Here is a 68,450-nt window from a genome sequence, read left to right as displayed (position 1 = left end):
ATTTATCTAGTTCACAGAGTCTTGGTCTTTGATTTATTTATCTAGTTCACAGTTTTAATAACTGTGCCATGATACTTTGCGTTGAGACTACGCTAAACGAACAGTTTTCCAGGACGGAGGGTGTGTATTCAACACTAAGGTCTCGAAAGTAGTACATATTAAATGGTGACGTATATAACTGTCTGCTGCTAACACTGTCCACACATATAGGTCGACGTGGCCGTCGCAGCGAATGCCCCATCCGATTTAACAACTGTATGGCGTACCAACAACCTAAACCCAGTGAACCAGCTACTCGCAGCTAGGGATGAAAGTGGTAATCTGAACTGTTAGAACAAATTTAATATTTTAAAATAGATATGTATAAAATTGGATGGTGATCATTTCTTATATTATCAAGCACATTATTACAAATAAGAATAAAATTTTGCATAAATTATTTTATGCATTAATTGCTCCCTACAACAAAAAAAGTGAAAAAAATACCGAATTTGTTTCCGAATCCATACCGAATTTTATATCTATCATTTGAGAAAATATAGGATGAATTTGAGGTTTACCTTTTATGAATCTTTACAAGCTCAATGCTCAAAACAAGAATACAAATTTGTATACAAGATTCTATATCCTATTTATTCGCAATCAAAGAAAAACGACCAAAAAACTGATTACCGAATAATTACCGTTTCCGACCGTTTTCAACCCTAGTCGCAGCAGACATTGACTCGTACTTGTGCGCGCGCGCGTCTGTGTGTACGCACGGCACACTAAATCTACTATCTTATTATTTGACCAACAAATAAAATTTTCATGTTGGCTCTTAAAGTTTAGAAATTCCCACGCTAATTGGAGAAAATAAGAAAAATTAAAATTGCCCACCACTGTCATTATAATAAAAATCAACCCCAAATACCCCCATGTCTGACTAAATATAGCCCACCATGCTATTATAAAGAAATTAATCCAACCACTATCATTATGATAAAAATCGACCCAAAATATCCCTTGTGTCTAACTAAATATAGCACATCACACCACTATAAAGAAATTAATCAAATATTTAGCATAGTAATGAGACTCCAAACAATTAGTGTTGAGTAAACTAGGAGATTCTAAAAAATTACGGTCATGAATCTTATTATTTGGCCAACAAATGAAGCCTCCACGTTCGCTCTCAAGGCCTAGAAATTCCCACGTTAGTCGAAGAAAATAAGAGAAATTAAAATTATCCACCACTGCCATTATAATAAAAATCGACTCAAAATACCCCCGTGTCTGACTAAATATAGCCCACCACGCCATTATAAAGAAATTAATCTAACCACTATCATTATGATAAAAATCGACCCAAAATACTCCTGTGTCTAACTAAATATAGCCCATCACGCCACTATAAAGAAATTAATCCAATATTTAACATAGTAATGAGACTCCAAATAATTAGTGTTGGGTGAGTTAGGAGATTCTTAAAAATTACGATCATAATTTTTAATTTATTTTTTCTACAGGCACAAACATTGATAAAAAAAATCTAGATAAGCTTCAGAAAAATATTTGCACACCATAGCACCACGCTGGAAGCCTCCACGTTCGATCTCAAGGCCTAAAAATTCCCACATTAATCGGAGAAAATAAGAGAAATTGAAATTACCCACCACTGCCATTACGATAAAAATTGGCCCAAAATACCACTGTATTTGACTAAATATTGCCCACCATGCCATTATAAAAAAACTAATCCAATATGTAACATAGTAATGAGACTCCAAACAACTAGCGTTGGGTAAGTTAGAAAATTCTTAAAAATTACTATCATAATTTATTTATTTATTTTTTTCTACATGCCTAAATATTGATAAAAAAAATTTCAGACAAACTTCATAAAAATATTTGCACACTACAACACCACGCTGGAAAAAGTAGAAAAATTGTAGCCTCACAGTTTACTGAGAAATACTATCATTTTAGTTGAATAATTCTAATATCATTTTTGGCATACAATCGAAATATGTACAGACAAAGTTAATATGTATTCTATTTACTAACATTTTAGTCAAAAGTCATGTTGAAACTAATAAATGCGCTGAAAAAACTAGAAACAATCTTATGTCAACTATTATTTATCTCATTGTTTTAGTCAAATCAGTTGCATCATATTTGAATTGCTTAAATGAGTACCCAAGGCTAAGAGAGAAACAAAATAGATGCACTAAATCCATATTCCATTGGAAACGATAAGGGGGATGAGAAAATAAAAGAAAAGGAAAATGAGAAAAAGGAAAGGTCATAAGCCAGCGTGGATACGGAGTGGACGACACAGAGGAGTACAGTGTGGAGTGTGGAGGAACTATTATTAAATTAGAGGCAACAACAAAGAAATGAATAGTTGGGGTGAATAGAATTCACATGCTCTATCGATTCAGCGAATTAAGCTGGGAATGAGAGAATAAATCTCTCTTTTTTGTCTCTCCCCTTGACCAACTAAGATAGCAACAAACAAAAAGCAGCAGCACCAGCAGATGAGTACCAGAAAGACGTCAAGAAGCTGCTGCAAATCATTGACTTAGAATTCAAATTAAATAAATAAAAACATTACGCTACAACATTAACTGTAACACATAAGCCTAAAAAATACTCAAAAAAATTCTTATGTCAAAATAATACTACCTCCAAATGAATAATAATTTGTTTGCCATTGACGCGATCCTCAAAACACAACTTTGAGTACAATTTAAAAATTTACACTTTAGTGAATCTAAATATTTTTTAATCAACGTATACAGCAACAAACTTAGAACTATCTCAAAATGGTATCCAATTCAAATTTATAAGGAGTAAGAAAATAAAATCAAATTATTGATCCTCAAAATAGTTTTAATAAATCTTAATTTTCATCAAAAAAATTGCTTTATGAAAGCCAATTAAAAAAGTGTAACTATAAATATATTTACACCTAGCCGCACAAATAATAAATATAAATAATTAAATGATTTAAAATATAACATTAGAGATCGTAACCTCTAGCCGCGCAAATGCGCGGGTAGCCTTCCTAATTAATTTTATAGTTAAGCTAGCTTGGTCGATTTCCGCAATTGAGGTGTCCTTTCCAAGGTTGTTTTAGTACTTAAATAGCGATGTATACACATATTCATTCAGCTGCTCTCCCTGCAAATAGGTCGACATGTGTAGTTTTTTTTTAGAGGGGGAGGGGGATTTTTTTTTTGTTGAGGTGGATAGGATTTCCGTTAACAAAGGCCCCAAACGACCCAGCGTTGCGCACCAGCCACTAATAATGGCCCACGGCCGAGGAACACCACCAATCAGGTCCACGTTACATCAGCGGGCCCGTGTAACGATGGGCCCTGCTATTCTACTAACTCGCGTAACATTTCGGGCCATGTTTGTACGTGGGCTGGCTGGCTGTCCGCCAGGGGGCCTGGATCATTTTTTTTTTCTTTTTCAGCTGAATTCTACCTGAAATCTTGCACTGCTTAGGACTTCTCCAACGATGAACGACATCGCTAGCTTGCGTCAGATTCCGTCTGATGTGGATGTGAGAGAAGGTGAAGACAAAATAGATAGCGATTAATCCTACGCTAGCGGGTGACGCGTTTTCCTAGGCTTGTAAGCTTTCCTTGCCTTCTTTCCCCTCAGATGCTTAGGGGCAGTGACTGCGCGCCAATGGATGTGCGCCTCCCCGTAGCAAAGGTCGGATTAATATTTGGTATGGTTCTCATGAATATTTTGAAAAGTGTTCTAAAAACTTGGTGTGTTGGAGAAATGAACTCCTGTGCCGACCTGGACTAGCCTATAGCCGGTAACTGACTGTAACAAGTGGCGGATGCAGGATGGGGACAAAGGGGCTGAAATAATGGAGATGTTGATTTATTTGAAGATTTAATAGTGATTTGAGGCTTTTACTATAGTAATTTAGGGATGATAGGGGGCTGGAGCCCCTTTAGATTCGCCACTTACTGAGCTTTTACTACAGCAATTTAGAGATGATAGGGGGGCTGGAGCCCCCCTTAAATTCGCCACTGACTGTAACTGTTGGATAAAGCCTTACAGCTTACTCAAACCTAGACAAAACCCAAGAACTGACCGACACAAATTCCCAAGCTTGAAGAATGGAAAACGGGCCAGCTCATACGTACGCAGAAAGTTGGCGAGGTTTTTGTGACGGAACCGCCAAATTAAAACACTAATTAAGCGTAATGGCCGTCATTTGAACACATCGAGTGCATTAGCTTAACGGCTTAATTTGGCGATCCCTTCCCAACCCACGGCCCGATCGAAATAACACCGGAAGTCCCACGCGAAGGTGGGCGCAGATGGTACAAGCACGGTATAATACTTGAAAATATAAACTCCAAGATGACGAAACAACAAGTTTTACAAACCGAGTTCAAATACATAGATAATTTACAAAACTTTACAATAGTTGTGACTGAAATTCGAATATAAGAGGATCCTGCAACTACTTTAGCTTCCACCAGTTCTGAACCTACCCGACCGGTCGGACCGGTTCCACCATCCGGTCGGACCGGTCGGCACTTCCTGCCGACGCCACCGGTCAGACCGGTCCGCACAAAACAGAAAGGCTGATCACTCAGCCCTCGAGTATACAACCCGACAACGCCCTAACCGGAAGGGTCTCTCTCCTCGACCTGCCACCCCTCTGCATCCCGGCGGATGAACTTGACACAACAGGGGCAGAAGTCGACGTCCGGGTGTCCTGTAATAATAAATGTGGCAACAAACCCTGAGTATTCTAATACTCAGCAAGCCTTACCCGACCAGTGGGTATAACATAGCCCACATACCTAGACATGCACGGCATTTGGCTGGTGGTTATTTTGCAGAAATAGCATCTAGAGGTATATCCTTACTTTCAATGTTTTAGCCGCATTTTATCAAAAAAAAATTACTAATCATCTATGATTGGCGAAACTACAACAATCAAGGTAATCAAAATCATTAATTGGTGTCATCAGCCCACATTTCATCACTTCTCATTCTACTCATTTTCCTTTCTACGATGTGACCAAAAGATCAAGGCTCTCATAACCGCGAGACACGGCGAATCGATCCGATTTAACCTTGCAAGGTGAACCTAACCAACACGGCACGCAAAGGCCCCGTCAGACCCCACGCACCAACCTTTCCCTTCCCCGCCTCGAACTACAAGAACCAGCCCAACGACATATGGTCAGCCGAGCTCAACGTGAGACCACCAAAAGTAAACATATGCATCCCAATTCTCTGCGACTACTCGACTCGCCCCAGGAGTTGGGTGCGGGTTCCTGTACTTTTGAAGTAAAGCAGTACTCGGCTTACCGGTTTCGACTACCTCCTACTCCCGGTATGCGGTTAGTACAATTCGATCCCCGATCAGCACAGCCGACAACGGAACGGTCCTTACTCGACACAGATGAGGCTACTCCTTCCCACATCCGGTCTCCCATCCCATCTCTTTCCTCAGGAATACAGTACCTCTTATAATGTAATATAGAAACAACCTATCTCTCGCGAGTGATAACATTATCACTCAACTTCTATCGAGCCCTATTAAGCATAGCAGTGCTAGCGACCTATTCATACTAGTAAAAGGCCCAGGGAAACCTAGGGATCATGCAACTAAGGTTTCAAACAATTCCTATACATAATGCACAATTATTAGAGACATATATAGGTGACATAATGTAAAATAGTGGGATGTGCACCGGAGCTTGCCTTGCGTCTGCTGCTCAACACTGGGGTGAGTTGGGCCTTGGGCCGACTCCCCGTGAACCTCCTGCTGCGGGGCTTGCCCCTGCGGCTCCTGTGGCTCCGCAACCACCTCGTATACGACCTCCTCCGCCGCGGCCGCTACACGTATGCACATTCTTATGACATGAGAAATGCATGCATGATTTTATAAAAAATACAAGTAATCAACACCCAAATAAATTTCCAACTAATTGTATCCACAACCACCTATTTACCCCTGCTCAGCCCAGCTATACCGGTCAGACAGGTCCACCTGACCGGTCAGACCGCCCCCCCTTAACCTGCCGTGATACCGGTCAGACCGGTCCCTCCGACCGGTCAGACCGGTCTCACCCAGAGTAAAACCTAGGAACCTTGGCGCGGCGAAAATCGCCCACCAACTCCAAATACTTTCTAAGATCTAATTCAGGGGTTCATGTGGATGCTTTGGACTAGAGGAAACTGCCTAAAACCTTCTAGAACAAGAGATCGATCCAACTCCTAAATTTACCTTGAATGGCTCCTTCCCCCACGAAGAACTCGCGAATCCCGCGTCACCCCATGGAGGAGAACTTGGAGGAGATGATCCTTGACCGATTTGAAGCTCTCCCCGCCCTTGGAATCCAATGGAGAGGATGGATTTGGGAGTGAGGGTTTGAGGGAGGGGGAGCTCGGGAGAGGGAGGAACGGGGCGCTGAGGGGATGAGTGAGTCGTTGGAAGAAAGAGGAGAGCGATTTAAATGCTGTGGGGCCCAAAACCGCCAACTCGGGTTCGACCGGTCAGACCGGTCGCCCATACCGGTCAGACCGGTCCGGGCCAATATGCCAGCAGAAGTTTTTTGGTCTCGGTTTTGATCGTGCCAATTTACTCTAATGGTTGTGGTTAGTGTAAATTATGGTGATTAACACCTGGGTGTTACAGTTCTCCTGCAGGTCTCCAATGGCATGCGCTACCTCTCCCGGCTGGTTGTGGCTGGTGGTTGATGCTGATTTATTGTGAGAGAAAAATATTACTAGTTCGCTGGTGGCTAGTACTAGTTTGATGTAAAAAAAATACTATTGAGTGGTTGGTTGACCAACCAGCAGAAAAGAGTGCGTGCTGGCGAGAAGCTAGCGAGCAGTTCATGAACAGACGCAGACACAGTGCGCTAGCTTCCCCCGAAAACACACGCCGCCGTCGCCGACGAATTCCTCTGGGTTGAGGCTGCGGTTCTGCGTGCATGGACGGCTCGCTCAGTTCTCGTTGATGGTTCAGTTTCTTAAGGTGTTTTCAATACAAGATGTCGAGATAAATACAGATGGGCGCATGTTTCTCCGTCTGAAACCACGATCAAACCACAGGACTAGATGGGCACATAAACGGCAAGATATATGCCACCTAGACGATGGGGCTTCATTGCGAGATCGCTACACGTACGGTTATACAGAGACATCGACGACCGGGCCATGCAAGGAATGAGTAATGACGAGTCGTGGGTTGGTGCGTGTCGATCTAGGCTGTTTGTATCCCAACTTTTTTCAAAAATCTCACGGAGAAGAAAATTCTTCAGAGTCCGTACAGCTAGCCAGGCTTGCTGGGACTGATCCTGCATGCAGTGATGGAGACCCGTGGCCCCCACGTGATTCCGTGCCTCTGATTTCAGGAAAGGAAGAGAGAGAAGCCATTCATGTAATTGGGTGCATCTAATCCCGTAAAGGGTTCAAAATTTTAAATTAAAAAATTTAAGAGTCGGATTCTGATTTTATATAATTTTGAGCTAAATAATTTAAATATTTTATTAGACAGTAAAGAGGTTACTAAAGCTATAGCCCATTACTACTCCTAAGTGCCTTCAGTCCGCGTGCCCCATGTGGTACAGTATCGATATTCTTCTCTCCTCAATGGCGCTGATTATTACTAAAGCAGAGTTAATAACTCAGCCCGTTCGCTGCCTGCATGCGAGCCTCCGACCTCCGTTGCCGGCGGATCAGCTTTTTAGAGCGTCCGCTTTAGCCGGCTGCAAGCGAAATGCCTACTTTCTTCTCTTTCTTTTTCTCTCTTTTCCACATAGAATTCAATTTGCTTACAACCCATTATAAAACTTGCTCTTAGACTTCCACCAACAGACGGGTGGCAGGGAGAAATCTTGCTGCACTAGCGGTAACTTTGCCGCTAGCTTTTGGAATATTTGTCAGAGCAATTGCAGAGCGCATTTGCCGGAGCCGTAGAAATCGAGAAGGTTTGGGCAAAGTTTTTTCTTTTTTTATTGTCTCTCATCAGCTGCATGTAAGCTCACGATATCGTTCAGCGTTCACCTTGTCGGAGGAGACCTTAGGGACAGTTGGTACCGAGACGAACGGTCGAGTTGAGTGTGCAACGTATATGCGTCGGATGAGCGGAAGTTTGATTGAGAATTTTATGATATTAAATATTATTAATTTTGTTGACGTGTCAAGAAGAGAGGAGAGTTTCATCACTATGAAACTTATCTGGCACGGTTATCTAATTTCCAGTCTAGATATTTATGTCTATGAAACTCCCACTGAAACTAGCCTTACTAGTTTTTGGTCCTGATCATTAACATTGAGTTCAGCCCGGCCCCACACGTTAGTAACCAGAATGCAGATGCATCAGAGTCATAGAAACCTTTTCGAATAGATCAACTAGTCGTATGGTCCCTCGACTTAGGTCATGTTTAGTTCCCAAAAAATTTTCTATAATACCATCACATCCAATATTCGGACACATACATAGAGCATTAAATATAATTAAAAAATAACTAATTATATAGTCTAAGTGATTAGCACGAGATGAATCTTTTAAGCTTAATTAGTTTATGATTGAACATTATTTGCCAAGTAACAACGAAATGTACCTCAATATCAAAATCAACAACTTTTTACCAACTAAACATGATCTTATTAGGCCTTATCTTGGTTTTCAACAGCCACATTGCATTGACTCCATGAACAGTATTATCGTGTCACGAACTTATGATATTAGCACATGCATTATATTATTGTGAGAAAAAGTGCATGCATTATATTATTATCGTGTCATTCTGTTCGACTGGCGGTGGCTGGTGCCGATTTATTATGAGAGAAAAATATTACTGGCTGACTGGTGTTGATGACTGCTGTTGATTTGATGTGTGAAAAAAACACGGCTGACTACTTGGCGGCTGACAGTTTAATTTGCTGCCGGCCTGCCGTATCTCATCTTGCTATCTACCAGCATATGCATTATATTTTATACTATTCACACTTTTCTTTGAGCGCCAAGTGACTGGTGGTGCACGCCCATATATAATATATATATATACACACTACTTTCCCAATTCTAAATTATAAGTCATTCCAAAAATTTTGAAGAGTCAATTTTTTTTCAAATTTGACCAAATTTATATGACAAGATAATAATATTTATGATACCAATTAATATCATTAGATTCTTTGTTAGTTATATTTTCATAGTGCACCTATTTAATGTCATAAATCTTTATATTTCTCTCTAAGATTCTTAAAATGACTTATAATTTGAAACGGGTGGAGTACAATCGATAGCTAAATAAAACAAGTTAAAAGATATTATAAGTAGTAGTAAAAAATTTTAAACTACGCCACCGGCCAACAATTCTACCCCCACAGGGACTCGAACTGCGGCCGTCAGGGTGCCGAGCGCGTCGCCCACCCAACTGGGCTAGCGACCGCTGGCGACGCAGTCGTACATATGGAAGGAAGAACCATATCGATCGACGCGTGCCGACGGGTGACTACCATCTGCCGGCCCGGTTGTGCATGGTATTCTCTCGGTGGCTAACTAATCCAATTGCCAATAATTTCTGCTGCGTGCCTGGCCAGGCCATGCACACGTTCTTATCCTAGCCCAGTCACTCCCAGCCACAGCAATTTTTCTCCCTAAACTCAGGGGCGAAGCTAGCCGAAAATCCCACCGGGGTCTGCAGTGTCGGATAACGGGGTCATCTACCATAGTGTACAGTAGTTTTCTATAGGAAATGCTGAAATTCGTCGGGGTCCAATGCTAAAGGGCAGCTCCGTCCCTGAAACTGCCCCTGCTCGGAGGAAACCTTTTCTTCGTCGAGAAAGGGCAGCAAAACGGAGGGCGCTTTCTGGTCTCACGGGGGTGGTTTCTAGTTTGGTCATCTCCGGGGGCGCGAGTGGTGTGACACGGAAAGCCTGCCCGGGCCGGCTACCTTTTCCCCGTCCGGGTCCGCCTGCGTGCGGGTACAACGGCGATTGTACGGGTGGGCCCGGACGGTTGAGTGGCCCTGTCGGTGATGTGACGTCGGTTGCGTGCCATTCCAAATTATAAGACATCTCAATAATCTTGAAGAGTCAAAATATTCTCAAGTTTGAGCAAGATTATAGAGAAATATAAAGATTTATTGTCGTGGTTTGTGGAGACCCACAGCCGGGTGGCGTAGTGCACCCGTCTAATCCCAGAGGGTGAGTACTCGGGGAAGCGCTAAGCGATTCGGCAGGAGGGTGCCTAAGACCAGAGGGTGAGTACTCGGGGGTTAGCTAGGACTAGTTCTATCTCGCTGGAAGAACACGATGAACACAGCAGGTTTAGAGTGGTTCGGGCCGCCGAAGCGTAATACCCTACGTCCACTGTGTGTTGTATTGCTTGCGCTCTCAAGAGGTTGAGAGCAGGGTTGTTCGGCGTGAAACCGAGCTTGTGTTGTGCGAGTCCTGGCGTGTCTAGAGCTCAGTCTCCAGAGAGTCTGTGTGAACCTGTGTTCTAGCGGGCGTGCTCTCTCTTTTATATATCCAAGGGGAGCACGTACACTGAGCGGGGCCCCGACAAGTGGGCCCGGCGATGTATTATAAACTACACTTTGGCCTTCAATGCCTCAGATCCGGAGATCTTGTCGTCGGCTTTCGTGCGTAGCTTCTGACCAGGGATGGTCTTGAGCTGTCCTGTCGGAGTAGAGTCTAGCATTTGCAGCTGCGCGTCGAGGTCATGATGACGCGCCGAACTACTGACTCAGTCCACTGTAGCAGCGTGCACAGTTGCTTCAGTCAGTAGCTGGTCATCATGACTCGTCGCCCATGCGCGCGGCGCTGAGTCTTTAATGCTTGCCTTGGTAACTGACGAACCGCCTCGGTAATTGACGATACACAGTGTGGATTGACAAAAGCTGCCCCGTGCCCAGCAGCAGCAGAGCACGCCTCGACCACTTGCACTTAATTCGGGTGGGTGAGGGAGCTTCCAGCGGAAGGCTTGCGTCCGCGCCCGCGTCTGCGTGACACGTGGCGGCTCCGGACCCCTCCCGAGCAGCTAGCTGAGCCGAGAGCTCACGGGGGTCCGGATAGGAACGTGGAGGTCCCGGACCCTTATGCGGGAGTCCGGATGGCACGTGGAGGTCCCGGACCCACCTGCGGGGGTCCGGGTCCACGGCCACAGGTACTGAGCATTTCCACCTCTAGGACACGTGGTGACACCGGACCCGTCCCCGAGCGGGAAGCGGGTCCGGGACAGTTGGTCCGGTGAGATGGAGTCGGACCCCAGGGGTCCGGCTACTCAGCTCCTTAGGGCGTAGTTACGGATAACTACGCGAGTCTTGGCACAGTAGGAGTGGTTACCCCAGTTGCAGGTACCGACAGAGGCCCCCGGGCCCGCCTCGGGAGAGGCAACGAACCCGCAGGTGGGGCCACTACTGTGAGCAACTTGGCTGCTTCTGGCGCCCAGCGGTGCGCGCCGCAAGGGTCTTATCCTGCGTCGTCCATCCTTTGGGTCACCTGCTGCATCATCACGTTTGGACCTACACATGACTCAAGGTAGATGCTTAGTAGCGTGCCCACAGGTCCCAAATCCTGTTGGCTGTGATCCTTTGAGATAGATAGCTAGGCTCAGTGAACGGAGCTCAAGGGGCCGACCTTTAGGTTAAGAGAAAGTCTGAACCTCCAGGTTCCCAGTCCTAGGTACTACGGCACTCATTCACAGGAGGTGGTGCGTGCAGGCTTAGGGTACGGAACCAGGCTAAGCGGCTACACGGCTGCGGACCTCCCCGGAGAATGAGTGCGCTTCCCTGAATCTGCAGGTTCACACTCGAGCTAAGTCACTAGTTAGCCAACTCAATTCGGACCACAATCACCGCATAAGAGTAAGAAGCCACGTGGGTGTTAGCGCAAACAGAATGCGTAGATTGAAATTGGAATGTAACATCCTTAAAGGCGAACTGAGAATAAACTTTTCCTTTATAACTAGATGTACATGAGATGTGCGATGTAAGCCAGAACACGGGTTTATGAGGCCAGAGCTGTCCGGGCCTCCGGGCCCCCAGTCTTAGGTACTACGGTACTCGCCCTAGGGAGGTAGAGCATGCAAGCTTAGGGTACGGAACCAGGCTAAGAGGCTACACGGCTCCGGACCTCCCCGGAGGGTGAGTACGCTTCCCTGAACCTGGTTTGCAGAGGTCCGGACCCCTCCACGGGAGAGGCTCACCGGACTAGACCACACGGAAGTACTACCTAGTTACAAAGTCAAATGTTTTATTCCCTGTTGGGCCTCTAAGGATAGGACTTACAGAGATGTAGAGTCGGGGGTGCGACCGGAGTCGGCTTAACATCGGAAAGAGCCACCAGAGTCGGCTTAGTGCGACCGGAGTGGGCTTTCCACCGGAGCGGGCTTGGTGCGACCGGAGTCGGCTTCCCGCCGGAGCGGGCTTGGTGCGACCGGAGTCGGCTTTCTGCCGGAGCGGGCTTCCTCACATGAGTGAGGTATGCTGCGAGCTGGGATTTGTTGAAGCTGTGCTTCCCCGAGACCTGCTTGATGACGAGCTGGGAGAGCATGACCCGCTGTCGCCATCCTGCTGACGCGGGCTCTTGCCGCGCAAGTTCTGGCCCCCGGGCACTCGCCACCTGAAACATGGTGATACCAAGCCGATGATCAAGCGAAAGCCAAGCTTCCCCTACCTGGCGCGCCAAATATCGTGGTTTGTGGAGACCCACAGCCGGGTGGCGTAGTGCACCCACCTAATCCCAGAGGGTGAGTACTCGGGGAAGCGCTAAGCGATTCGGCAGGAGGGTGCCTAAGCCCAGAGGGTGAGTACTCAGGGGTTAGCTAGGACTAGTTCTATCTCGCTGGAAGAACACGATGAACACAACCGGTTTAGAGTGGTTCGGACCGCCGAAGCGTAATACCCTACGTCCACTGTGTGTTGTGTTGCTTGCGCTCTCAAGAGATTGAGAGCAGAGTTGTTCGGCGTGAAACCGAGCTTGTGTTGTGAGAATCCTGGCGTGTCTAGAGCTCAGTCTCCAGAGAGTCTGTGTGAACCTGTGTTCTAGCGGGCGTGCTCTCCCTTTTATATGTCCAAGGGGAGCACGTACACTGAGCGGGGCCCCGACAAGTGTGCTCGGCGATGTATTATAAACTACACTTTGGCCTTCAATGCCTCAGATCCGGAGATCTTGTCGTCGGCTTTCGTGTGTAGCTTCTGACCAGGGATGGTCTTGAGCTGTCCTGTCGGAGTAGAGTCTACCCTCTGCAGCTGCGCGTCGAGGTCATGATGAAGTGCTGAACTACTGACTCAGTCCACTGTAGCAGCGTGCACTGTTGCTCCAGTCAGTAGCTGGTCATCATGACTCGTCGCTCATGCGTGCGGCGCTGAGTATTTAATGCTTGCCTTGGTAACTGACGAGCCGCCTCGGTAACTTGCGATCCACAGTGTGGATTGACAAAAGCTGCCCCGTGCCCAGCGGCAGCAGAGCACGCCTCAACCACTCGCACTTAATGCGGGTGGGTGAGAGAGCTTCCAGCGGAAGACTTGCGTCCGCGCCCGCGTCTGCGTGACACGTGGCAGCTCCGGACCCCTCCCGAGCAGCTAGCTGAGCCGAGAGCTCACAGGTGTCCGGATAGGCACGTGGAGGTCCCGGGCCCATCTGCGGGAGTCCGGTTGACACGTGGAGGTCCCGGACCCACCTGCGGGGGTCCGGGTCCTCGGCCACAGGTACTGAGCATTTCCACCTCTGGGACACGTGGTGACACCGGACCCGTCCCCGAGCGGGAAGTGGGTCCGGGACCGTTGGTCCGGTGAGATGGAGTCGGACCCCAGGGGTCCGGCTGCTCAGCTCCTTAGGGCGTAGTTACGGATAACTACGCGAGTCTTGGCATAGTAGGAGTGGGTACCCCAGTTGCAGGGTACTGACATTTATGATATCAAATTGATGTACTATGAAAAATATAAGTAATAAAGAATCTAATGGTATTTAGTTTATATAATAAATATTATTATTCTATTATATAAATTTGATCAAACATAAAAAACTTTGACTCTCCAAGATTGTTGGAATGTCTTATAATTTGGAAAGGAGGGAGTATCTCTTTCCTAGGTTATCTAAAGCTTGAATCAGGTTAGGTGATCAAGTAAAAAACAATGGATAAACCCTCCTATCTGCTTGTGTACTGAACATTTGGTATTTTCATTCATTTTGTGATTGAATGGAATGGGCCAAGTCTTGTCTTGAAAAAAGAAAAAAAAGCATTAGAAGAAAATGTAGCAAGAGATATATGTTCACACCTTGCAGCTCTTAGCCGGAACATGTCAGCAACTCCTAAATGGTAAGCTCTGATGGCATGAAGATTCACTCATTTATTTCGCTCCTCGTAGGGTATCCACGTCTAGTGTCCTTTGTCAGGTACGCGTAGCACATCGCGTTTGTGAAAAGGGATTGATTAATCTCTTTGAGTCTGGCGAGCTGGATCTAGATAGGCTTAACTATGCTATGATAACGATGATCCCCAAAGAGGAAGAGGCTAAGCACCTCAAGAAATTTAGGCCGATTAGTCTTATCAATTGTAGTTTTAAAATTTTCGCTAAGACTTTGAATAATAGGCTTATTAAGATAGCCGACAGGTTGATTTCTACAAATCAGACAGCCTTCATTAAAGGAAGGTATACTCTAGAAAGTGTGGTGGTGGCTCATGAAGTAGTGCATGAGATTTTCAGGAAGAATGAGCAAGGTGTCATCCTCAAATTAGACTACGAAAAAGCTTACGATAGAGTAAGTTGGGAGTTTCTTGACGAGATGCTTATCTCGAGGGGTTTTGGGGAAAAATGGAGAATGTGGACTGGAAAGTGGTTAGGGGGGGCTCTATCGGTGTGAGAATTAATGAGGAGAATGGGGGTTATCCAAGCAGATAGGAGGGTTTATCCATTGTTTTTTACTTGATCACCTAACCTGATTCAAGCTTTAGATAACTTAGGAAAGAGATACTCCCTCCGTTCCAAATTATAAGACATTCCAACAATCTTGGAGAGTCAAAGTTTTTTATGTTTGATCAAATTTATATAATAGAATAATAATATTTATTATATAAACTAAATACCATTAGATTCTTTATTACTTATATTTTTCATAGTACATCAATTTGATATCATAAATGTCGGTACCCTGCATCTGGGGTACCCACTCCTCTATCCCCTCTCCTCTTCAATCTGGTTGCGGATGTGTTCACAAAAATTCTAGAGAAGGCAGCTAGGGAACAGTTGATTACTGGTTTACTTACTAATGTATGTGAAGGGGGCATTGTTAGCCTCCAATATGCTGATGATACCCTCCTCTTCCTTAAGAATGACTTGGATAAAGCCCGTAACTTGAAGTGGTTATTAGTTTGTTTTGAACATTTATCTGGCTTGAAGATTAACTATGACAAAAGTGATTTGCTTACCATAGGTTTGTTGGAGGAGGAGGAGAATGACATGGCCAAGATTTTCTGCTGTAAGAAAGGTGAGTTCCCGCTAAAATACCTCGGTGTTCCTTTACATCATAGTAAGCTGAGAAAGGATGACATTTAGCCAATAGTTGATAAGGTCGTTAAGAGGATTGCTGGTTGGAAAGGGAAGCTTCTCTCGTATGGGGGAAGGCTTGTCCTTCTTAAATCATGCCTTGTCAGCATCCCTATCTACTTGCTTTCCATTATTAAGTTTCCAATTTGGGCTATTGAGATGATCAACTCCCAAATGGCCCACTTCTTCTGGGATAACTCAGAAGAAAGGCACAAGTATCATCTGGCTAGATGGCCCATGATAACCCAGAAAAAAGAGTTTGGGGGACTTGGAGTCCCTGACCTACGAACCCTAAACATATGCCTACTAGCTTCTTGGATCCAGAGGTACCATTTGCACAATAATGCGCTTTGGTCTCAGACCATTAAGATGAAATATAGGACTGATAATCCCAATATGTTTTGCTGTTCAGACCGGAACGCTTCTCCTTTTTGGAAAGGTGTTCAGTGGGCGGCTCAGGCCGCGGCTTTGGGTTATCAGTGGGTAGTTGGTGATGGTAAGAAGGTCAGGTTCTGGGAAGACCATTGGTTTGATAACTCAAGCTTAGCTGTTCAGTTATGGCAGCTTTATACCATTAATAATGAGCAGGGTGCTACAAATTAGTCAAGTGTGGGATGGTGTGGACCTGAAACTGACCTTTAGAAGGGCAGTCTCCCAGCAGCTTATGCTCCAATGGGATGAACTTAGTCAAATTGTTAGCAGTATTACACTCAGTATTGAGGAGGATGCTATCATTTGGAAGTTTAATTCTAGTGGCCAATATTCTGTCCAGTCACTTTATGCTTTCCTCAATTTTAGAGGGGTTTCCCCATCCACATCCCGGCTGTGTGGCAGCTAAGTATCCCTTCTAGAATCCATATTTTTCTGTGGCTTTTGTATAACAATAAATTGCTTACTAGAGATAACCTTCAAAAGAGAAGAGATGTTGCGGACAAAACTTGTTTATTCTGCTGCGAAGAAGAAACTGTTAATCATCTCTTCTTTGACTGTTGTGTTGCTTCGCTGACCTGGAATTACATTTCTATAGAGCTCGGTGTGCAAGTTGGTTCAGATTTTGAATCCATCGGTAGGTGGTGGATTAGTAATAACAGAAATGCAGTTTTAAACTGTGTCTGTGCTGCGACCTTGTGCTCCATATGGAAACTGTGTAACAACTTGTGCGTAACAACTTGTGCTTTCAGGGAAAGGGATGGCGGGGGATAGGGCAAGTCCTTTGCTCGATTGCTAGGATGCTGAGGCGTTGGTCCGTGCTATTGAAGCCGGACAAGCAAGCGAAGTTGGAATGCACTACACAACACCTTCTGGAGGAGGGATCCAAACCACCAACGCTAGGGGGCAGCTCTTCACCACTGCAGGAATCAAGCTCGAATCTGTCACATGGGGATCTTTCCCGGTTGGTCTTCACAGCTGCTCCTCCGAGCATTCCGATGTCGTCTGAAGTGTGGGGGTTTGATCCCATTTTTCAACCTATTGCTGTGTATGACACTGTTGCTGAAACTATAATTGGCGGGCGCGCCTAGAATACGCCGATACTGAGAATGCTTAAAACTTTGTACGTTTTATGCTTGTAATAAAGCGGGAAACCTTTTGTCTAAAAAAAATTGAGGAACATGGCAAGGCGCCATCACACACACTGAGAGGAGAGATCAGAGGAGAATAGATGAGCACAAGTGGAGTGCAGGAGTGGAGCAGATCAAAGAAGAGCAAGCAGGGCACGTGCTATAAATACGACCCCTCTATTTCCCCATTTCCCGATCGCCTCCCTTCCCCTTCCTTTCTCTTCTTCCCCTCGCACCCGGCGCGGGCCGCGCCAGATTCGAATCAAACAAGCCAACCACCACCAGAGCCAAGAAACGTGGCAGGAATCTTGGCGAGGTTCCCGGCCGGCGCGTGGTGCGCAGCTGCGGTGCGGGGCCGGGGCGTCCGTCCATCCGCCCGGCTTGCAGATAGTAGTAATATAATGGTGAGCGGCGGCGGCGGCGGCGCGGCGCTGCTGGGCGCGTACGAGCTGGGGCGGACGGTGGGGGAGGGCAGCTTCGGCAAGGTGAAGCAGGCGCGGCACCGCGGCACGGGCGCGCTCTTCGCCGTCAAGATCCTGGACCGCGCCCGGGTCCTCTCCCAGCGCATCGGCGACCAGATACGCCGGGAGATCGCCACGCTCAATCTGCTCCGCCACCCCAACGTCGTCCGCCTGCACGAGGTCCGTTCGTCTCTCGTCCCCGCCAGCTCTGCTCCGATCCTCTCTCTAATTCTTCCGGCCGCTATCTAACCTAGCTAGCTTCTGTCGATCGATTCGGTTCCCTAATTCTTCCCTGCAATAAAAAAAATGGAGAATTTCTGGGGACTCGTCGTATTGGTCTAGTAGCTGAGGAAGCGAAACGGCGGATCGCCGGCCGTGCGTGAAGTAAGCGCCTTTTCGGCTGGGAGATTCAGTCAGGCACAACAATATTTTCTTCTCACGTCAAATCAGCCAATCAGCCAGCCAACCAGCAGTGTTTTCCTCTCACGCCAAATCAGCCAGCCAGCCGATAAGGCAAAGTTTGTGGAAGCGAGTTATTTATTTGTTTATCAATTATTAATCGAGCCCATCACCCCGCGTTTATTTGCGTCCGCATTAATTACTGCGAGGATAAAGCCAGCTGCGTGGCCACGCCGATCCTACCTTTCTGCTTTCACCACTTGCTGATGCGACCCAGATTCTCTGAAGTGCTGAAGCAAAGTCAGCTAAGCTGTAGCGGTGACTTTCGGTGCATTTCCGGCCGTCCGTTTTTAGATGGATGGATGATATCTATAGCTACAGTATCCGCTGATGAGTTACCTACTGGCTGAAATATATTCTTTAGTATGTGTCGTTGGATTAATTTATTTATAAATACTCTGTTTGACGTTGTATTTTCTTTTCAGGATTTCCTTTCAAAAAAATTTCTTTTCAATAAAAAGAGCACGCTCACGCTCAGATACATGCATAATCTTTGTGAATACATACGTATATGTTTATTATTCGTTGTTAAAATACGTACAAAAGATCGTCCGGTTCAACTTGAGGTAGCGATCACGAGCCGTACGTCAGTATTATTACTAGTTCTTAGAGATTCAAAATTCGTATAAATCCACTGCAAATTTTGGGGGCTTTACCTTCTGCGGACTGCGGTAGCCGGTAGTGTTTACAATTGTGATGAAATACCTCGTGGACTTGGCCCACCTGGTCCGACCGGTGTGTGGGCCCGCAGCAGTCCTCTGGTACCAGGCCAGAGTAGTGGACTCGGTGCTCCACCTCCGTCCATGTCCTCATGTCCTCCTCCTGCTCTGTCTGTCTGGGTCCACCAATTATTGGCAGCATCGAGGTCGATGACCCGGCTGCCCCAGGCCATGGGTCCCCACTCATCACCCCCACCTGCTCGCTGTGGTGGCCATCAAGTTCGAGTTGATTTTGAGGTTGAGCCGCCCATCTGCTCAGCAACAGTGATGATCACTTCTTCTTCCTAACGAAGTCAAGGGCGCTTTAGTTCTCGGCCCACCTTGTTTCATCTCTCCTGATTCAGTATACTTCTGCACATGTTCTCAATTCGATGAACATGCAACCATATCCCTGTAGAAAACCATGATTCAGTGTATCTATCTGGGCACGGGCCTTTTATTCATGCTAGAATTACTAAATTTGGCTTGCAAACGCCCACAGCTAAGATTGCATGTGTTGCTGTCTGCTACTACTTCTACATCCACGGTTTCCAGTGTGGGTTAACAGCGCCAGTTGCTCTTCCCTCATCCTATTTTTAGTTTCCTCCGGAAACAAAAGAGCACGGCAGATGAAACTGCACCGGAATCCACATTCGCGTCTGGTTCTTGTAACCTCTGTTAATAATTTGGTGTTGTTCGTCATGTTAGAAGCTGAAAGGATGTTCGTTCCTAACTGTCTGAGTTTATCTCCTGGCTCAGGTTGCTGCTAGCAAGACCAAGATTTACATGGTGCTCGAGTTTGTCAACGGCGGCGAACTGTTCGACAGGATTGTGAGCACTTGGAACCTTCTCCCTTTCATCACCCACCCCTTGCACCTCCTTTTTCCAGAATAAATTCCATTTTTAGATGCAGTTAGTTGGTTCCATAGGCATCTGATTCCCCCGAGTTGCTTTCTTTGCTGCAATCGGAAAGGCCATCAAGGGAAAACTCTCGGAGGAAGAAGGAAGGAGGCTATTTCAGCAGCTGATCGATGGTGTCAGCTACTGCCACGAAAAGGGCGTCTATCATAGAGACCTCAAGGTGCCAAATGTTCCTCATTCTATTTCACAATGCTCCTATCCATGTTTATACAATTATACGTACATGTATCACGTACTTATTTGTAATATGCTTATTTCAGCTGGTTATATATTCATTGACACCCTTTTTTGCTAACATCTCACAGCCTGAGAACGTTCTTGTTGACCGGAAGGGAAACATCAAGATCTCTGATTTTGGCCTCAGTGCTTTACCACAACATATCGGGGTATGGTGATTTCTTGAGTTCATTTATCTCAGATGATCCCTAAGTAATAAAGCTGATAGCTCATCATATTCTATGGTATGTGACTTTCAGAATGATGGGTTGCTGCATACGACCTGTGGTAGCCCCAATTACATTGCTCCTGAGGTAAAAGATGGACTGAATTCTCATTCAAAAAAAAAGAGAAATGATGGACTGAACGTATTTTGAGGTCAAACAATTCCTTTCGCTGCACAGTTTCTAATTCTTGTGCCAAATGCCTGCAGGTTCTGCAGAACAGAGGATACGATGGATCCTTGTCAGATATCTGGTCTTGTGGAGTCATTCTTTATATGATGCTCGTAGGATACCTTCCATTTGATGACCGGAATATCGTTGTTCTTTATCAGAAGGTACTTATTCAGATAAAAGTGAATGATCTTTGTAGTTCAGTTCTAGTACTTCTCTGATGCCATTTTATTAATGACATTACTTTTGCCGTCGCGTGTTCTAGATTTTCAAGGGTGACACTCAGATCCCAAAGTGCCTTTCTCCTGGTGCACAAAATCTTCTCCAGAGAATTCTTGAGCCCAACCCGATGAAGCGGATCACAATGGCTGAGATCAAGGCACATGAATGGTTCCAGAAGGATTATGTTCCTGCAGTTCCATTCGACAACGATGATGAAGATTCACAGCTTGACCTGGTTCTTCCAGTCAAGGAGGTATATGCATATGGACAATCAGAGACTATATATGGCCTCAAAAATAGACGCCAATTGTACATGTCGGCACCCCACTAATCACTAAATTTTGGTTTCCTTTGTTTTTTTCCCCTCCTGAAGGAAATTAATCCATCACCTGGGGATAAGACTACTCATCAGATCAATGCTTTTCAGTTGATTGGAATGGCATCATCCCTTGACCTTTCAGGGTTTTTTGAGGAAGAGGTATGTAAATTGTCTGTCAGAACAGTATAATCTGAAAGACAGAAAAAAAATGGAGCAGTTTTCATCAATAATTTTAACTTGTTGTAGGACGTATCCCAGAGGAAGATCAGATTCACAACAACACATCCACCCAAGGATTTGTTTGACAAGATTGAACGTTCTGCAAGCGAAATGGGCTTCCAAGTACATAGGGGGCACGGCAAGGTCAGTACAGGCCTTCCATCAATTATAACACTATATACGTGCACTGGCATTGCTGCGAACATTTCAAACGAACTATCAGTGAAGTGCATGTGGTTTTTCAGCTCAAAGTGACGCAAAACTACACTGGAACAAAGAATTGTAAAAACCCTGCTTCATTTCTTGTCTGCACCGAGGTAAAGTAAAATGCGATGAACCATGCCCTTCTTTTTAAAGAAAAACACATAAGATAGGTAGGCTAACAATGAAGTGGCGTGCTGTTTGTGATCCCAGGTGTTTGAGCTTGGCCCCTCTTTGTACGTCGTAGAGCTCAAGAAGTCCCATGGAGACCCTGCATTGTACAGACAGGTAAGAGAACTGCAGCTATCATTCCGATGGCGCGCTTCACTGTAACTGTATGGAGAAATAAGTTCAGAGCTCGCAACTGAGTAACCTTTCTTCTTGAAACGTATCTGCAGCTCTGCGAGAAGATCTGCAGTGACCTGGGCGTGCTGATGGCGCAGATCTTCGGGACACGGCCGGTTGTCGATGATCTTGCGAGCTTGGACAGTCGATCCGGGACGCCTTTGGTGGCGTTGTGACGAAGTATGCCCGCTGCCGTGATGTAGCGTGAGATCTAGGGAAGACGAAGCAGTTCAGCTGCAATGCAGCTAGGAACGAGTGTACTGTAGATAGGATCAAAATTCGCCTGAAAATATAGATGTCAAAATAGTGCAGGATCATCATAATGTGTAAAAGAAGCAGCAGCCACTGACGTCAAACCGAATGTCAAATCTAATAAATGGATTGTATTCGGTGGCATACATCAATCTTTAGTCATCACATTACCTGGCTACCAGTGACTGAACTTTTTCATTTTATTTCTGATAACATGCGATGTACCCTTTTTATTAAGAAGAATACAACAATTCAATAAGCACCAAGTTGATCAAGACACCAAGCGGGAACAAATCAAGACAACTGCTCAAGTGGCATCGAAAACAAAATTCAACCAACTAATTTGTAGAGGAATTTTTTCTCTCAAACTAGCAGAAGTGCCGTCTATCATATTATGAATGAATATGAGGAACAAAAATTTAAAAAAAAACATTCGATCATTTTAAATAATGTAAGGATTAAAACGAGCCAAAAGTTTACTTTAGGGTCAAACTGCAAATTAAATTGTTCCGGTGATAAAATATAGCCAGGTGCCCACCAATTTTTTTTTTTTTTTTTGCTTTGTTCTTTGGAGGGGAAGCTTCGCCCACCTTTTAAGAGGAGAGTGAGCACTGGGCTTAAGATGGCCCTTTTCCTTAAAACCCATGATCACTTTCGAGTGTGTGTACAAGCGCCACAGAAGGCGGAATTTTCTAAAATACGTAAACATGTGTAAGAGGCGCTTTCTAGTGCTGAACTCGAACTGCCGAACCCGAAGGCAACTAGTAGCAGACTAGCACTAGTAGGTTCTTTGCTTCCGCCGCCGCCGTCGCCGCCGTGATGCAGCATCACCTACGCCGATGCGGCGGCGGCGCTCTCACCGCGCTCCGACAGCTCCGCCACATCCCTTCCGCTGCCGCAGCATCTCCCCCAGCGGCCTGGAGGCGTCCCTGCCCTCCTCCGCGGCTCTACTCCACCGCCGGTGAGCACACCTCTCCTCTCCAATTCTTGCACCTTGCTCCCCTCTTTCAACTTCGAGTTCGCGCGCGCTAGTATGATTGCGGTGTGTATCACCTCAGAACTGGCTCCGTTTTCTGTTACCTTTTCTTGTAGCGTTTGAGCTGCCGCTAGAAGAGCAGAGCACTCCGGGAATCTCGATTTAGTCCCCTTGTTTTTTGTTTTTTGCATCAGAGATGAGCCAGCAACTGCCTGCGAACCTGGTGGCGATCATGGAGCAGAGAATGAAGTTGATCGAGCAGAGGAGTGCGTACCTCCAGGAGCAAATCAACCAGGTAATTTCAGATTGGCAAGCTCCTCTTTGATGATTCAGAGTATGAACAGGCATCGAGCAATTTATCACCATGCTAGAATAAAATAGCCTTAATGCAATAGACTTGATTTGAGTTGGTGTTAATGAAGACAGCCAGCTGCCTTGCCCGAAGAGTACTCTAGGGCTAACAAGGAGTTCCGCAAGCTGGAGAGCACCATGGAGTTGATCAAGGAGCTGAGGTCGAAACGGGAGGTAGTAATCTGGTTTAAAATTATACATGCTGAAACATACTGTGTGAACCATCACTATTCATAGGTAGCATTGTTTGTTTGTAGGAAATTGAGTGTTTGAAATCTTTGGTTACAAATGCCCGTGAAGAGAAAGACATGCGCGAGATGGCAGCAGAAGAGCTACTTGAGGCTGTCGAGGAGGAGAAACGTTTGCAGCATGAACTGTTTAGAGCTTTGCTTCCCAAAGATGAAGCAGATGAGAGGGATTGCATACTGGAGGTGCGTGCAGGTAAGCTGGAGTTTGCCCTGTCATTCATGAGCACAATTCATCTTTCCAATTTTGCTCTGTTATTGGGCGATAGGTGATTGTCAGTTTGTCACTGATATGGTCTTGCAGGAACTGGAGGAGAAGAGGCATCTTTGTTTGCAATGGATATATTCAGAATGTAGGTTATCTTGCTCCGGAGCAAAATGTACGTGATCCTTAATCTATGTTACTAAACTGGATTCTTCTACGTTATAGGTACGAAAAGTATGCCCAGAAGAACGGTTGGAAATTTGATGTCATTGACATAATGGAGTCTGCTGTGAAAGGATACAAGGTACAACTTTTGTCGGTGCTTCCCAAATTTTGTTTGTATATATGCGCATGTATTTTAACTCCGCCTATGCTGACTGGAAGACTCTCTCTCCTGAGTCGTCTCAGCATAGCCGGTCCCAAGCCCGGATAAAAGAGGAGGGTTGCGTTAGGTTTTGGCAAACCAACATAAAAATAGCCACTCTAATGGATTTGAAACCCACAAGAAACTCGTTGGGGCGTAACCCTCTTAGCGACGCGCTACATCGGAACCCGGGTGTGGTGATAAATGGGCAAGGGCCGGGTCGCCATCCCCCCAAGGGCGCGTCGTATCATGACCTGGGTACGATGATAAGTGAGCAAGGGTCGGGTCGTCACCTGAATGGCGCGCTACATCTACGCCCGGGTGTAGTGAAAAATGAGGAAGGGTCTTCGCACTTCCCTCGACGGGTGCGAAGGGTAAGGAAGCTAGCCGAGCCAATTAGGATTCGTATAGGTAGCTGGAACGTAGGATCCCTAACGGATAAGTTGCGAGAGCTAGTTGATGTAGCAATTAGGAGGCGTGTAAATATTCTATGCGTTCAGGAGACTAAATGGAAGGGTCAGAAGGCGAGGGAGGTTGAGGATACTGGCTTCAAGCTTTGGTACACGGGAGCAACTCCGGGTAAGAATGGTGTAGGCATCTTGATTGATAGGAGCCTTAAGGATAGAGTCGTAGAGGTTAGAAGGCAAGGCGACCGGATTATCCTAATCCGGTTGGTAGTTGGAGATTCGGTTTTGAATGTGATCAGTGCCTATGCTCCTCAGGTAGGCCTTAGTGAGAGCACCAAGATGCAGTTCTGGGAAGTTCTAGATAGCATGGTTAGTACCGTGCCTACCAGCGAGAAACTCTTCATAGGAGATCTCAACGGCCATGTGGGTGCGACTAATGTAGGGTTCGAGCGAGTGCACGGGGGTTTTGGGTACGGTAGTAGGAGTCAAGAGGGGGAGGATGTGTTGAACTTCGCGTTAGCCTACGACTTGTTGATAGCGAATACCGTGTTTAAGAAGAGGGAATCCCATCTTGTGACGTTTCGTAGTGGACAACACTCGAGCCAGATCGACTTTATCCTTGCTAGGAGGGAGGATAGACGTGATTGCTTAGATTGTAAGGTGATACCTGGGGAGTGTGTTGTCCCTCAACACAAGCTTGTGGTGGCGGACTTTCGTCTTCGGGTACGTGTCCACCGGAACAAACGTGCCAAAATTGCGAGAACAAAGTGGTGGAAGCTTAGAGGGGAAGCGGCACAAGCGTTTAAGGAAATGATGCTAGGTGAGGGGCCTTGGGAAGAAGGAGAAGACACAGATGACATGTGGCTAAAGATGGCAACATGTATTCGGAAGGTGGCCTCAGAGGTGTTTGGTGTGAGTAGGGGAGGCAAACAGGAGGAGAAAGACACCTGGTGGTGGAATGACGAGGTGCAAAGGGCTATTAAGGAGAAGGAGTGTTTCAAGCGCCTCCACCTTGACAAGAGTGCAGCCAACATCGAGAGTTATAAATTAGCGAAGAGGGTTGCAAAGCGAGCTGTGAGTGTAGCAAAGGGTAAGGCGTATGATGACCTGTATCAGCGGCTAGGCACGAAAGAAGGGGAGAATGACATTTATAGGATGGCTAGGATCCGCGAGCGGAAGACAAGGGATATCAACCAAATCAAATGCATTAAGGATGGGACAGATCGACTGCTAGTGAAGGATGAGGACATCATGGATAGATGGAGAGAGTACTTCGACAAGTTGTTTAATGGGGAGAGTGAGGGCTCTACCCTTGAGTTAGATGACTCTTTTGACGATACCAACATACGTTTTGTGAGGAGAATTCAGGAGGTAGAGATCGGGGAGGCTTTGAAGAGGATGAAGGGAGGTAAAGCGATGGGTCCTGATGGTATCCCCATTGAGGTGTGGAGATGCCTAGGAGATAGAGCAATAGTATGGTTAACTAAGCTTTTTAATCTCATTTTTCGGTCAAACAAGATGCCGGAAGAATGGAGGAGAAGTATATTAGTACCTATCTTCAAAAACAAGGGCGATGTTCAAAATTGTACTAACTACCGTGGGATTAAGCTGATGAGCCATACGATGAAGCTTTGGGAGAGGGTTATCGAGCATCGCCTAAGAAGAGTGACAAGTGTGACCCAAAACCAATTTGAGTTCATGCCTGGAAGGTCAACCATGGAGGCGATTTTCTTAATACGACAATTGATGGAGAGATATAGGGAGCAGAAGAAGGACTTGCACATGGTCTTCATTGACCTTGAGAAGTCATATGACAAAGTACCGAGAAATGTCATGTGGTGGGCCTTGGAGAAGAACAAAGTCCCAACTAAGTACATTACCCTCATTAAGGACATGTACAAGGATGCGACGACGTTTGTCCGGACATGTGATGGTAACACCACTGACTTTCTTATTAACATAGGCCTACACCAGGGGTCAGCATTGAGCCCTTATTTATTTGCTTTAGTGATGGATGAGGTCGCAAGGGATATACAAGGTGAGATCCTTTGGTGTATGCTCTTTGCTGATGATGTGGTGCTAGTTGACGAGAGTAGGGCAGGGGTTAATAGGAAGTTAGAGCTGTGGAGACGCACGTTAGAGTCGAAAGAGTTCAGACTTAGTAGGACCAAGACCGAGTACATGATGTGCGATTTCAGCGCGATTAGGCATGAGGGGGGAGACGTTAGTCTAGATGGACAAGTGGTGGTCCAGAAGGATACTTTTCGGTATTTAGGATCGGTGCTACAAAAGGATGACGACATTGATGAAGATGTTAGGCATAGAATTTCAGCTGGCTGGTTGAAATGGCGACAAGCTTCTGGCATCCTTTGTGACAAGAGGGTGCCATAAAAGCTAAAAGGCAAATTCTATAGGACAGCAATTCGTCCGGCGATGCTATACGGTGCTGAATGTTGGCCTACAAAAAGGCGACATATCCAGCAACTGAGTGTAGCAGAGATGCGGATGTTGCGGTGGTTTTGCGGGCACACAAGGAGGGATAGAGTCCGGAACGAAGTTATTCGGGATAGGGTCGGAGTGGCACCAATTGAGGAGAAACTTACCCAGCATCGGCTGAGATGGTTTGGACATGTCCAACGAAGGCCTCCTGAGGCGCCGGTGCGTAATGGGGTTCTTGAGCGGGTCGATAATGTAAAGAGGGGTAGAGGTAGACCTAAACTGACGTGGGATGAATCGGTTAAGAGAGACCTTAAGAATTGGAATATCTCTAAAGAGATAGCTTTGGATAGGAGCGCTTGGAGACTAGCTATCAATGTGCCTGAACCTTGAACTTATTTCTTTCGGGTTTCATCTCTAGTCTACCCCAACTTGCTTGGGAAAAAAGGCTATGTTGTTGTTGTATATGCGCATGTATTTTCACTGCAGCATAAATATTGTCACCATTTAAGATCTGGAAGCTCTCAATCTCCCAATTCACACAATTCCTGTCGTTATCCATTTGTATGAAGGAAGCTAGTGGAACAATATCAGGTCCTGGAGCATTTGGCAAACTGAAGTTTGAGAGCGGCATTCATAGAGTTCAGGTACAATGATGGGACAGAATTATAATATCAATCACATTTATCTACTTAGATATTGTATTATTTGACATATACCGTTCATGGCAGCGAGTGCCAGTGACCGAAAAATCTGGACGGGTGCACACTAGTGCTGTATCAGTTGCTGTTCTTCCTCAAGCTGATGAGGTTAGAATTGGATATAACACTTTGATTGGCTTTTTTCCCACTCAACTTTTGTTCATCCATGCAATTCCTGGCATGATAACAGTTGACAAAATCATTCATTTTCTTCTGAAAATGTAGGTTGATGTCCAACTGCGGAATGAGGACCTGAGAATTGATACCTACAGATCAGGTGGCTCTGGAGGCCAGTCTGTTAATACAACTGACAGTGCTGTTAGGATAACTCATATTCCAACCGGAACAGTGGTTGCAATTCAAGACGAGAGATCACAGCACATGGTAAGGGTTTCAATTTTGGAAACATCATGAACAAAATTTTATATGCACATTCTAGCAGGTTTCCCTTTAAAACCTGGAATGCAGTAGTTCCTAGAACTCAGTTTCACGTCTTTTCAGTCATTTTCATCTCTATCTACTCACTTCTTCATAGCCTAGCTGTCATTAGCACAACTACAAATTCGAACTGAGTTTGTGCAAGTCCTGTCGATTATGAAGAAATCAATATGCTAATTTATAATTCACTCTCTCTCTAGAACAAGGCCAAAGCTCTCAAAGTTCTCCGAGCACGATTGTATGAAATTGAAAGGCAAAGGCTCCACATGGACCGATCAAAGCTTCGATCAGAGCAGGTAATCTAAAATCGAAATTTTTCTGTCTCCCATTTTAAGTTGTTAACTGCTGGTTTCCAAGGCCTAACTTCTTAGCAGATTGGAAGTGGTGACAGATCAGAGCGAATCAGAACATACAACTTCCCTCAGGGCCGTGTCACAGATCATCGTGTTGGAATCACTCACCACTCCATAGCAGATGTCATGGAAGGGGAGAACCTGGATGCATTCATCGATGCACTCCTGCTCCAAGAAGAGATGGATGCAATTGCTTCATTTGCAGCGTAACCACTAAAGTAATGAACCCTTAGAGCAATGAACCATGTCATGAACACAACAGAGGAGACTGATGAACAATACATAACACAGAACTGGCAAAGTCAAGATGAACTTCTGGATTTGCTTTTGGCCTGTCTGTCCTGCATCAGAATATGTAACTTTACATGATGCAGAATTTTGGTTTTAGTAGTAGCATATTGATGTGTACGTGTTATTATTTTACGAAATTGAAATGGGTTCTCTGATGCTGAAGCTTTGGATGGAGTTTAGTACATGTCAAGCTGATGTTGTTTCGCAACTTTATTGACTTTAAATTTTGCTTCCGTTTCTCGTTTATGTAATAAGCTCATGTTGTATGTCCTGAGTCAATCCTAGCTTGTCCAGCTATTTTGGCCGAGCCTCTGGTTAATTCAACAATGACAAAAGGAAACTGCAATTGTGCATACATATTTCTGTTCTTCACAAACTTGCTGCCCCCAACTAATTTCTGGGCAAACTTGTTTGGGTGATGCTCACTTCAGCGTTGAGTAAGATGAACTGGGATATACACAAACATTGGAGTTTAGTTCGACATCTCAATTGTAATATCTTATGCTTTCCGGTTTCATAGCATTCCTTCCGATATTGGCAATCAACTTGCAAAAATCGCATTCTGCAAAGGAACGACTGTCATCTAACTTGAGATATACATGTGTACAGCTTCATTACAGGACTTGAATCGCTGGACCTGTTCTATGCAAATCAAAGGGTGGCTGTAACTGGATAGAAATTTGATGTACATTATGAATCATCATATAAGATTGTAAGGTCCACGACTCCATGTTAGAAAGAACCAATACAGGACAGGCAGAGAGCTTGCAAGTGGTGTACGTACTGAAAGTTGGGAGGTATACAAGAAAAATACACTATTGCATTCCCCAAACACCTCAATCACTTTAATTTCAGTCAATTCCAGCACTTTTGGTGTACACTTAACTCTGGGTGGGCACGGCGATTGTGACAGCAATCGCTCGGTCCATCTACAATGAAGCCCAGCGACAGAAATGGAAGTGCAGGAATAATCTGCTCACCATTCTGACTAGAGTAAAACCCACTATCTGTCTATGACGAATCGCTCATGTCTTCTCAATCTTAGCTCCATCAATGACGAACCCAAGGCATTAATTAATGACAAAAAATTAGAAACTGGACATCTGGTTGTGTTTTAGAGCGCGACATTCATTCACCAAACAAATCAGAATACTGGATGCAGACCAGCCACATAAGGCTCATCTAGCATGTCAAGACAGGAAAAGAATTTACGGTGAGAAGACCCTGAAATGAGGATTCTAACACTCTTCAAGATGGCTAACCCTGAGATTTCAGTATCTCTCCGGATTGCTTAGCTGCACAGAGACGAAATGGATTGGAAGAAGAGGAATGGATTACTGTGCCCTCAATCTCACGATTGCAAGGCCCCAAATAGTTGGGGGCGATCCTCGCTCGGCGACAGTGTAGAACCTGCAAGAATTTCACACCAATCATTGAACAGAGTAACGAATTGGCTTCCCATTCACAGTGATTCAATGTGTGTTGGCTCACCTTGCGCCTCTTGTTTCACTGGCTTCTTGTCCTCCCTGGGTAGTGGCACGGTGGGTAATGGCATCGAGCTCGCTGCTGCTGCCGCAGCTGCCGCCGCGAACGCTAGCGCAGGCTGCTGCATGGCGTTGAGCTTGAGCAGCCGGTCCTTGTCTCTGTTCGCCTCGGCGCTCTTCGGGGCCTTCTTCTTTGGCGGCGGGGCGGGAGTCATCTTGGCCTCCCTGGCCTGCGCCTCCAGCGCGCGGAACGCGGCGTCGAGCATCTCGCGGGAGCGCTTCCGGGCCGCGGCGGCCTCCGCGACGCGGCGCTCGGCCACCTCGCGGGCGGCGGCCGCGGCGCGGCTGACGGAGTCGTGCGCGAGGCGCGCCGCGACGAGGAGGACCCGCGCGTCGCGGTCGTCCAGCGTGCGGCGGCCCCCGACCCCGGCGGGGGGCGCGGGTGTGAAGGAGAAGAGCCTGTTCTCGGCGGCGGCGGCGCAGGGCGGGCAGACGAAGGACGCAGGGTCCCCCGGGACGCACGAGAGGTGCGCGACGGAGAGGCCGCAGGCTGAGCAGGGGGCGGTGGGTTCGGGCGGGGCGACGGCGGGGTCGCCGGCGGGCGCGGTGGCGGCGGCGTCGGATGTGGAGAGGAGGTGGAGGCAGGCGGAGCAGAAGGCGGCGGGGCGGTAGAGGAGGACGCAGGAGGAGCAAAGGAGGCAGAAGACGCCCTCGTGGAGGAAGTGGTGGAGCGGCCAGGCGTCGCGGCCGGAGGCGCAGCGGTCTCCGCCGCAGCCGCCCGGGGCGGAGGTGGCGGATTGGGACGGGGACGGGGACGGGCGGAAGGGGGTTGCCATGGCGATGGCGGCTTCGAGGGGAGGGGAGGAGGATTAGGGTTTCTCTGGTGGTGGTGGGCGACGCGACCGAACGGCTCAACGAGCAGAGCCGCAGAGGTGTTTTCCTTGAGCTCCCGATATGGGAAGTTAGGGGAAAATTTCAAACAGAAAAAAAGAAATTTTGATTTTGTGTCCGTCTGGAGTTCACGTTTCTAATTCTCTTATGAGACTTTTTTATTGATTTTTGTACTAAAATCTAGTAAAAATAAGCTGAACAGTTCCACTTCAAACACCGTACCTGAATTAATTTTCACAGGCAAATACTAGTTTAGAATTTAAAAGTAATTATTTAAATGAATAAACACTATAATGATCGAATATACTAATTCAATAAGACATGATTGTCATATGGTCCGCATTTGTTATTTTCTATAAAATTCATTGTAGGTGAATCACTATAGGCAAATACTCTTTCTTCTGCTTATTTGCTTTCAGCTTTATTCTCTCTTCAGAACACTATTGAATCAGTTGAATTGAGAATTTCATTTTTTTAAAAGGAACTGGCAAGAGTTTTGCCTTTCTTATATCAATAACAAAAGTAGCAAGGCTTAGAGCCAAAAAAAAAATTGTTACGGCGCAGCCTCATCTCCCGGCCATAAATGACTCATCCATTTAGCTCCTACCAAGCAACGTTTGCAAAGTCTTTTCATCAAAATTGCTATTGGACAAATTTTTACCTCTCGGCTGTAGATATGAAAAATATGGATTAAGAACATAATGATGAGGTTATAGGATTCAACATTACAAAAGATATATTTAAGAAATCCCAAAACCAATTTATTTGGTATAGTAGATGTTAGTCGTAATGCAATGTAATATTCAAGACTACGCATGTACTGGTGGACTTGTATCATTGACCATAGGAAGCATGTGTAAGTGATCAGGAATTTAAGTGTTTGGTTAGGTGTTTCTACTGAACTGAAAGCGCGGGACGAGGAGGAAGGCTGTGTTTAGTTCCCCTCTTTTAGAATTTTGAAAAAGAATCTTTTCACATTTGAAGTATTAAATATAAACTAATCAGAAAACTAATTACAAAATTTGTCTGTAAACTACGAGACGAATCTAATGAGCTTAATTAATCCATCATCAGCATATATTTACTGTAGCAATTTGGTGCCTAATCACAATCTAATTAGTCTCGTTAGATTCGTCTCACGATTTACAGTTCATTTATGTAATGTGGTTTTTTTTCCAACTATATTTAGTACACCATACAAACAATTTACAAATCTTTTGAAATTTCAAAGTTTGGATCTAAACAAGACCGAAGTACGGGCCGCGGCTGAAAGCGCGGGGTGGCCATGTCGTTGGGCTTGGGCCTTTGACTTGTTCATGTATTTTGGTAGCTAGCGCACACTGGGCTGGTTCAGTCCAGTTACGGCGCACCCGTGACGGATCCACATTGAATGCGTACGTACGTACGTGCGTACTGCATACGGAAGCAGCTACCAGCAGCACTGGAATCCGATCCAGAGTAAGTATTCAAAGTTCCTTGGTCGTCGTATATATATGTATGCATTGTTTTTTTTTGTTTCGCATATAAGGAGTAGCTGTTTACCGCCGAGATGACGCAGATTGATTGATTAATCGCGTCTATGTATGCATTATTGCTTTTTTTTTGTTTCTCTTAGTATTATTTTCTTCCTTTTCTCCTGTCGTGTCCTGTAATGGCTGCAGCTAGCTGTGGAGTAGGAGTAGTTCCCGTGTGCATGTTGTCTTGACTGTACACAACCATCTCGCTCGCGCGCGTTGGTTGCAGCAACGCAACGCAACGCAAGCTAGCTAGCTAGCTAGCCCTCACGTGATGAGACGAGAAAATAAAGCCAACAGCTAGCTCGATCGGCACACGCTACTCACGTACAGTATGTACTACGTACTCCGGTCGTCGATCTACGCGCAGGATGTGGCCAGCTGGCAGGGTTAAAGTTATACTGTATTTTTATATACTGTATTAATTTGGATGCAGCTGGCATGCATGTAAAGCAAGCAGACGTTTGAACAGCACGCCGTGATTTCATTTCCTGGCCTGGTGGTTTGCTTGCTTGCTTGCAGTTGCTGCATCCATTCATTCCGATCCCCAGCAGCAGGCAGAATGCAATGCAATGCTACTACTACTATCCTGTCCATATGGATCCGGAACTACTCACGCCGTTAACGTAACCGACCAATTAAAATTAGGACCAGATCGGAGTGTCTGGCTTCGCTCATATGGCATGGTGCCATTGTCAACCAGCTAACCGGCCTCCTCCTATCTGATGGATTAATCTGACAGGGTGCACATTGCTGATCCTGGTGTCGGCCGGTGGTGAGGAGATCGAACACAGTACGTACTACTGATAAGGCAGGTGCGCGCAGAAAAGATGGTGTGGAGAACTGGAGATGGACAAGGAACGCAGAAGAAAAGAGCACCTCTCCCCGGCCCGGCCTCTCTCTTCTTCTCATGGCTATGACAAAGTTCTAAGTTTTCTATCTCCGCCATTGCATGTATGCCTGCCTAGCCGTGACCTCTCATCATCGTTACTACTAAGGCCAGTCTCAGTGGGAGTTTCATGAACACAAATACCTAGATTGAGAACTAGGTAACCGTGCCAGATGAGTTTTATGGTGATGAAACTCTCCTCACATCCCATGAAACTCCATCCTTCTCTCTCCTTGTCATGTCAGCAAAATTGACGGTATTTAATGTCATGAAACTCTCCATGAAACCCCCACCGAGACTGGCCTAACAAACACCGGCCCATCTAGCATTGCAACTACTTGCTTTCGACCAACACAACCCTTGATAATTAGCTACTTCCTCGTCCATCGCCGCTAGCTTTACATTGTGGCACCCTAGCGTCTGACGCTAGAAAAGTCATTATCAGGGTATTCTATCCGTCGACACAGTTTGACGCACCGGGTCGTGATCCTAGCTTTAACTTGCTTTCAACCGCCATGAGTATGACAAATAATTCAACTATTCAAGCTAGTGCATCTTTTTGTTCCAACTCACCATATCATTTCCTATTTTCCTTAAATCAAGAGAATTATTGCCAAATATTTCAGCTACAACCACACCATATCAGTTACAATGAAATTATTGCCAAATATTTTTTTCAAAGAAAATTGCTAAATATTTCAGCTACAACTACACCAATCATAATCCTCGTCACCACTAAAATCCATGGACAAATCACAAATAAAACGAACGTCTCTCACGATCTCATTTATGATGACGCCACACCTCACACCCTAGTACACGACACCTGGCGGGGGGTCACGGCTCACGGGGGGCGTGTGCTGCCGCGTCGTGCCACAGAGGATCCAGGTCAGCACGTGGCGCACGCCCCGACGAAAAATTTGGAGCTTGCCGCGCCGCCCCGCGCGGGCCCCGCACGTCAGCGTTCGATTTTAAACCTGGATCCCTCCCCTCCCCCAGCACATCATCCCCATCCATCTCCCCAACCCCAACCATTTAATTTCCTCCCCCGTCTCGCCGTCGTCTCTCTCCCCTCCCGTCGGCCGCGCGCCGCCAGGATTTAATCATCGTCAAGCGGAAAAAGGAAGGAGGTTTTATCCCAAGACCCGGCGGAATCAGCGGGGGGATATACTCCTCCCCTGTCGGCCGTCGGAGCGCGCCGCGGCTCCGGTGGTGGTGGTGGTGGTGGTGGTGGTTGTGGTGGTTGTGGTAGCCATGGAGACGGGAGGACATATCTGAGAGCGGAAGAAGGGCTCGTGGTTGGTTCGTGGTGCTTCAGCTCGTCATCTTGGGGGGAGCAGCGTCGTCTTGTCTCCGCTGGGATCGGGCGGAGTGGTTTCGCTCTCGAGGTGCGTGGTTCTTCCGCCTCCCTTCTCTGTTTTTGTTCATGCCGAGTCTCTCTGCTTGCTGAGTTTCGCTTCGCTGCATTTTTTTTTACCTTGCCTGCATTCCGGGGGCTGGAGATTGGGAGCTCGGAACATTTCGAGCGGAGATAGCGGGTGCTCTCTGGCGATCCCATTTTCCCTTCCTGTTCGCCCGGAAGAGTAAAATCCGCAACGTTCTCAGGGTGGGGTTGCGTTCCCCTGTTTGAAAAAATTCGAACCTTTTACAATCCTAAAAAAAGGAGAGATTTTTCAGAGCTCTGGTGCGGGGAAGACTCAGGTATTTTCGGTTGCATCTAGCTTCACTCGAAGGTTCTGTTGGATTCTTCGGAAAAATTTGAACTGGTTTGAAATTCCCAGGCGGGCCAGACGCTTTTGTCCTCATCTATTTGCAAGCACCGAGGGAGATGCCTTTGCTTGGTCCTATCTAGGTTTAGTTTTAAACTACTCCAAGCGTACAAAAAGGACCATTGTTTAGTCCCCTAGTGCTGTCAGTGAACATATTTACCGTGAATCACGTTGACTCCAAGCGCCAAGATTGACTCCAAGCGCCAAGAACATGCTACTCCTAATTTTGCTGCGAAGTACTCGCTAGTTGACCAAGTCTGTAGATGCGTAATTCGATCCCTTTTTTCAAGTCTAATAAATGACATGATCAAGTCACTTGCAGTATGGGTAATATCTGTTTGCTTTGCTTTGGTTTCCCTGGTTGCCATTTCGATTACTTGGAGTACTGAAAGCTACACTTCTGTCATTGTATTGCCTGGACAAATGTCTGGCTCCACATGAGCTCGTGGCTTTGATGGCTTGATACGAAGAAAACGAACTCTTGCTGTCATTTTTTCCTCCTCTCATATAGCATTATTGTTTTCTGCAGTGAAAGCTACTCGTTGGTTGTGCTGATCTGTGTGAAAGAGCGCTACTACTTGGGAGGTAATCAGAGGTGTTTGGTTTGGTCAAAGAAAGCTCGGCTCCCTTCTTTTGTCTTGCCCGCGGGATGCTTGCTGCGAGCCGCTGTGTTGGTCCTTGGAGTGAATAATACCGTGCTTGAGGAGCTTTGGTTCATGTGATTAATCTAGTAGTCATCTTGCCGATTGTGATTGGGTGAGAAACAGCACTCTTCTGGGGCTTGGCTATGTCCGTCTCAGAGAAGTTGGCACCATCATCATCAGATTTGGATCCGTTGTTGAAGGATCTTACAGAGAAGAAGTTGAGCTTTAGGAGAAACGTGGTGTCGTTGGCAGCAGAACTCAAAGATGTGAGAAATAAACTTGCTTCCCAGGAGCAGCTGTTTGTGAGGGAATCCCAAACTAGGAAGGTTAGTTTGTCATTTGTCATTGCTAATTGGTACCTTCAGGGCTGCCTGTGGAGTTGTGCTGATCTTGGAAAAATCCTGACAGGTTGCAGAGACTAAGGCAAGGAGCATGGAAGAGGAAGTAAGCAAGCTGCAGAAATGCTTACAGGAGAAGGATGAACAATTGCGTTCATCCACAAGTAGCACAGAACAGGTAAAGATTTCCCTTAATCCTCCATTTGAGTTTACATAAATCGTTCAACTAGAGCTTTCACAACCAAACATGCCACTCCTTGCGATTTCTTGGAGATATCAGCATAAACTGGACATCAGGTCATGGTCTCGTTTTGTGTTTATTTGTTTTACTCTGAATCTCCTTATGATAAGTTGAAATAATATGCCTAGAGCCAAGAAATTTGACTATAATGCAGTGGCAACAGCTTGGTGACAATCACTACCTTGATTCACTCTGATTTTCTGGTCTGGGGCCCTTTTCTATTTTTTTTTAAACATGAATCAACAGGGATGAGTGGTCCTGGCTCTTGACATAACACTAAATTCCTTCTCTGACTGTTGGCTACTAATTTCTGTGAGGAAGGTTGCACCAGAGTTTATATCAAATATCTAGTCATCCAATTTTTTAATGCCTATGTTCCTATTGCATATTTAATTTGTATGGTTGTGGATTTTTCTCATGCCCAAATATTCCCTTTACACGGCCAAGCTAGATGCACTTTCTTAATAACTGTTCTATCTTTGTATACAGTACCTCCATGAGTTGGATGATCTTAGAACACAACTTTCATTTACCCGCGCTACAGCTGAAGCAAGTGCTGCATCAGCCAAGTCAGCTCAGGTGCAGTGCTTGTCATTGCTGAAAGAGCTGAATGAGAAGGACTGCTCGCTGAAAGAGCACGAACTTCGAGTGAACAAACTAGGTGAGCAGCTTGATCTTCTCCAGAAGGATCTGCAAGCAAGGGAGCTCTCACAGAGGCAACTCAAAGATGAAGTTATACGAATTGAGACCGACATCATGGATGCAGTTGCCAAAGCTGGTTCCAAGTCTGACAAAGATAATGAGCTTCTAAAGATCCTATCTGATGTTTCACCAAGGAATGTTCAGAATCTCAACAACCTTTTGAATGCTAAGGATACAGAGATTGCGAGGTTGAGAGAGGAAATCAGGATATTATCTGCTCATTGGACAAACAAGACCAAGGAGTTAGAATCACAGGTGCACCCTATATCTTTCACCCACAAAATGCCTTCAGAATTTGGCTACAAATGCTATTTGAGTATTTTCCCACAGTGCTGAATTGAAGTGTATTTACGTGAGATTTCTTGTTTGTTGAATAGTTGGAAAAGCACCGGAGGACTGATCAGGAACTGAAGAAGAGGGTTCTGAAGCTTGAATTTTGTCTTCAAGAATCACAATCTCAGATGCGAAAACTCAAAAGGGTATGGCCATAATATATTAGTGTTGCTTGTTAGCACATCAAGCACGACTTTATAGTCTATTTGTCTTGGTTTTCTAGACTTTATGCTTATCAGTTCATTTATGCTACTTGAATTGGGGACGGGGACTTCAGTTTTTCGATGTGTTATCTTACCATTGACCATCAATGTGATCTCCGACAATTAGAATCAATAAATCAACACCATGTGAATCAACAATCCCTGCTAGAGCAGTTGGCCATAATTGTGTGTGGAAAATATTCAGGTCAATGATCAGATGGTTCACTCATTTTATTCTGCAGATGGGGGAGAAAAGGGACAAGGCACTCAAGGAGCTCATGGACCAGGTGACCATGAAGCAGCCCAACAGCTTGTTCCGCGGCATCAAGGAGAATTTCTGGGAGAACCCGGGCTTCAAGTTCATCGCCTCCATGTCGATGCTAGCCCTGGTGATCCTTGCGAAACGATGAAAATGGCAGGCATCTTGAACCCAATCATGTGTAAAGAAGTTAAGATTCCAGTGGTAGGTGAGCAGCTAGCTCATAGTTTATAGCTTAAGGAGCTGTTGATGCAGCGGCTTACATTAGTTCGTAGACTAGGGCAGTCGAGCATGCTGCATGATCGGATGTCCAGACTGAAATTTGCTGACATCCAATACTAGTCGTGTAGACTGTAACAGATATAGTCTGTACTATGTATTGCAGTTTCTGCCAGTTCATGTAAGCTCATAAGCTGTCTTTTAGTGCCACCTAGATCGTGTAAGCCGATGAGCAGTCATGTAGTCATGGATCTACATCATATAATCTCAGAGTAGTTACTGCAGTTGTCGCTGTGGATTAATGTTATTCCTCTGTACTTCAAACCTTCAGTTTCTACTTGGCAAAAAATACCTGCCTCTATGGCTCAAATGCTGAATGAACTGGTTCTTGAAAATTTGTAAAAAAAAATGGCAATGCTATCTAACTGGCAACACAACCAAAAGGGGGGTAAAAATTTGGTAAATATGACTGGACACTAGTATCAAAGCTGGGTACTTGTTTCATTACAATTGTAGGTAGATGGTATCCCAATGCGACCATAGTGTTACCCATCTGCAGTGAAGCATATGGTGTAGTTAAAGCTCCACTACGTTGTTTGTAGGGAGGAACGTGTTCCTGGTAGATATATATGATACGCCACCAATAAATATGTCATCTTGCAACCGATAGAAAGAGTCAAATGTTGTGGGGGTACAAGAATCTTGATGTTTACAACTCGGGGGAAGAATAATCACAAATGTTACACGCTGCCAGCCACACGTCCGCAAGAACGACATTGTCGACTCAAATGTCTTACTTATCTATCATACAAGGAGGGGGGGGGGGGGGAGGTAAGGGTGAAGTGAAACTTATGATCTGGCATTTTCTCCGGGGTTAGTCGCCCGAGCATTCAGCAGGGGCTGGAGCGCCTTGACCACGATGCTCATGTTTGGCCGGAAGTCCGCTTCGTATTGAACACACAATGCGGCAACAGCTGCAAACTGTTTCAAACACAGGAGAAGAAATTAAGTTAAACCTTAGATGGATCAACAGAGGACAGCTAATTCAAGGACGAACACCTGATAGCACCAGTAGCAAAGGATCAAAAGTTCAAAACTTAGCATAATAATCTAAAGCTGAATATCAAGAATAGTGTTGTCAACAAATTCTATGAGCGCAATACCAGAATTAGACATTTTAATAACACTAGAAGACAAGTTGGCAACAAAAGACTGTTCACTCATCTATTCTTCTACAATCATCACTTTGTTCTCCAGTTACTTTCTTCGGCACTTTGTCAAAATAGTTGACATAACACATAACCAACTTTAGTTAGGCATACTTCAGAAGAAAGGTTGTTCATAGTACCTTTGCAACAGCTTTAGGAGGATAGTCTCCTCCAAGTCTTGAGTCAACACATTGTCTAACCTTGTCTTCACTAAGCCTTGGGGTAGCCTGCCAGAATTGAACAAATCATAAATTTGATCCACCAACACTACACTGGTAAGCAATATAGGTCCAACTATCTTATAAGCACAAAGAGCTGTGTAGACGAAACTTACCCATGTCACAAGACTCTGCTGTCCCCTTGGCAAGGTATGGTCGACAGGTTTCCTTCCAGTCAACAACTCGAGAAGAACAACTCCGAAGCTATACACATCGCTCTTGGAGCTAAGTTGTCCAGTCATTGCATACCTGACACAAAAATTTCAAGCAACATTAGGCTAAAATTAATCAAAAGATCTGTGGAACAATTGAAAAGAAAATTGGAACATACTCAGGCGCATGATATCCGAATGTTCCAAGCACCCTAGTAGAGTGAAGCCGAGCTGCCATGTCAGGAGCTTGGTTTGACAAATCAAAGTCAGCTATTTTAGCTACATCATCATCAAAAAGAAGAACATTGCTGGATTTGATGTCTCGGTGTATGATATGGGGCTGTGCTTTCTCATGAAGATACTCAAGCCCCTTTGCTGCCCCGACAGCTATCTTCACACGTTGTGCCCATGATAAAACTGGACCAGGCTGAGCTCCTTTAACACCTTTTCTTCCTGTAAAGAGACATATTCTACATTTATTAGCCATGTAAAATTTTCTTTTCAGTAAAATCTTAGATCATGGCATCGCACAACTCTCCCAATAGATTAAAAAAGGATGCAGAAAACAATACCATGAAGCATATCATGAAGAGAGCCCATAGTAGCAAACTCGTAAGCAAGGACACGTAGGGTCCCATCAGCGCAATAACCAAGCAACTCAACAACATTTTCGTGCTTCAACCTTGACACCATAGACACCTGCAGATGCATGTCAGAATGGCTACAAAGTGCAGGAAAAAAAAAACAGATTCCTGTTTGTAAACAGGGAGATACGGACCTGCGCCAAGAATTCTTGGTCGGGCTGCTTATTGGAATCCAGCTTTTTGACCGCCGCACTCCTACCATTTCTTAGAACACCAAAATATACTCTTCCAAAGGAGCCCTCACCAATCAGAGCTTCATCACCAAAACCCTTAGTCACCTCCCTAATCTCATCCACAGGAATGGCAGGGACTGCAATGGGTTGCATTTTGACAGGCTGAGGACCCTTGGGAGGTTGATCAGCAGGGCGGTATGCATCAGTCCCTGCAGGTCAGTTGGATTTTATTAAGAAATTACAATCAAGCACTAAAAGGTAAATACATGGTATGAGAAATGGTGCAGTGCATAGGACTACAAAAGGTCCAGAGCTCTTACTTGCTGGATGGTGTCCTGGGTACGGATTCCTGGAGTCTGGAACTCCTTGTGCATCTTCATCACCACAGCATCCAAAGCACGACATATTCTATCGAAGAAACAAGATCTGGAAGTTGGAACTGAACACAGATTATTAGAATCAGTAAGATGATTGAACACTGACTCACCGAGGGCCAGGAATGAGGAAGAACAATAAATTGGAAAGGCAACAACGTTCCATAAGTGACTGTTCCCTACCTATGTCATGCATTCATCACATAATCCATAAAATAATGTTCACTACAAAAATGAATTATCTCCTGCACCCCTTAACCCTCCTCCCCTGCTCCCTGTGGTTCCATCTTCACTTATATCCATTAAATGCCAGACTAGCATAGGTCCAGAGGAGCCAAGTGACCCACATGTCGCAAACTATTCATGCAAAGAAAAACATGGAGATATTCCTGTGTTCTTTCTTCTTTGTTGTTTCCCAACTGCTTTAGCAGTTTAAAATATATCTGGAAGGAAGGTGCTAACTACTAACAGTAGCCACTTGTTATGAAGCTGATCAAAGAACAGCTCATTCTGCATGGACAACCTTTATAATTCTCAATATTCTACAGGTTTCGTACCACCTTGGCTCCAAAGCCTAATTACACACTTTGGTTGGAAATCAGTTAGATTACCCTTTCTCAGTATTCTAGAGGTTTCATACACCTTAGCTCCAAAGCCTATTATGCACTTTGGTTGGAAATCAGTTAGATTAACCATCCACCAATCAGCAGTTAGGCCATTGCAACATAGGATGTGTCCTTGCAAATATTGCTTCTTTCCGGAAACAAGAGGAAACTCTAGATGCTGAAACTACATTAGTCACATGACCTATAGATTCATCTCAATAATAGCTGCATTAAAATTTATCACCACCAGTTCGGTGCACTGCTGCTGCTCCTCCAAGGTGCCAGCCCCAAGAGGCCGCTTTTTCCCTCGTGCCCACAGCTCATAAACCATGCCGTTATCACACACGCCAGCTCATGCAACAGGGCCAATCCAAAAGGCAAACTGCATCATGTTCACTCCAGCTCTTACTTCGCACTGCCAAACCTGCAATTGCTATAGCACTGAAGCATCATCTTTCCACTCTATGGATTCAGCGCTAAATCTGCAAATGTCGCACCGTGACGCATCACGGATGAACTATAGGCTCCATGTCACTGCGGCGCACACTTGCAATAAAAGGTGCGTTTTCCCCTAATCCCTGGCGAGACACTAACGCTACTCTGGGGGCACCTGCAATCACCAAATCGCTCGAAAGAATCGATTACGAAACCGTCGAAGAAGCATGTTTCCCTGAAGCAAACGGAAGAAAAGGGGAACAGAAGGACTAAACAAGACTAGAGCACACAACGGCCTTTCCCCAAGCTCCTCACGCTACGAATTCTAGAACGAATTGCAGATTGACCGGCTGCCGATGAGCGAGGGAGCCCCGACCCCCTCCAGGCTCCAGATTCGGTGCTCCAGGCCGCCAAGAACAGGAGCCCAGCAACCCAATTCCGCCCCCACAAAAGTAACCGGCCAAGAAACCGCCCCCAAAGGAGAGATCACAAGCAACCATAACCGCATGAAACCACAGATCAGAGCAACTGCGGCGCCTTTCAGGAGCAGGAGCGCGAGGGGCCCGCCGAATCCGGCTTCAAAAATCGCACCTTTGGGTGTCCCGGCGGCGGACGGCGGAAGACGACGCCGGATGAGGGGGGCCGCGGCGAAGGAGGCGAGGAGGACGGCAAGGGAAGCGAGTAGAGGAAGGCAGCTGGTACAGCGGGGCTACTCCTTCCTCCCGACGGGCGGAGCTATAGGCTGTGCCGGTCACCAGCGGTGAGCTTATATACCACCACCGCTGCTGCTGCTGCTGCGACTGGTCTACTGGTCCCCGTGTCCGTGTGGTGTCTGGTGTGGTCGTCTCGTCAGAATGCGTGTGTGAGAAAGGGCAAAAGGCAAAATGCCCATGTGCCTCTTCCATTTTTCTTTTGTTTCTTTAAATCCCGAAGCTTTCATCTCACGCAGCAAAGAACTTTCAGTTGACCGCGTACCTCTTTCAACATGTCAAATTGGTTTTGAAAGATTCAGGTTTGTCTTTATATTTGCAGCCACTATCTTTTTTGATTAAGGAATAGTTCCGGCTTTGAACTTTATAGTTTGAAAAATAAAAGACAAAAAAATACTATACATGAGTTTGAGGAATCGCAATAGAGTTGAACAACCTGCCATGAGCCCATGAGCAATTAAGAGAGTGCATTCCCTAAAAAATGAAGAGAATCATAATTGTATGTACTATAAGTGTAAAGGTGAAATACTACAATACAGTTCTTTGCTGAACCTTGTTGGTTAGTGCTAAGATGTTGCTCGCCGAACCTAAAACCTCCTTGGCATACCATGTCTCCAATAAAACTTAAAAGTTGCATTAAAACGTCATCGGAATGCTTAAAGTCTACTCACGCAAAAAAGGCTGCACGTGGCGCACAGCCGTTGCTTTGGGAATTTTTTAAAAACACTCTCCTATTTTCTGTAAATCACAACTAATTCTAGCTTGCCCTTACCAACATTCAAATATTTTACACATAGACCCCCAACTAAAGTTTATTTCGACACAAACAAGAAAAAAATTCAAGAATCTTGTTGTTTTATGAAAACCCCCCGCAAAGCACTTTTACGATAACCCACTCCCACCGCCCCGAACCCTAAACCCGCTCTCTCTCTCTCTCTATATATATATATCCTCCCCGTCGCCGCCTCCCTCTCCTTCCATGCTCCCCGCCGGGCGCCGCCGCCTCCCCTCTCCTCTCCGGCTTCCCTCCCCACCCCTCACCCCTCCGTGCGGCACGGGCCGGCATTGATACGGCGGGTCGCGGCTTACCTCCCGCAGCTGCTCATCGGTGAGAGCATCCTCGAAGGCCTCCTCCTCCTCCTGCTGCTCCGGCCTTGGAGCCTCCCCGCCAGCCGTGGCCCCCGCTTGCTCCTCGGGCACCGGCAGCGACGAGGCGTACACCGCCTCCTCGGCGACCACGGCGGTTGCCGGCTCCTCGAGAACCGGCGAGGAGGGTCGCGTCGCCTTCTCGAGCTCCAACTTTGACTCTAGCTCGATCAGCACAGCGAGGGGCGCATCGCCATGGAGGAGGAAGGGGAGGAGGCCACGCCGCCGGCCGCGGTGCTGGGCAAGGCGGAGGCGGAGCTGGTGGCGGTGCTGCCGCCGGATCCGTTCGCGCAGCTGGACGTGACGCGCAAGATCACCTCCATCGCGCTGTCGTCCCGCCTCGGCTGCGCTCTGCCCGTTGTTCATCGAGCAATGGTCGCTTCGCTGGCGGCGAACATCCGACAGATGCACGGTGCGGCCTCCATCTCTTCCCGCTCATCTTCTCTGTTTGGCTATGGCTTGTTCCGACTCTGCTATTTTCTATATGCCTCATCTGTCGCATGTAGCTACTAGAAACTACAATTTGTGTAATAGAGGTAGTTGCTTTCTTATTTGCAATTGTAGCTAAATAAGTCCATGGCACCTTATCCTTGCTTACCTGCATTATCTTGATGTACTGATCCAGTAGAGAAGGACAAGGCTTAGTAGACTGCATTTTGTTTGTTCAACATATCTAAACTGCACAAATAATTTGGATGGTTAGTCCCGCTTTGTCTCTTCAGTTCAATCAGAGTGGTCATTTCTACCAGATAAATTATCGACCATTTCTTCATTTAATGAAATCATCAATGGATCATTGGATGTTCAATTGCCACAATAGGAAGAAGGCAGAGTTTCTGTGGAATTCCAAGAAATATGTAAACTATGCGACTCCTTTAGATCCTTTCGAGCTCAAGCTCAATAAAAGCTACAAGGGATGCATAAGCCAACATTGCAGAAATGTTGAGATGAATGTGAACAAGCACTTGGGGTGTTTTTTACTTACAAGAAAGTTCTTACAGAAGTACAATAAATTCTCTAAAGATATAAAACCACCAACTAATTAATTCATGTTTTTTTCCTTATATGTAGGCAAGAGCAAAAGGGGATTGATGATCGATGATGGCCGTGTATAGGTGGCTACAGGAACCAGTGGAGGAGATGGTTTGCAAGCACCTCGTGGTGCTCCTAAATTCTTGCTTGGAAGGTCATGTATCCAACTCTGATGGAACTGACTTAATGCGATTAGCATCCGGCTGCTTGCAGTATGAAGCATGCGACCGGCCATATCTGAAAGCAGTGGTGTCTGGTCTTGCAAGTCTCCAGAAATATGCTTCTGAAATGTTCTATCCTTGCAACTTCTCATGTTCTAATTCCTATACCTTCTGTATCTGTTGAGAACACAAAGGCTGGTCATGTGTGCCATACATTTTAACTTGGTTTTCCTTTTGATGTCATCTAGCATGTTTCCTTGCTTAATAATTCTAACTGAATTTTGATGCAGACTCCTTCGCACACTTTGCTGGGCATCCAACATGATAAAAGTAGCTCAGACCAAGTCCTGTTATCTGCTATCGGTAAAGCTTTTGCCAGAGTCTTGAGATGTTGCAGGATGATGGCTATAATGAGGATGACATGGCAAATGTACTGAGGTAAAAGAACTGTTTGCCATCAAAGCATATTCCTAGAGTGCTTGTTGGTGCAACACTAATGTACTCTAAATCTTCCAGCTAATATCATTCCAATGTAAGATGAATCTAAGAGCATCCATTTAATATGGGGCAGATGATTGAAACTTTTGCCAAATGTCCACTTCTAGCATAGCCCAGGACTGTCATTTTCTAAAATTACTCCTGAAGTGTTTCTTTCATGCTTTTCACTTCTAGCATGATCCGCATGTAAGTGCACCTCCGCCAGCACGAGTTTGTTCCATCTGTGCTTTTCAGCCCCAACTCACATGTCTGATTTTGCATCTTGTTTATGCAGGTGGTCAGAGTTCTGAAGATGCTTGTGCACACATGTTCAGTGATCAAGCGATGCCGATCAATGCAAGATCCAGCTGACTGAAACAACAATCTCAGTAATGGATTTACCACCTGGTAGTGTTAGCACTTGTCAGCCCCGCGTTGCAGCTGACACTCTGGACTCTGAGCAGTTCAAACCGTTCAAAGCTTGCTATGTGACGAGTGGAGCACAAGCAAACAACTCCTCAGCCCTCTTTACATGTATGAAAAGAATGTAGCTTGCGCAAGTTAAAATATTGTACCATATTTCATCAAACTCTCAGCTTCCTTATCTGAATTTGCTCTGACGACAAACTTCTGAATGCCCGGATCTGTGGAACGAGCATTTCAGCTATCTACTACTGCAGTTCATATAGACGATGCCAGGACGTTAAAGCTCTTCTACTAAACGTTTAGAACTCACTCATTAGGGTATTCTGTGCCGGCATGTATTGTGGTACAGCTCCGAATGTTTGATTCTCATCATGTACTGCAGTTAACACGATGTATTGATTTCATCGTATACCATGCATGTAATTTAATTCTCAATTTTTGTTGTCTTATAGTTATGTATATTTGATTTTTCAAACGGCAGGGGCGCACGATGCCGAATGTTCTAGTAGAGTAATAGTATAGCCCTATTTGGTGCGGCTCCGGCTCTGTCGGTAGCTCCTTTAGGAGTCGCACTAAACGGGGTGCTCCACCAGCGGAGTTTTGTGAGAGCTGGAGGCTCCAGCTCCGGCTCCACCCCTCCGAGGAGTCTTTCCAAACGGGCCCTACATCCTTGCCGACTTGCCGCAGTGAGAGGAAGTATCATGCAAACATCTTAACAGCGCCCCACTTTGGTCAATCATGAGTCGCTGAATCGGTCTGATTAAGCGTAACACGGTAAGAGCCTTGGTCAGCGTTGACTCCGTACCAAGAGCGCAGCTGCTCCTGCCAATAGATTGGTGCAGACCATTTCCTTCTGACTTTATGATGCCAACGCACGAGCAAGCAAACGTCAGGGATTTGGAAGCGTGTGGGTGGGCATGTGATCCCCAAACCCCTCGCTGGTAACGTGATGTGCCATATGCTCGTCTGAAATTTGAAAACAAGAGTCGAAGAAATGACCATGATTTTACCTCGGATAAGAAGAGCTGAGATACATGACTGATCTAGTCCCAGAATAATTAGGTTTCAACAGAACGGTCGACGGAGCGTAAAGAAATGAGAGACCTGGTAAGGCTAGGCTGCTAGCGGTGAGGTGGCGGGCTGAGCCCTTGGCCTGTTGGCCATTGCCCGTCCGAGGAGGTAAGCTCACCGGCGGCGAGCGGCGGCCGGTGGCCGGGGCGGGCTGGGCCCCTGGTGGGTTTATTTGACTGACCAAACGCGGCGTCAGGTGGGTCAGGTCGGCTTGGCGGCTTGCCTGCCCTGCTCAAGCTGTCTCACATGCTACAGTAGCAAGCTGTCTGTCGCTGCTGCGGCTGTGCCTGACTGACTTACGGTCTGCACAGATGAGTAAACTTTTGCGTGAAAAGTGTATTACTTTCGTTTGTATTTGATAATTATTATTTTGTCATACGTTAATTAGGATTAAAAGATTCGTCTCTCAATTTATAAATAAACTATATAATTAATTATTTTGTTTAGATATATTTAATATTTCATGCATGTGTTGAAAATTCGATGTGATGAGAAATGTTGTAAAGTTTTGAAATTTTGAAGGCAACTAAAGGCCCAAGCCAAGCTCTTAAAGCTAGAGCGCGTTCCTAGTTAAGTATCATTAGTGTTTCAAAAAAATGTTAAGTATAATTAGCATTTGCGAACCCCAAGCAACAGAATCCGTGCCGCCACCGCGAGCTTCTGATGCAAACACCTGTGCCGATGCCAGTTCAGAATGCGGAGAAAATTTTTCTCTGTTTGTTTTTCTATCCCTGCTCTCAACCGACATAAATCTTCAGAGGGAAATTATGCAGTTGCTTTCTGTTCCCCTATTTGCCCTATGTTCATTCAAGTTTCTTCAGATGATCAGACCGACCTGCCATATTCTCTCGCCCAGTTCACCCCTCTTGACACCAATCCCTACTGTGAATTGAAAAAAAACTGCATCAACATATATGTTCTTCTGAGTTCTGACTTGTGAAGAGAGTGAAAAATGCATTAGAAAAAGCATGGTACTCGTCTGATGGCCTGCTGGTGCTGGATGGTAGCACCAAGAAACAGGGATACATGCATACATGACGAAATCGCATCTGAAATGATGGGGATGGTATACGGTCATGAGCTGGCCATACCTATGCGTCGCAGCCAATGATGATTTGCATGTGGTTTAGGCTCCCAGATCATGATTTCATTCTTGCTAATCACTCGCTCCTTGGGGCCATGACAACGAGCCTCAAAAGGAATGTTTTCTTGCAATCGCTCTGGATTCTGTTCGGTTGAGACCAGACGCTCCGATTTTGGTGATTGGATTTTTGCAAAGCATGATTTTCAAGTTCTAAAGCAGTAGTTTTTTTTATTTTCTTGGCTATATGTTTGGGACGTCAAATGTAAAATAGCCACCATTTGGTACTTGGACTAATTTGGCCCATATAAGTTATGAACAGTGGCGGAGGCAGAATGAAGCTCTAGAGGGACTCTCATCCTCTTCATCCTCCTCTATCCACCCCCCCCCTCCCCCCTCCTCATTTTTCTTCTTCAAATTTGTAGGAGGGGCTTAGGGGAGGCTCCATGGGATTTCCGACGGATCCACCCCTTGTTATGAATTCTCGGCTGTAATATTGTGCTCGCTCATCTTTTTCCCGATTGTAGTCAAGTAGTAGTAAAGTTTTTGTACTGTCAAGTGGTTGCTGACTTGTCATGTATTTACTCAAGAAAAGGAAGGAATGAACTTTCACCATTGCAGTTAATTTGTCAAGTGTGTACTTGTCCAAATCTCCACTACTTTGTTACCCAGCACCAAGGGCTTCCTTGTCCACGGGCCCACGACCAAAAGGTGCCATCGCTGTCAATTCCAAAGAGTGCATGTGAGGCAAAAGAGCTCAAGCAACTCCTCCCGTAACTACATTTGGCATTCGGCGAGTCACCAGCAACCAGCAGGTAACAAACCTAACACTTGCGTTCGGTTCTATCACATTTGGCACGCGTTTGGTTCGTTGAGTGGAACTGCAAGTCCTTTGTTTAACATCTGTCGGTCGACCTGCAGTTTCAGCTTGTTTTACAATGTACATCTTTGGCAATTGGTATCACAAACAAAGTCCCAAGGTTGGTTTGGGTCATATCCAACACGAGCAGCCGCCGCCAGCTAGGACGGGCAGAAATATCTTCAGCGAATCATCATGCGCTGTCGTCTCCAAGGTAATCCCAATCATCACAGATTCCCAGAGATTTAGGCACAAGGTGACCTCGACATGCTTGTCAGATTTTCATATAACTAGAAATAAGCAGAAGAGCAGAACTAACAGGATACAGAATTTTCAGATACATCAAAAATGGTTGAGATAGCACAACCAGAAACGAAAGATTCAGAGATTAAGATAAGCTGCCACTGACATGGTCAGCTGACCCGGGATGCCTTGCATTCCTTGAGTTGTTAGCGTAATTGACGCCTGATATGGGACGTATCGCAATTGAAGCCTGACATGGGAAGTATTCTGACCTGTTAATTACATTATTCCCATCTGGCTGCTCACCAACCCCCACTAGTGTCAATAAGAAATAGGTGAGCAGTATTAGTCCATATGTCACCACTCACCATACACAAGAAAGGGACTCAGTCTAGATGTTCAGTTACCACAAGCAGGTTGCAGCTTCAACAAACACATACATTCAAGTGAGTGATTTCAGCTTCACCAAACATCTCTCTACTGCAGCTTCACCAAACACTTACACTGACCAACGAACCAATAGATCATTAGCATCGTGTACACTGACCAACGAACCAATAGATCATTAGCATCGTGCGAGGAATCGCACTTCACAGGCTCACAGCATGACAAGGTAACCAGAAAGCAGCAGGTTCCATTTCTTCTCAAAGTAACCTGTAGATTCATTCTTGGTTTACCATGACATATGTAGCAAAACCAGAAACAGTAGACAATAAACCCTCCTCTAAGTAAATAACAAGACACAGTAATACCCTCACAAGTACCACTTATTAAGACGGTACAATACAAATGACAGTAAGGGGCAGATCAAGAATCACAACACTGGAGCCACAAAACATGATAAGCGTGACAGACCAAAAGCTTCTTCCAAAAGGGCACCTTAGGCAGAAGGCTTCTCCCACTTGAGGGGCTTCACCACCTCCCAGGTGAAGTCAGGGTCATCCCTTCCAAAGTGACCGTAGGCCGCTGTCTTAAGATAGCGCCCGTTGCCACCTTTCTTGAGGTCGAGGTTGATGATGATCATGCCAGGCCTGAAGTCGAAGTTCTCCTTCACAATCTTGAGGATCTCCTTGTCAGGGATCGTGCCAGTGCCGTATGTGTCCACAAACACGGAGAGTGGCTCGGGCACACCAATGGCGTAGGAGACCTGGACGATGGCACGGCGAGCAAGGCCGTTAGCGACAATGCTCTTGGCAGCCTGCCTTGCAATGTAGGCTCCACTGCGGTCGACCTTGGTCGGGTCCTTGCCAGAGAAAGCACCACCACCGTGGGCTCCCCAGCCACCATAGGTATCAATGATGATCTTCCGGCCAGTGAGACCAGCATCACCATGAGGTCCACCGATGACAAAGCGACCAGATGGGTTAAGGTGGAAGATGGTCTTCTCATCAAGGTACTGCTCAGGGATGACAGGTTTGATGACATGCTCCTTGAGGTCAGCGGCAATCTCATCGTTGGTGACTGTCTCGTCGTGCTGGGTAGAGATGAGGACAGTGTGGACACGGATGGGCACCATGGCACCACCCTCATTGCGGTACTCAACAGTCACCTGGGTCTTTCCATCAGGCCTGAGCCAGGGGCAGGTCCCGTTCTTGCGCACCTCAGTGAGATGAGCACCAAGCTTGGTGGCAAGGACATGGCTGAGGGGCATCAGCTCAGGGGTTTCATCAGTCGCATACCCAAACATGTGTCCCTGGTCACCAGCTCCAATCTCCTCAGGGCGCTTTGTGAAGTGACCATGCACACCCTGAGCAATATCAGGGGATTGCTGCTCAATGTTCACGAGCACCTTGCAGTGGTCAGCATCAAGCCCGACATCTGCTGACACGAAACCAATGTTGCGGCAAGTCTCCCTAACAATCTTCTCGTAGTCGACATTGGCCTTGGTGGTGATCTCACCAAAGACCATGACCATGTTAGTCATGGTGCAGGTCTCGCAAGCAACCTTGCTGTCAGGGTCCTCAGCAAGGCAAGCATCGAGCACGGCATCTGAGACCTGATCGCAGAGCTTGTCAGGGTGTCCCTCGTTCACAGACTCCGAGGTGAAGAGGAAGGTGTCAACTGCGGCCATCTTCTCTGATCTGCAGCGGATAATACAAATGTTTAGTTACAGACAATATGATTGACAAACCAAGAATTATCATGATCAAAATAATTGCTGCATCGACAAAACAGAGAATGACCTGCTCCTATATGTATAGCTAACAAAACGGAGAATGACTTGCTCCTATATGCATCGACAAACGTTTATATAGCACACAGACATGGTAATCAGCTTTCCAGGAAACATTGTACTCCTTTTATATAGTTTAAAAAAAAGAAGGTTTAGCAGAAGTTGTCCTATTGTCTCATGGACTAAAGACAATAATAAAAAAAGAAAAGCTAGGCTAGTAATAGAGCACAAAAAGGGCATCTTTGTATCTTATGCCCCATAAATAAAAACTTCTGTATTTTTGGCACATAACAAGGCCACACGCTGCAGCATGAGAGATTCGTCATGCAAAGTCAAATAAATTCCTCAAAAACAAGCTTTGGCATTTCTGATCCACCGGCGCAAGAGTATGGTCCACACGTGTGGCTAGTGGATGCAAAGCACAAGGAATCTAAAAGGTCTGGACCGAATCAGCATAAACACAACAAGTTGTCAAATGAAATGAGATCTTAGGAACAGATTAATCACCCAAGCATGGTTCCGCACCTACTGTAAGACTTTTAGTAACATCTATTCGGGAACATCACGGGACATGGTAAAAGAAAGAAGCAGCAGCTCCAAAATTTCAACAGCTTGCCTTGCATAAATAAAATCTTCCAGCAACCCTAAAGCAGCGCGTGCAGCTTGCCTAGGAAAAAAAAAGCGTTTGGGAGCGTGTGGCTTGTTTGCAGATCGCAAGACAAAACTGAATAAAAGTCTATTCCTTTTCCTAACCATTTCAGGAGAAGTAAAAATCAGCGTCACTATCATTTCAGCAGTAGCAACTTTTCACACTGTACAGTAGTAAAAAAAAAGCACTCCTAAGCAGATTTTCACTAGTTTTTACACAAATATCCAGATTAACACATGTTGGGCCGGAAGCACGAACTCTTTCCTATTTGATCCAACCACGTGCTCAGCCTTTCGTTTTCCTTGCCTAGAACACGACAAGAGTTCCACGAGCGCCAGCCAAGCAGCAGCAGCCACTACCGTTCCAAGCAGGTGGGCTCGAAAACCCCTCCTCTCTAACTCTAAAGCATCGGGTTACTAGCACGAGAAAAGGCAAACGCTTGGCGGCACGGATAAATTAAAAGCAAAAGGGGAAAACATATCATGGCAGCCGCAATCTTCGCGCGCCGATGGCACGAAACGCCCAGGACGCGTACCCCGAGGCGGGAAGCAACCAGGTGAGCAATTGCGGGACGGCGTATCGAGAACCCGCCCCCCTTCTGCTGAGTTCCTAGAAAGACGCTACGAAACAAAACCCTACGGGGCAGCGACCCGGAGCGGGGCGGCAGACCGGCGGCGAGGGAGACGGGGAGGTCGGGTAGGGGACGGACGCTCACCTGCTGATGCTGATGTTGCGGCGGCGGCGGCGGCGGCGCGGGGTGGTCGGCGGATCCGATCCGATCCGGCGGGGGGAGAGGAGGAAGCCGGGGGATTGGATGGGATGGTAATAAGTTGGGAGGAATGGTCTCAGATCCGACCCGGCCGCAGCGCACGCCGAGCTGGGCCGCGCGCCGGCCCATTTATAGGATCCCCCGGCCGTTGGATCGGATCTGGTCGGATCGGGCGGCGGGCGGGGTTTGGGTGGGTTGGGTGGGGGACAGCGACCCGTACCCACCAAACTCTCTCTCCCCCAGGCCAGGCCCGAGAGATTTTACTGGGTCGCTGGCCGGTGGGCCCGTGGACCGGGGAGCCGCGTGGTTCGGCCCGCCCCCGCTCACCAACCGCCGCGGCGGGGCCCACGGGGCGCGGAAGCGGGGGGAACGCGGCCTTCCCGGCCAGTGACGCGTTACCGGATTTCATGTCCAGGTTCATCGTCATCGATCACCGCCTTCACCCTCACCCTCGTAATAAACGAAAAAAGTCAGGCAGGAGAGAGTCGTGATCAATCCGCCTCAAATCACGAGTTAAAAACGGAAACAAAAAAAAATTCCTCTATCTCTCTCGCCGCCCTCAGAATTTCCATTTTTCTTTCTTTCAAAAAAAGAATTTCTCTTTTCCCCTTCTATAGTACAGTTAGGGTTTGCTTGCCGTCGGGCTCCGTTGGTGTAGCTGTGTTGTGCCCGAGAGGAGCTGACATCGGGGGCGTCTATTTGTCGCGCGAGCGATTGGGCAACGTGTTGTCGCAGAAGAACCCGCTGTTCATCTTCCTCCTCTGCGCTGCCACCCTCCTCCGCGCCATGCCGGTGCCCTCCTCCGCACCCGGCGCTGTTGCCCGCATCATCGCCCTCCTCTGCGCCGCGCCGGCACCCTCCTCCGCGCCCGGCACGGCTGCCATCCTCCCCGCGACCGCGCCCGGCGCTGCTGCCCGCGCCGCCGCCCTCCTCCGTCCACGCTCCTCCTCCTCCCTCGGGCCGCTCGATCCGTCGCCGGAGAAGGCGGAGGAGCGCCGCTGCTGGATAGAGGAGAGGGAGAGAGAGAGAATGGACAGAGGGAGTAGGGGAGAGAGAAACCGGAGACGGGGAAGAAGACCGGAGACGGGAGCGAGGGTCCTTCAGCGATGGATCAGATTCCAATAGCTTGCGCGATGAATAGACGGCCCCGCTGACATCGCCCTCCTTCTGCGGCTACTGTTCCTTCCGCTTGTTGTCGCTGCCGGCGTCGGGGCGGAGTGGATTTTGGTCCTCCGGGTCGATCCAGGTGAGCTCCGGTTCTTTGGTTTGGCCTGTGAGGTTGGTTGGGGGTCCTCTGGGTTCTCGAATGGATCTCTTGTGCTGCGTCTCCTCTGGGGTTGCTGGTCGTGGTGGCTTCCTGTGCTTGCTTGTGCTATGCTTCGAGGCTTTTGGATCTGGATGCTGCATATCCATGGTGGAAGATGGAGGATGCGGGACAAATCGTTGAGGCCGACGGCCGATGCTCTCTTCTCGACTATTTCTTGCGGTTTACCAATGTTTGGTGTCCGCCTGTCGATTTGTATCGGTGAGATGGGTGGTTTGAAGTTCCCGAGCGCTGGAGAGCGAGCTCAGAAGGCGCTGCGTTTCCTCGACCGGAGGAAGAAGATAAATAGTATGTACTTCGATGTAATTTCTGGTTTCATCAGGATCTTTACTGTAAGATTGAGATGTACTGTGCTCCATGTGGTGTTTTAATATAAATCACATCTCTTTCTCGCACCTTTTTTTTTTAGTTTCTTCTTGCCTCTTTTACTCACGATGATGACGGGTCCCGTTGACTTGCACAAGCTGTAGCTGTGTGTTGGTTCTTACAGAAAATTTAATGAAGCTAAAATGCGACTAGCTTTGCGGTGCATGCTAAACTAAAAACTAGATCTGCAGGTCAGGTCAGGTCAGGTCAGCCACGATCCACACAGCAACAACAACAACAACGACAACGTGTGCGCACAGAATTTGTAATCGGGTCAGAGCTAGTCTCGCAGTCACGGGCGCGATGCACGGGCGGGCAGTTGGGCTTGGGCATCCTCTCTCAGGTCCCGTCAGAACAGTGGATTGGGCGTGGCCACTTTCGTTGATCCACCTGGTAACGAACGTGACACTATTTATGCCATTTCAAGTGATTTTGGTGATCGAATGACAACATAATACTTGGACTAATATGATTGTTAAGATGATCATTCTCAGACTTTTAGGTTCAAGTGATGACAAAGAGAAATAGAAGATATGCAAAGTGAGGCCCGAAGGGCCGCCCCTACGGAAGAACCGACGCCAAGGGCATCGGTGCATCCGATGGTAGTCGGAAGAACCGACGCTATGGAATTCTGGTGCAGAAGGGAATCGAAGCCAAGTCAGCCTATAGGCACCGGTTGAACCGACGGGTCAAAAAGGGGCATCGGTGCATTGGGCGTCCTATGTTCCAGAGATGATGTCAAGCGCCCAGGAGAAGATTCTTCAGCACCGGTTCAACCGACGGTGCATCGGAATATTGCGTCGGTGCAATGACGTCAGCGTCCAGTAAAAGATTCTTAAGCACCGGATGAACCGGTGATACATCGGTACAAAGCATCGGTTCAACCGGTGGTCACTGCGTCAGCTGTCAGAACTTCAACGGCTACTTCGGTTTATGAGTGACCGGAAGAACCGACGCTACCGCTACCAGAGGCATCGTTTTTTCCGGTGATACGCAGATTTTCAGCTGACCGTTGGAGCAACGGCTACAAGACTTGGTGGCCTATATATACGCCTCACCCCGGCCTTTTGAAGTTTGCTGGAGTCCCAAGACACCTCATACACATCAAGAACATCTCCAAGCCATACAAGAGCTCATAGATCATATTCTTAACTTATAGCACTAGCTTTGTAAAGTGTGAGTGCTAGATTAGCTCTTAGTGAGTGTGATTGCAAGGCCTTGAGCCTTTGTGCTGTGGTTCTCTAGTGAACCAAAACAAGAGCTTGGTGCGCCGGCACCTTGGAGCGTGAAGCTCACCGGCAACGTCATCGACCCTCCGACTTGGTGTGGAGCGGCGACGACATCCTTGTGCGGGGGACGTGGAGACCCCCCATCCTTTGTGAAGAAGCTCCTTAGTGGAACCCGGGGCCAAGGTGACCGTGATTGTGTTCACGGAAGAGACTTGGTGGCCGAGTAGCAACACTCTTAGTGAGTGCTACAACAACGTAGATGTAGGTGTGCCTTTGTGGCTAACCGAACCACGGGATAAACACCCGCGTCAAGAGTTTGCTATCTCCTATCCCGCTCTTTAACCTTCCGCATTTCATACTAGTAATTTGTGTGCCTTTACTTTCATAGAATAGTTTATTGATAGGAAAGGCTATAGGTTGCTAAACTCTTTTGGGATAAGGTTTTCACACTAGAACAACGTAGTTGCACATCTAGATAGCATGTTTTAGTTTAAGTTTTGTGCAAACTAGTTGGAGCTATAGGTCTAAGTTTTTAGAGTGCCTAATTTATCCTCTCCCCCTCTTAGGCTAGAGCACCCGATCTCTTTCACACCTGCATGCAGAGATTGATCCATCTGATCAGCAGTAGCCGATCGCGCAGGCCACCGACGACAAGCAAAAGCACCAGCAATCATCGCCTTTGCCGATCCACGCATGTCACGCGCGCGGCCGGGATCATTCACGGACACGTCTCGTCATTTCCCAATATCTATTTATTATGTATATTTTTGTAAAAAGTATTATACTCATTTCGTTTGAGTTTTTTACTCCAAATTTAACCACTCGTTTTGTCCAAAAATTTGTGCAAAACATCACTTCTTTTGTTGTGTGTTGCTTTATCAATATAAGATCTTCAAGAATGACTTTAATTTGGTGATGTTTGCACAAATTTTTGAATAAGACGAGTGGTAAAATTTAAGGTAAAGAAAATTAATCGAACTACAATTTAAAACGGATGTAGTACTCTATTATTAGCTATTTATGGACGGTCACACGACTCCCGAGTGCTAGCAATTAATATATAGTATACACTATCCGTATATGCTGCCATACCCGATCGACGAGATCGTACGTGCATGGGCTGCCATACACCACTTCACTGAAGAAACCGGACCACCTCAAGTGTACGCCTAGTCGTCCTGGGATGCTTGCCACCATTGGCCGATCCGACAAATCATCAGACTCAAACGGACGGCCAGATCAAGCTTGACAAGTTCATTTTTATTTTCCCTCCATACCATTGATTTGGTTCTTGCTCATCAGTTAGTTCATTCGTTGGTGATAAGAACGGGACAAACAACGGCAACGCCTAAACAGAATGCATCACGCGTAAGCTAGCAGCCAATGCAACTAGCTGGTGAAAGTGGTCAAGGTGGCAGGGTCGTTCCAACCAATTTGTTGTTTGGACTTTTGCTGCAACTTGTTGGGGGATGTCTGTATATATACTAGCTAATTGTACATGGTTGAGCTTTACAGGCCATGGAGCTCACTGATTGAGGTTTGTTAATACTCCTATCCAGCAGGTAGAGGTAGGTCGTCTCGGCGACTGCACTTTGATGATGACTAGCTCTCCTTTCGCCTGCCTCGCTCAACTAACATTGTTGCAGGGTGACAGCATAGCGAGAGTCATCGCGCATTACAAGCTTACAGCTAACCACCTCGCTCGCACCGGCGCCAAAATTAACTGGATACCGTTGATGCAGAGCTTGTATGCATGTAGGCCCAGATCGAAGAACAAGAACAGCCAGTTGCTCTGCTTTCTTTCTTTTTCCCTGTGCGTGCCTCTCTGCTGTACTGGTCTCAAAGTAATTTGATGGAAGAAACTAGGAGGGGAGGGCGCATGTTGGCTGTCTTTCCTATTTCTCAAAAAGCATTCAGGCTCAGGTGAATACATTTTTTGGGTTCACGTCGATTAAAAAAAATCAATATTGAATTGCATCTATCCAATTGCCTCTGCACGGAATGGTCCACGGCTGCTCACAGGGCCCTTTCGCGGAGTCTCTGAGTGAAGTCGTCACCGTCGCTCCACGCGAAGGCCAAGCTGGTCGATCTGCTGACCGGTGGTGTGTGCCAGTAAGTCCAGTACCATGTCCATGACCATGATCCATGGAGGTTAGGTAGCGGGAGAGAGACATCTTTGGCAGACGACCAAACAGCGGTTACCACTACCCAGACGACCAACAGCAGCTTCACCTACCAAGACCGCACCGCAAGCCCTTTTCATCGGCACCACCAACATGTAGTTCTTGCAAAGCTCTTTAATTAATTTGTGTAAGCAGGCCAAAGATTCCCCCCCCCTGCATGATTGATTTAACAGAGAGCTCAAGAAGACGGCGACTTTGATGCGGTCACACGTCACAGGAGCACCTACTAGGCACTCACCTACCCACACCAATCAGCTTGGAGGAGGCATCTGCACTTGCTCGCCATGGGAGCTGAGATCGCGGTGGACATGGACAGAGATTCTGAATCAATGACACCCACCGCACAAGATTCATCCCCGCGCTTCGTGCGCGCATAAATGTAATCCATGCTTTGTCTAGTCACTGATCGAAGCTGACGCTGATCCTTGTTTCATTCCCAACTACTATATATAATGCAAAAAGGTTTCTCTTTGGGAGAAATGCGCTCCCTTTCACCAGAAAATCCAAAGGACACACCTACTTATTAGCAGTACTAACCAACTGCTTCTCTGCAGCACCCGTTGCTTAATGCCCGCCCCTTTGATCTGAATCGAGGCGAAGGCGCAGAGTGGAGGAACTGCGAGTGCTACTAATATTGTGTCAGTGTCACCCAAGCCACGATCGAGCATTCAGAGCTCAAACTTTGCCTCCGCCTATGCGGACGGAAGGCATCCTCCACCCACATCCTCTCTTCTCCTCCCTTGCTGATGCACCCACCCTCCTCCACCACCTTGCCAAAGGTCGCCTCGCCTCTGCCAAGGTTCAAGTGTGTGGTGGGCACTGGGCTTCAGAGTGAACATTTGGGCGCCGGCACACCGACGCCGGTGGCATGTTACGAGGACAGGTAGAGCGCGCGCCACCGTCGACGGGCGGGGTGCTGGACGGTTTGTGGAGCCTTTAGTGAAGCAAAGGAGCCATGAGTTTTCTTTTTGGAAAATCCATCTTGCATCCTCAAAATATCGCAGAAATTCGATTTCAAATTGTAAGGATCGTGGCCAAGAAGGGGTTTGAATTGTGACTTTTTCAAATTTCTATCTATTTCTTAACCTAGACTAGTATTGCTCAATCTACAAAATTGAAACCTAGTCACTATAGCATGCTAGCAAAAGGTCCTTAGGTAGGTAAGCACACTATCATGATTATTTTATCTTAAAGATTTCACACTAGCAAGATCAAACCTAAGCAAAGGATCACACTACCATGCAAGTTGTCCTAGTCAAACTACAAGCAATCAAAAGCAAGAATAACAACAAAAGGATTTAATTGCTTGAAATAAAAGTAAGGGACACGAGACAACCGGATTTTTCCCCGTGGTATCGAGGAGTTGACGCTCCCCCCTAATCCACGTTGGAGCACCCACACAAGGGTATAGCTCCCTTACTTCACCAAGAAGCAAGTGATCACTAAGAATGCTCCTTCTCCATCTCCGGAACGGCGAGCTTCACACAGTGTACAATTTTTTTGTCTTGGGGCTCCCACAAACTCCAAGAGCTCACCAAGAACCTCCCGATCACCAAGACCGGCTAGGTGCCGTTAAACACCAAGAGTAACAAGCTCCTAAGCCTTCACTTGACCTACACTCAGTTGGCCCTAACTCAAGCACACTTGCTACACTTGCAAAGAATGGATTCTTCAAGGTTGAAGCACAAACAAAGTACTAGATCTTCTCTTGTTTGCTCAAAGCACTTTCTCTTCTTCTCAAGAGTGGCCTTAAGTATTCAGGGTGTCAAAGGCAACTGAAATGAGCCATGAGGTGCCCTTATATAGAGTGGAAAGAGTTACATAGCCGTTGGAAATCTACTGCAGAAAAACCGTGAGCACCGGAAGAACCGATGGGTGTCAGATTTGAGGCGTCGGTTCAACCGGTCTCTCTGTGTCCAAATTGTAGCCGTTGGGGTTCTGACACAGTATCCAGGCTTGCGTCATTACACCGGTGCATGCTCCGTAGGGGCATCGGTTCAACCGGTGCTGAAGAGGTTCACTGATCAACTCAAACAAGCTCTCTGGAACATAGGACGTCTAATGCACCGGTGCTTTGATTCTGAAGCGTCGGTTCAATCGGTGCTGAAGAGAAGTTGAAGTCCACCAAAACATGCTCTCTGGAACAAAATACTTCCATTGCACTAGTGCTTATCTTTTGACCATCGGTTCAACCGGTGCTATAGAGTTTTTGACTTGATTCCTGCCTTCATCAAGAGAAGATAGACCGACAGGGCATCGGTCCTTCCGCCAAGCATCGGATGCTCCGATGCTAGGACACCGGTTCAACCTGTGCTGCTGTTTTTCTATGTTTTCAGCTGAATTGACTTGGATTCAAATGTGACTTCGATTGTTTCTTCTTTTAAGCATTGTTTTAACTCCAATTGACCATCTTGGGCTGTTTTTGAGCGAGTGTGCAAGATTTCTAAGGCCAACTCAATCGTGGTCAAGCTACTAACTCATGAACCCCTCTTAATAGTACGGTCAAAAACTAAAAACTATAAACCCTAGCTAAATCAAGTGTCCTTCATCTCCTTGTGACACTTGAGACTAGAAATGTCCTTAATCTTTGAAATTGAGTCCTTGGCACGCATGGTTGTTCCGAATTGAGGGGTCTCTTTTCACATTTCATATGAGACTAATCCAATCATTAATATTTCCTTCAAAACATACGTTAGTCGCATACGGTTGTCATTAATCACCGAAACTTACCATTAGCATCTATCGTCCTAGATGCGTTTCAATCTCCCCCTTTTTGGTGATTGATGACAACACAAAGTAGAGATACACAAGATATAAAATTTAAAGCGATAAACAAGCATGTATTACTCGAAATAAAGCACATGTAGGGACATGTCAACACAGAGCATACACAATATCCAAATAACATGTCCATACACAAAATCCATGAAGATCCAATCACGCCACAAACCACCAAGCTCCCCCTATCTCTACTCCCCCTATCTATCTCCCCCTTTGGCAACAAAGCACCAAAAAGAAAGGCGATCTAATCCTGAGCTGGAGAAGGCGGGGTCTTCAGACTCGGTCCGGTGGAAAACTGAGCGGCGGAGTCGTCGGCGTCGTCGTCCGTCCAGTCGTCGTCGACCGAAGAGGACTTCTGCTCGACCGGAGTCGTCGGAGCAGCAGAAGTAGCTGGAGTAGCGGTAGCAACTGGCTCGGCGACGACCGTAGAGTCCGTCGGAGGAGCAGACGTGACGGGAGTCAGGTCTGGCTGAGTGGGGCACACAATGGACGGACAGAGCACCTCAGGCTGTGAAGGTGACTCGAACGTGAGGGACTGAGCTGACGGGTGCTGTAGCTGATGCAGAACCTGCTGCTGTCTGAGGAACTCTGCACGCTGCTCGGCTGTCCAGATACTAGGCTGTGGAGCATGAGCCGGAGCAGCGGTGGAAGTATGAGCAGGACTGGCAAACAACCCGGTCTGAAGAAGGGGTGACATCGGGAATGACGCCAAGGGTGTCTGCACAAAACCGCCAACAGGTGGAGCGGGAGCGGGGGGGTCGAACTGGAGCTGCTAAGGTGTAGGGAGCTGAGGCTCAGGCAGTCCAGTGTGACGATACAGCTGACCGAAGCATCCCGAGAAGAAAGTGAACATCTGCTGCTGGATCTGGGACTGCTGCTGAAGCTGTAACCTCATGGCCTCCTGCTGTTGCCGAATCCCCTCAAGCACTAGAGTCTGGGCCTCCTGCTGGCGAGCCTGCTCGGCTTGTATACTCAGCTGAGCTGCAGCAAATCGGTCCTGCTGGTCAGATAGCCTCTGAAGAATAGTAGCGAGTGCATCGGGCCGAGTGACCTGAGCAGTGGTAACCGGAGGAGCAGGGGTGCGGGCTGCACCAGAGGATCCTGCCTCATCGTCATGAGCTCCTCGAGGGACGGTAATAGTAGGTATGAAATCCTCGTCATCCTCCGAGTCCTCTGAGTCTGTGACAAGATAGTGTGGGAGCTGGGCCTCTGCTGCTGCTAGTGAGGCATCCTCGGCTGCCGTTGGATCATCTGCAACTCTGCCCCTCAGACAAGACATGCTCATCCAGAATCCGCTGTGCTCGGCGCTGGCCTCTCAAGCCACGACGACCGTCTCGAGGAGTAGCAGGTGAGTAAAAACTGAAGTGCGTCCTCGACTGCTCCAGCTCATCCATATGCTCATTCTGACTGAGCTGAGCAAGTATCCAGCAGATCCAATGAGCAAAAGGATGGCGACGGTGAACTGTCATCCCATCCAGAATCACGTCCTCTAGCTCACAGATAAAGAAGTCGACTAGGTCAAAATCTCGTCCTGTCATGATATATAGTAGAAGCCACTGCTGCAGAGCTGTAATCCCCTCATTGTATCCAATCCGGAACAACAGACTCTTCCTCAAAGCTAGATGTACTGAGTGAGCTACGTGAGTTAGTCTGTCCGGGGTCCTCGGTGTGCCAGGCAGGAAAGGCTGCTCAAAGAGAACGCTGATCTCCTCGTCAGACGGGACGTGAGACTCATGAGGACGACGAGGAGGCACCGTGTTGCCATAAGACTGATAGTGCACGAAGTGTGGCTCCTTGGCAATCTGAACTCCAAGCAGGGTAACTAAACGTGCTCGAGTCAATCTGTAATGCCTCTGCTGGAACATAAAATCGATGAACTGTCGGTCCTTCTCAACAAATAGGGTGGCGTATAAAACGCGAACCCACTCTCTGATGTACCGAGACCTCTCATTCAACAAAGCTGGTAGACCCTCATATCTCTCAAACAAGGGGAGGATAGGAATGCCTCCTGCTGCCACACGCATAGCCACCCAGTGAAGCATTTTGTGCTCACTGATCTTGATGTCCATCTGAGAATACGCGTGGTAGAAAGACTTCTGGAACAGAGTGTGAAAGCGACGGTCAACTCCAATGTCCCTCTTCTCGGGAAACCACTACTCCGGGGTGACATATCTCAATCTCTTGACCCTGGGTTCTGGAATGCCCCGAAGATCAAGTAGCTCAACCTGTGGAGGCTCCTCCTCTGCACCACTGTCCTGACCAGCTGCCTCTCTCTCACTGTCACGGCCTGCTGCCCTGTGAGTACCACCACCTCGAGTCCGTGGGCGTGAGCGGGACTCAGGTGTGGTCTGAGCTGTCTGAGTGCATCCTGGGCGACGTAACTGCTGCTGTGGCTCCCCCTGAGCCTGAGGGTCTCTGATCCTGAGTGAACCCTGCCTGTCTGCTGCATCTGCGACTGCCTCTGCTCTCTCTCGCTCTCGGTCCTCACGAGTGCGCTTCTTCTTCTGCACAACCTGCTTGCCTTTTCCCTTCTTGTCTCCTGCCATCTGTCATAGAGAATTGATGGAAGGTAATGGAATGATATGAGCCTAAAGCACGAAATCTAGTGGATATCTGTCGAAACAACACACCAAAAGAAAGGTTTGCAGGATCAAGAATGGGTGTGTGTGAATATGTGCACAGGATGATGTATGTGAATATGTGTGTAACTGAAGTGAAAAACAGAGACACAACACATGCCGAGGAGGTTAAGTTCATATCCTGACAGATCAAGCGAGGAAGAACCGACAAAAATGACACAAATTGTCTTAGAGACAATCTGTCGAACACCTTGAGTGCAGATGAGCACAAGGCGGGAGGGGGCACGGTGAACTTGGTTCTCTGCACGCGAGGAAATCCAGAGGAGGATGGAGGTGCACTGCGTGCGGAGAACGACGTGCTGGCGCTGCAAGAGGCGGCGCAGGACTTGGATGGCGGCGGTGCGAGGTCAGCGGCTCACGGGCGGCACAGGCGCGGAGCGGGCTGCGCGCGGGTGGCGCAGGCACAGTGCGGGCGCGGCACAGGCGCGACGCGGAAATGGGCGAGGCGTGGCGGCGGCGTGAGGGCGCGCGGCGGCGGAGCTGTGCGCGAGTGGTGGCGGTTCGGTGCGTGAGCGACGGCGGTTGGCGAGGAAGAAGAAAGAACATGTGAAGCTGACGCGTGGGGCCCGCGAAAGGATTAAGTGAAGCAGGACGTGCGGGCCCGCCAACCCTAAAGCACCGGAAGGTCCGATGGTGCTGAAGATAAGAGCATCGATGTAACTACCGGTGTGACTTTGACCAGATCTGAGAAAGTTGAAAACATGGTCAACAAGGGCACCGGAAGGACCGCCACTGAGGCATCGGAGCATCCGACGGGCGTCGGTGCAATGGCAAGAGTAAGGTCCAGAGACTCTGCAAGGGCCAACACTCCATGCAGTAGCACCGGTTGAACCGATGCAAAGGCGTCGGTTCATCCGCCAACCATCGGATGCACCGGTGTCCATTGGTGTAACGGTCGGAGGTTGTTCCAGAGGCGATGCAGAAACCGAGCCACGAAGACTTTAAGCACCGGTTGAACCGATGCAGTGAAAAACCAGGCGTCGGTTTAACCAGTGGTTAAGGAAATTTTCTGCTGAACTACAAACTCTACTTCTGATCCAAATTTCAAAACCAAAGCCATAAACACTCAATTTGGACCATTTTCGAGAGACAACCTCACCCCTCAAACACTCATACTTAGTGCTCGCAAGCTTTTACATTAACATAGGCAAATTAAGATCCAAGCGAGGTTTTAAACACAAAAACCAAATGTATGAGCCACTTTGCCTATGAACTTAGAGATTGAAACTTTAAGTTCGATAGGACGTGACTCAATAGGCATGAAAGCGCGACATTGATCTTATCACTCTTGTAGAGATGATATATCATATTTTGCATGAATATCTTTCTCGAAGTGTGATTTGCTCCCTTGTGATGCTACTAACGTGATGTAATGCCAATGCAAAGCTAGAAATTAAACATGGATGCATTCTATATGACAAGCACATGCATTGCACAAATTTAAATCTAACTTGTCAAGTTTGAACCCTTGGCAAGCTTCTTCATGATGAACCATTCTTCATGCCATGAGCGAAACCAAGACCACCGGCTCATGCAAGACCCATGTTCATCACTATCTTGACAAGGTTAGACAAGCCCCTAGCACATGTACATATGAAATGCATCTATATGACAAGGCAATTATATGATGTTAGAAGCATCTAGAACGTTAAGCTCACTCCGCAACCTACAAAAGGTGCTCTCATCTAGAGGTTTTGTGAAGATATCCGCCAATTGATCTTCGGAACGAACACCACAAAGTAGTATATCATTCCTTGCCACATGATCTCTTAGAAAGTGATGGCGAATATCTATGTGCTTGGTGCGAGAGTGTTGAACCGGGTTATTAGCAATTTTAACGGCACTCTCGTTATCACAAAGGAGCGGGATCCTATCTAATACTACACCATAGTCCAAGAGGCTTTGCTTCATGTAGAGGATTTGAGCACAACAAGCCCCGGCGGCAATGTATTCCGCCTCCGCGGTTGACAAGGCCATGAAAATTTGTTTCTTTGACGACCAAGAGACTAAGGAACGCCCTAGCAAGTGGCACCCACCCGATGTACTTTTGCGATCCACACGACATCCGGAAAAGTCCGAATCCGAGTATCCCAAGAGAGTAAAACTAGCGCCTTTGGGGCACCACAAGCCTATGCTAGGCGTATGCTTGAGATATCTAAGGATCCTCTTAACCGCACTAATGTGTGATTCCTTAGGATTAGCTTGAAAACGGGCACACATGCATACGCTAAACATGATATCGGGCCTAGATGCGGTTAGGTAAAGAAGCGACACAATCATAGAACGATAGAGAGTTTGGTCAACTGATTTACCTCCCTCATCCAAGTCAAGATGTCCATTAGTTAGCATTGGAGTCTTGATCGGCTTGCAATCATCCATCTTGAATTTCTTGAGAATATACTTTGTATATTTTTCTTGATGGATGAAAGTCCCTTTCTTCAATTGCTTGATTTGAAACCCAAGGAAGAAATTGAGCTCACCGATCATGGACATCTCGAATTCCCTAACCATCATTTCTCCAAATTCTTTGCAAAGAGTGGGGTTAGTTGAACCAAAAATGATATCATCAACATAAATTTGACATACGAATAGCTCTTCATTGATGATTCTTGTGAATAGAGTTGTATCCACCCTCCCGATCTTGTAGCCCTTGTTGAGAAGGAAGTCACGAAGGCGTTCATACCAAGCCCTTGGCGCTTGCTTGAGCCCGTAGAGCGCCTTGTGCAACCTATAAACATGATTAGGATATCTAGGGTCCTCAAACCCAGGAGGTTGTTCAACAAACACCAACTCATTAATCAAGCCATTTAAGAACGCACTCTTCACATCCATTTGAAAGAGTTTCATGCTATGATGTGAAGCGTACGCTAAAAGGATACGGATAGCTTCAAGTCTTGCAACGGGGGCAAATGTTTCACCAAAGTCCAACCCTTCAATTTGTGCAAAGCCCTTTGCCACAAGTCTTGCCTTGTTGCGAATCACTACACCATGCTCATCTTGTTTGTTGCGGAAGACCCACTTAATACCAATGATATTCTTGTCTTGAGGACGTTCTTCAAGAACCCAAACTTCATTGCGGGTGAAGTTGTTGAGCTCTTCTTGCATGGCCATCACCCAATCCGGGTCCTCAAGAGCTTCATCTATATTTGTGGGTTCCAAGCAAGAAACAAAAGAGTAATATTCACAAAAGGAGGCATATTGACGTCTACGAGTTCTTACTCCACCGGAGGGGTTACCCATGACCAAGTCAATGGGATGATTCCTTGAATTTCTTGTATGCCTCTCTTGTGCTTGGGATGTTGATTCTTCTAGTGATTCGCCATCTTGATCTTGAGCTTGGGCTTGTTCACTTGTGATATGCGTGTCATCAAATGGAAGTTGTTCTTCAACCACTTGTTCACCTTGGGCATCACGGAAAGGAGGTGAGGCATCATCTTCTTCATCGGATGACTCATCATGGTGATGTGGTGATGTAGACTTGTCTTCATCCTTTGAGTCATCCTTGGAAGTGAGTTCAACTTGAGTGGATGAGGGTTGTAGCTCTTCTACCTCCTCCTTTGGCTTGACTTGCCCAATAGTGATGTGCTTCATTACTTTTCGAAGTGGATCATCGCCTACATCATCACAAGAGAAAACTTCCCCTTGGGAGCCATTAGTCTAATCAAACTCCACATCACAAGTTTCTTCAATCTTGCTAGTAGCACTATTGAATAGTCGATATGCTTGGGAGTTTGATGAATAACCAATAAGAAAACTAACATCACATCTACTTTCAAACTTGCCTAGGTGCTTCCTTTTCTTGAAGATGTAGCATTTGCAACCAAACACCCGGAAGTAGGAGATGTTTGGCTTCCTCCCAATGAGAAGCTCATAGGGTGTCTTTCCCAAGAAGCGATGAAGATAAACTCGGTTGGATGCATGGCATGCGGTGTTGATGGCTTCCGCCCAAAATCTTTGTGAGATGCCATAGTCATCCAACATTGCTCTTGCAAGAGTGATCAATGTTTTGTTCTTCCTCTCCACCACTCCATTTTGTTGGGGTGTGTATGTTGATGAAAACTCATGCTTGATCCCCAAGTCATTGCAAAGCTCTTCTACTTGAGTGTTCCTAAACTCCGTGCCATTGTCACTCCGGACCTTCACAACACTTGACTCAAATTCATTTTGAGCTTGCTTGACAAAAATCTTGAAGATCCCCATAGTCTTGCTTTTGTCCTCTAAAAAAAAGTCCAAGTATATCTAGAATAATCATCAATAATTACAAGACAATAGAGATTACCGCCAAGACTTTTGTATGTGGTTGGCCCAAAGAGATCCATGTGTAGTAGCTCCAAGCTTCTTGATGTTGACAAATAAGCCTTCATGGGATGTGATGATGCAAATTGCTTCCCGGCTTGACAAGCACTACACAATTTGTTTTTGTCAAAAGTAACATCTTTGACACCAACCACCATACCTCATTTGAATGCCTTCTTGAGTTGGCTCATGCCAATATGAGCAATGCGGCGATGCCAAAGCCAACCCATGGAGTTCTTGGAGAAGAGACATGTCGCCAAGCTTGCATCATTAGATGAGAAATCAACAAGGTAAATGTTACCATGTCGAAATCCTTTGAATATTAAGCTCTTGTCCTCCTTACTTGTCACTATAACCTCACTATCACTAAAGGTGCATATTAGTCCTAAATCACAAAGTTGAGCAATAGATAACAAATTGAAACTAACCGACTCAACAAGCAACACATTAGAGATAGAAAGATCCTTGATAATGACTACCTTACACAAACCTACCACTTTTCCTTTTGAGTTGTTACCAAAGGTGACATGTTCATAATCACCCACATCTTCATCTAGTGACGTGAACATCTTTACATAGCCGGTCATGTGTTGTGTACATCCGCTATCAAGCACCTAATGCTTGCCACCGGCTTTTTAGTTCACCTACACAAAAATGAATCACTTTTGAGGTTTGGGAACCCATGCAAGTTTGGGTCCTTTGACATGAGTTACTAAAGCTTTAGGAACTCATAGTTGGCGTGGTAGCTTTCCCTTAATGTGAGTGCCAATAAATTTTGCCTTAACCTTGCCACTTTTAAGCTTGCTTAACAAGAAATGATTTTCATTGAATTGAGACTTGTAATTAGGAGGCAAGGTAGGAGGTGGACGAGTAGGAATTGGACACTCCCTTGTGTGATGCCCGGTGATTTGACAATGTTGACAATATGAGCCAACTTCCTTGGTGAAGCATGCCTTGAGCTCCGGCG

General features: G+C 46.6%; 6 protein-coding genes and 1 long non-coding RNA gene across 17 annotated transcripts; 4 read left to right on the top strand and 3 right to left on the bottom strand.

Annotated features, from left to right (window-relative positions):
• Positions 1–17,285: 17,285 nt before the first annotated feature.
• On the top strand, positions 17,286–21,971 carry LOC120697379 (CBL-interacting protein kinase 17-like). Of its 5 annotated transcripts, none has more exons than XM_039980582.1 (12): positions 17,286–17,739; positions 19,476–19,547; positions 19,690–19,797; positions 19,943–20,023; positions 20,114–20,167; positions 20,287–20,412; positions 20,514–20,723; positions 20,844–20,948; positions 21,036–21,152; positions 21,254–21,325; positions 21,423–21,497; positions 21,608–21,971. In XM_039980582.1, exons 1-12 carry the CDS (start codon positions 17,500–17,502, stop codon positions 21,728–21,730), a joined length of 1,383 nt encoding a protein of 460 aa, XP_039836516.1. In that variant the 5' UTR covers positions 17,286–17,499; the 3' UTR covers positions 21,731–21,971. The 5 variants fall into 5 exon arrangements, with proteins under 5 accessions (XP_039836516.1, XP_039836515.1, XP_039836518.1 ...); XM_039980581.1 differs by having other exon boundaries at positions 20,841–20,948; XM_039980584.1 differs by lacking the exon at positions 17,286–17,739 and adding an exon at positions 18,060–19,378 and having other exon boundaries at positions 20,841–20,948.
• Positions 21,972–22,546: 575 nt separating this feature from the next.
• On the top strand, positions 22,547–28,852 carry LOC120697375 (peptide chain release factor 1, mitochondrial-like). Of its 2 annotated transcripts, none has more exons than XM_039980572.1 (11): positions 22,547–22,767; positions 22,977–23,077; positions 23,209–23,307; positions 23,391–23,574; positions 23,683–23,731; positions 23,809–23,887; positions 27,363–27,437; positions 27,522–27,599; positions 27,717–27,875; positions 28,130–28,225; positions 28,304–28,852. In XM_039980572.1, the coding sequence occupies exons 1-11, from the start codon at positions 22,626–22,628 to the stop codon at positions 28,490–28,492; spliced, it is 1,251 nt and encodes a 416-aa protein (XP_039836506.1). In that variant the 5' UTR covers positions 22,547–22,625; the 3' UTR covers positions 28,493–28,852. The 2 variants fall into 2 exon arrangements, with proteins under 2 accessions (XP_039836506.1, XP_039836507.1); XM_039980573.1 differs by having other exon boundaries at positions 22,750–22,767; positions 23,205–23,307.
• Positions 28,853–29,278: 426 nt separating this feature from the next.
• LOC120697378 lies at positions 29,279–30,994 on the bottom strand. The gene is made up of 2 exons (XM_039980580.1): positions 30,065–30,994; positions 29,279–29,983 (listed from the first exon to the last, which is right to left on the bottom strand). The coding sequence occupies exons 1-2, from the start codon at positions 30,891–30,893 to the stop codon at positions 29,925–29,927; spliced, it is 888 nt and encodes a 295-aa protein (XP_039836514.1). The 5' UTR covers positions 30,894–30,994; the 3' UTR covers positions 29,279–29,924.
• Positions 30,995–34,351: 3,357 nt separating this feature from the next.
• LOC120697377 (nuclear envelope-associated protein 2-like) lies at positions 34,352–38,366 on the top strand. Of its 2 annotated transcripts, none has more exons than XM_039980577.1 (6): positions 34,352–34,739; positions 35,650–36,090; positions 36,173–36,280; positions 36,833–37,300; positions 37,423–37,524; positions 37,824–38,366. In XM_039980577.1, exons 2-6 carry the CDS (start codon positions 35,908–35,910, stop codon positions 37,989–37,991), a joined length of 1,029 nt encoding a protein of 342 aa, XP_039836511.1. In that variant the 5' UTR covers positions 34,352–34,739; positions 35,650–35,907; the 3' UTR covers positions 37,992–38,366. The 2 variants fall into 2 exon arrangements, with proteins under 2 accessions (XP_039836511.1, XP_039836513.1); XM_039980579.1 differs by lacking the exon at positions 34,352–34,739 and adding an exon at positions 34,890–35,052.
• Positions 38,367–38,689: 323 nt separating this feature from the next.
• LOC120697376 (probable receptor-like protein kinase At2g47060) lies at positions 38,690–42,616 on the bottom strand. Of its 3 annotated transcripts, none has more exons than XM_039980574.1 (8): positions 42,460–42,616; positions 40,775–40,893; positions 40,416–40,663; positions 40,210–40,336; positions 39,817–40,090; positions 39,602–39,734; positions 39,408–39,494; positions 38,690–39,040 (listed from the first exon to the last, which is right to left on the bottom strand). In XM_039980574.1, the coding sequence occupies exons 2-8, from the start codon at positions 40,857–40,859 to the stop codon at positions 38,909–38,911; spliced, it is 1,086 nt and encodes a 361-aa protein (XP_039836508.1). In that variant the 5' UTR covers positions 40,860–40,893; positions 42,460–42,616; the 3' UTR covers positions 38,690–38,908. The 3 variants fall into 3 exon arrangements, with proteins under 3 accessions (XP_039836508.1, XP_039836509.1, XP_039836510.1); XM_039980575.1 differs by having other exon boundaries at positions 40,775–40,880; XM_039980576.1 differs by lacking the exons at positions 40,775–40,893; positions 42,460–42,616 and having other exon boundaries at positions 40,210–40,319; positions 40,416–40,483.
• Positions 42,617–43,531: 915 nt separating this feature from the next.
• LOC120697374 lies at positions 43,532–46,229 on the top strand. 3 transcript variants are annotated; one of them, XR_005684455.1, is made up of 4 exons: positions 43,532–44,136; positions 44,796–45,355; positions 45,434–45,601; positions 45,690–46,229. It is a non-coding gene; the product is annotated as an uncharacterized LOC120697374 (long non-coding RNA). The 3 variants fall into 3 exon arrangements; XR_005684456.1 differs by lacking the exon at positions 45,434–45,601; XR_005684454.1 differs by having other exon boundaries at positions 45,434–46,229.
• A 3,459-nt stretch (positions 46,230–49,688) lies between these two features.
• On the bottom strand, positions 49,689–52,780 carry LOC120697373 (S-adenosylmethionine synthase 1-like). Its single transcript, XM_039980570.1, has 2 exons — positions 52,612–52,780; positions 49,689–51,155 (listed from the first exon to the last, which is right to left on the bottom strand). Exon 2 carries the CDS (start codon positions 51,143–51,145, stop codon positions 49,955–49,957), a length of 1,191 nt encoding a protein of 396 aa, XP_039836504.1. The 5' UTR covers positions 51,146–51,155; positions 52,612–52,780; the 3' UTR covers positions 49,689–49,954.
• Between the last annotated feature and the right edge of the window lie 15,670 nt (positions 52,781–68,450).

Source organism: Panicum virgatum, chromosome 3K (assembly GCF_016808335.1).
Source record: "Panicum virgatum strain AP13 chromosome 3K, P.virgatum_v5, whole genome shotgun sequence".
Lineage (NCBI taxonomy): Eukaryota > Viridiplantae > Streptophyta > Magnoliopsida > Poales > Poaceae > Panicum > Panicum virgatum.
The sequence above is the reverse complement of the archived record's forward strand: the minus strand, read 5'-3'. Positions and strand labels throughout refer to the sequence as shown.

What these genes read in the sequence shown, in the direction of transcription:
- LOC120697375 (XM_039980572.1), top strand. Translation starts at nt 22,626, where the DNA reads ATGCAGCATCACCTACGCCGATGCGGCGGCGGCGCTCTCACCGCGCTC. An exon ending in GCGGCATTCATAGAGTTCAG is followed by an intron (nt 27,438 to 27,521) that starts GTACAATGATGG and finishes CGTTCATGGCAG; the next exon opens with CGAGTGCCAGTGACCGAAAA. An exon ending in TTCTTCCTCAAGCTGATGAG is followed by an intron (nt 27,600 to 27,716) that starts GTTAGAATTGGA and finishes CTGAAAATGTAG; the next exon opens with GTTGATGTCCAACTGCGGAA.
- LOC120697376 (XM_039980574.1), bottom strand. Translation starts at nt 40,859, where the DNA reads ATGTCGTGCTTTGGATGCTGTGGTGATGAAGATGCACAAGGAGTTCCA. An exon ending in ACCAAGAATTCTTGGCGCAG is followed by an intron (nt 40,337 to 40,415) that starts GTCCGTATCTCC and finishes ATGCATCTGCAG; the next exon opens with GTGTCTATGGTGTCAAGGTT. An exon ending in CTCCTAAAGCTGTTGCAAAG is followed by an intron (nt 39,041 to 39,407) that starts GTACTATGAACA and finishes TGTTTGAAACAG; the next exon opens with TTTGCAGCTGTTGCCGCATT.
- LOC120697379 (XM_039980581.1), top strand. Translation starts at nt 17,500, where the DNA reads ATGGTGAGCGGCGGCGGCGGCGGCGCGGCGCTGCTGGGCGCGTACGAG. An exon ending in GCGAACTGTTCGACAGGATT is followed by an intron (nt 19,548 to 19,689) that starts GTGAGCACTTGG and finishes GCAATCGGAAAG; the next exon opens with GCCATCAAGGGAAAACTCTC. An exon ending in CATTTCTTGTCTGCACCGAG is followed by an intron (nt 21,326 to 21,422) that starts GTAAAGTAAAAT and finishes TTGTGATCCCAG; the next exon opens with GTGTTTGAGCTTGGCCCCTC.
- LOC120697377 (XM_039980577.1), top strand. Translation starts at nt 35,908, where the DNA reads ATGTCCGTCTCAGAGAAGTTGGCACCATCATCATCAGATTTGGATCCG. An exon ending in CCACAAGTAGCACAGAACAG is followed by an intron (nt 36,281 to 36,832) that starts GTAAAGATTTCC and finishes CTTTGTATACAG; the next exon opens with TACCTCCATGAGTTGGATGA. An exon ending in CCAAGGAGTTAGAATCACAG is followed by an intron (nt 37,301 to 37,422) that starts GTGCACCCTATA and finishes TTTGTTGAATAG; the next exon opens with TTGGAAAAGCACCGGAGGAC.
- LOC120697373 (XM_039980570.1), bottom strand. Translation starts at nt 51,145, where the DNA reads ATGGCCGCAGTTGACACCTTCCTCTTCACCTCGGAGTCTGTGAACGAG.
- LOC120697378 (XM_039980580.1), bottom strand. Translation starts at nt 30,893, where the DNA reads ATGGCAACCCCCTTCCGCCCGTCCCCGTCCCCGTCCCAATCCGCCACC. An exon ending in AGTGAAACAAGAGGCGCAAG is followed by an intron (nt 29,984 to 30,064) that starts GTGAGCCAACAC and finishes AAATTCTTGCAG; the next exon opens with GTTCTACACTGTCGCCGAGC.